The sequence below is a fragment of the Notamacropus eugenii genome, chromosome 1 (genome assembly GCF_028372415.1).
Source record: "Notamacropus eugenii isolate mMacEug1 chromosome 1, mMacEug1.pri_v2, whole genome shotgun sequence".
Taxonomy (NCBI): domain Eukaryota; kingdom Metazoa; phylum Chordata; class Mammalia; order Diprotodontia; family Macropodidae; genus Notamacropus; species Notamacropus eugenii.
The window spans coordinates 158,605,882-158,677,970 of NC_092872.1; the positions used below are offsets into that span (position 1 = coordinate 158,605,882).

Genomic DNA, 72,089 nt, shown 5'->3' on the forward strand with positions numbered 1-72,089 from the left:
GCAATGGGTTGGTGCTAGGGATGCAAAAACAAAGACAGGAAACAGTTTCTTCACTCAGGTAATACACTGTATAATATGGTCATTGGGACAGATAGGAGGCACAGTGAGTAGTCACACCTGGAGTCAGAAAGACACATCTTCCTGAATTTGAATCTGGTCTTAGACGCCTACTAGCTATATAACTCTAGGCAAGTCACTTAACCGTGTTTGCCTCCGTTTCCCCATCTGTAAAATGAACCAGAGAAGAAAATGGCAAACCATCTCCCATATCTTTGGCAAGAAAACACCCCCAAAATGGGGTCATGTAGAGTCAAACATGACTGAACAACAATAAGTTCATCAGAGAAATAATTATTTTCATAATTTCTTTTGGGGTTCCATGCAGTATACCTGCAAACCAGAGACGTACTGATGGACGTAGGTACTGAAAAAGTATATATCCTTTCAGGCATGGTCAATGTTTCAAATCAGTTTGATTGTGTTTATTTGTTACAGAGGAGGGCTTCTATTTGGTCAGGAAAGGCATGGAATGGGGTATAACTTAGAGGGTAGTGGTGGTTGTATGAAAAGAGAAAAAAGAAAGAAAATAACATTAATAAAAATTACTAAAATACACAAAAGAAAAAAAGAAACTCAGAAGGGGACACAAAAAAGCAAATTAAATTTAATGTATACTTTTAAAAAACTGTATTTAAAAAAGTTCACAGTTTCATACACTATCTTCTTTTTTGTTCCTTTTTGTATATTGAAACATTATTAAGGTCATAATGAAACTTTTAATTCAAATTCAAAACATTCAGAAATTTGCTGGTGATATCCATGTTGTAAAAGAACAAAATATCTACTTTGAGACGGAATCAAATTCTGATAAGCATTTCATTTAGAAATGTATCTATGAGGGGTTTCTTTCTGAGAATCCTGATAGTTAAATAGTATGTCTGGGTGCTCAACCTCATAGGTTTTTTGGGTTTTTTTATTTTAGAACATCCTAATCTTTACGGTAATCAGTAATAAGTCTTTGACAATTCCCCTAGATTGCTTGAAGCTGGAAGCTTAGATCGTTTTAGCTTAGCCCAACCACCTCATTTTACAGATGAAAAATCTGAAGAACATAGAGATTAAACCAGGGGTGGGGAACCTGTGGCCTCGAGGCCACATATGGTCCTCTAGGTCCTCAGGTGTGACCCTCTTACTGAATCCAAACCTAGAAGGCCACATGAGACCTCAAGGTCACATATTCTCCACCCCTTGATTAAGTGATTTGGCCAAGTTCATAGGAATAGTTAGTAGATAGATCGAAAACTAAAACTTCTCATTCATAATTCACTGCTCCTTCAACTAAATCCTAGCATCACAACAGCCCTGTGAAACAGGTGCAGCAAGTGTTTTGTGCCTGGCCTTCATCACCCATCTAGTCAGTACCAGAGGTAGTTTAAATCCCATCTCCTTGACCAGCACTCTAATGCTTCCACCAAGATGGCTCTGGATGAGAAATAAGGCTGCTGACCTACATAGTCCTCCCTCCCTCAAAACAAAAAAAAAAAAAACAAAGTCCAGTGCAAGTCCTGTCATGATGGCATGGTCTTCTTCAGCAACGAAGGGCAAACACAATCCTGTGAGTAGACACAGCTGGTCGAATGGGGACCCAGCTAGCTGGGTAACTCAGTTCCTCCTCTTCTGTCTGTCTCTCCCTCCCCTTCGTTTCCCTCTCCAAAATTTGGATGGCCAAAAGATGCCCAGTTGACTGGGTTTTATTCCCCTCTCCTCCCCACCTTTCTCCTCTCCTCCCTCTCCTCCCCTCCCTTCCCCTCCCCTCCTCACTTCTCCCCTCCTCTCCCAAAACCTTAAACCTACTGCACTCTGAAGCTGAGAAGCTAATGGACCCCTGCCTAAGGGATCTTCTGGACCCTCGTATCTTTAGAGTGATTATCAGTACTAACTGTTGCTGTTTCCCTTCCAGCCTGAAGTTTTTCTTTTTCTTAGCCTCATTAAAGGGGCCTTGCCCTGGCTACCTCTTAAACAGGCCTATTCAATGAGCGAGTATTGCCTCACCCTAAGTGAGTACTTGCAAAGGCCTTGGCCTAAAGAGGCCAAGGTCTCCCAGTGCATCCTGGGTCATCTCCAGTCATCCTGATGAATGTCTGGTCACTGGATTCAGATGGCTCTGGAGGAGAAGTGAGGCTGGTGACCTACACAGCTCTCCCTCACTCAAAACAAAGTCAAGTGCAAGTCATGTCATCATTTCTCTGATGGCATGGTCTTCTTTGGCAATGGAGAACTAACACAACTTTTCCCCACTTAAAAAGTAAACCCTAATGTTGTTGCCTCTCTTCATTCTCTCCTTTCATGATTTCTTCTAGAGCTAAATTGGGCATGGGATTATATTGAATTAGTACTGTTAGTAGGCATGTTGGTCCCACCAATAGAATGTAAGCTTTTGAAATGACCAAGGGTCAATATTACAGGAAAGACTCCTATATTCCTACCTGTAACCCTGATGCTTTTCCTAAACCCCAGACCAATGTTTCCAATGGTCTATTGGTATGCTCTGTCTTTATATACCATTGACAACTAAAATTCAGTATATCCAAAATTGAATTTATCAACCCCCCCCCCAAAAAAATTAGTGCTACACTTGGCTATGAAAGTTGTGTGCTTATTGGCTCAGAAATGATTATAAACTTGATATAAAAATAGTTTTACACATTGAAAGATAAGCATGTCTTATTCTGACCCATTTTTGTATGCCAGATACATATAGAAAATAAAATTAGCTCAATAAACTTACAAGTTTTTCTTCAGATCCTTTAAAAGATGACTTATGATAAGATTCAGTTCACTTTAACATTTATTACATGTCTACTATAGGAAAGGCACTATGTTATTTGCTGAGGATAAAAAGATAAAAACAAAACAGTCAATACCTACTCTGACCATTGCCTTATCATGGCTATACTCTTCCTTGGTTTTTTATGGTAATACTCTTTCTCTCCTGGTTCTCCTCCAAATTCTCTGAAAGCTCATTCTCAGACATCTTCGCTTGATTACAATTCATATTTTATCTCCAAACCCTGAGTGACCCTCGCATCTCTGTCCTGAGCCCTCTTCTTTCTTTCCCTCCACCCTATCTCTTCCTGACATCATCAGCTCTCATGAGTTCAATTATCATTTCTATACAGATGACACTGATATATGAATATCCAACCCCAATTTCTCTCTTTAGCTTTGGTTCTGCATTGACAATTATTGCTGACATCTTCAAATGAACATCTTATAAGCATCTCAAACTTAATTTGCCAAAAATAGAAATCATTATCTTTCCCCTAAAATCCACTTCTCTTCCTAACATCCATATTTCTGTGCCCAGTCATGAGGGTTTACAATTCCTCTTTCTCACTCCCTTCATATCTAATGAGTTGAGAAGTCTTGCCAAATCTACATCCTCCACTTAACTCTCAATTATTTTCTTCTGTCTAGTCATTTGGTACCCATCCTAATTTACTTCTCTATGATACTATGCAGATCATTCAGCTCCCCTGTGCCTGTTTGCTCATCTATAAAACAAAATTTGAATTTATGAGCTCTGAGGTCCCTTTCACCTCTTTATCTTTGGTTCCTATAATCCCCGTTCAAGCTCTCATCACCACACATCTGTACTATTACAGTGGGTTTCTTTGCCTCCAATCCCTCCTTCACACAACTATTAAATAGGCATTCCTAAAATTTAAGTCTGACCATGTGACTCCAGAAGTTTTTAGTGGTTCCTCATTATCTGAGGCATAAAAAACAAAGTTGCCTTTTTGACACTTAAACTTTTCACAATCTGGTCACAATCTATCTCTCTAGACTGATTTCCTTTACACATTCACATTCCAGACACATTAGCCTGCCTGTTACTCCTGATACTCAAGATTTCATCTCCTACCTCCATGCTTTTGCACAAGCTGTACCTATATCTACCTCCTTAACTCTGCCTTTTAGACTCCCTAGCTCCCTTGAATTCTCCTACTAAATAGCAAATGTTGTGCAAGACTGTTTCTGAACCTCTTTTCCCTCCCTAGTTATTAGTGCCCTTACCACACGTGAAATAAATTACATTTATTCTGCATGTATTTTGTATTGACTTATCTATACACATTACTTCCCTCCAATAGAATGTATGCTTTTGAAATGAAGAGACATTTTTTTAGTCTTTGTATTGCCACTTTGCCTCACACTTAGTAGGACTTTGATAAATTCTTGTTGAATGAATGTTGTCAAGGAACTTATGTGCTAATGTAGGTAAGGCTAAGGGAGTACAACATGTCACTCTTATTTTACCACCAAATAAATGCAAGATATTTTGAGGAAGAGGAAAACAATAAGCAACAGAATCATCAGAAAAGGCTGAGTTTCTGGGAGGTAGAGAAAAAGATTCCAGCCATAAGGAGCATCTTGTGCAGAAAGCATGGAAATAGGAGATAGAGTGTAGAACCCAGGAAACAGTTAAAAATGACTTTGGTTAGAACATAGATGTGTAATTTGTTTGACTAGATTTTATAGGACTTTCTAAGCTAGACTAAGGTGTTTGGATTTTATCATAGAGGCAATAGAGAGCCACTAAAGGATTTTGAGTGGGGAAGTTAATATGACCATACCTATGTTTTAAGGATATTAATTCTGTAGTTATGTGGAAGATTCATTGGAGAAGTTAAAGAGAAGACTCAAGGGGGCATAGCCAACATGGCAGATCAAAAGCAGGGACTTCCCTGAACTCTCCCCCAAAGCCCTCAAAATACCTGTAAAAAATTACTCTAAATAAATTCTAGAGCTAGAGAACCCACAAAATGACAGGGTGAAACAAATCCTGAGCCCAAGACAACCTGGAAAGTCAACAGGAAGAGTCTTTCCCACTGAGCAGGGAGCTGAGTGCAGTCCAGCATGGGCAGGAGCAGGCCTTAGGGGACTGAACCATTGGCAGCTGTAGCTTTCCTCCACACTTCTCAACCCACAAACACCAAAAAGATCAGTGGGGAAACACTGTGAGGCCTAGCTGAAAGGGGAGCACACAGTCTGACCAGGTCCAGATCCAGTCACAGGGCAGTGGAGGTGATGGGGGAAGTGCTGGTAGCAGCAGCAGCAGAAGCTGCTTACAGAGCTCTAGGCCCACAAACAATTGGAGATGGAGTAGCTGATACAAAATCTCTGAAGCTGGAACAGAAGACTCATCCCCACCCCCAGAGGAATCAGAATTCTACCTTGACAAAGACTTAGAAAGTCAAGTGTTTGGCTGGGAAGATGAGTAAACATTGTAAAAGAACTCAGACTATAGAATCTTATTTTGATGACAAGGAAGATCAGGCCATATAATGAAAGGAGGACAGTAGAGTCAAAGTTCCTACATCAAAATCCTTCAAGAGGAATATGAATTAGTTGCAAGTCATGGAGGAGCTCAAAAATGATTTTGAAAGTCAAGTAAGAGAAGTAGAGGAAAAACTGTCAAGAGAAAAGAGAGTGATGCAAGAAAATCATGAAAATGGAGTCAGTAGCTTGCTAAAGGAGAACCAAGAAAGTACTGAAGAAAATGACACCTTAAAAAATACACTAACCCAAATGGAAGAAAAAAATCCAAAAAAGCCAATGAGAAGAAGAATGCCTTAAAAGGCAGAATTGGTCAAATGGAAAAGGAGGTCCTAAAGCTCACTGAAGAAAATAATTCCTTCAAAATTAGAATGGAGCATATGGAAGCTAATGATTTTATGAGAATTCAAGAAATTATAAAACAGAACCAAAAGCATGAAAAAATAGAAGACTGTGAAATATCTCATTGGAAAAACCACTGATCTGGAAGAAAGATCCAGGAGAGATATAATTTGACAATTACTGAACTACTTGAAATAAAAAAATTAAAATAGATAAATAAAAAATGAAATAAATAAAAATTCTAAAAAGCCTACATATCATTTTTTCAAATGAAATGCCCTGATATTCTAAAACCAGAAGGTAAATTAGAAATGAAAGAATCCACCAATCACCTCTGGAAAGAGATCCTAAAAGGAAAACTCCTAAGAATATTGCAGCCAAATTCTAGAGTTCCCAGGTAAAGGATAAATACTGCAAGCAACCAAAAAGAAACAATCCAAGTACTGTGGAAATACAATCAGGATAACACAAGATCTATCAGCTTCTACCTTAAGAGATCAAAGGTCTTGGAAAATGATATTCCAGAGGTCAGGAGAGCTAGTATTAAAACCAAGAATCACCTACCCAGCAAAACTGAGTTTCATACTCTGGGGTGGGGGAGGGGAATGGACATTCAACGAAATAGAGTACTTTCAAGCATTATTGATAAAAAGACCAGAGATGAATAGAAAATTTGATTTTCAAATATAAGAATGAAGAGAAGCATGAAAAGGTAAACAGGAAAGAGAAATCATAAGAAACCTATTAAAGTTGAACTGTTTACATCCTACATGAAAAGATGATATTTGTAACTCATGTGACCTCATCAGACAGACAGACAGACAGATGATAGATAGATAGATAGATAGATAGATAGATAGATAGATAGATAGATAGATGGCACAGGCTATGAAAGGATGGTATCTAAAAAATAAAATTAAGGGGTAAGAGAGAAGGAGAAAGGCAGAGACAGAATAGGTAAATTATCTCACATGAAAGAAGCAAGAAAAAAGTTTCACAATGGAAAAGAAGAGAAGAGAGGTGAAAATGAATGAGTGAATCACATTCCCATCAGATTTAGTTTAAAGAGGGAATAACATACACACTCGATTGGGTATCTTACCCTACAGGAAAGTAAGGGGGAAGGGAATAAGAGGGGGAGTGATAGGAGGGGGCATATTGGGGAAGGAGATAGTCAGAAGCAAACACTTTAAAAAAGGGATAGGGTCAAAGGAGAAAACAGAATAATTAGGGGGCAGGATAGGACAGAGGGAAATATTAGTCTTTTCCAACATGACTATTATGGAGGTGTTTTGCATAATTACACATGTATAGCCTACATTGAATTGCTTGCCTTCTCAATGTGTGTGGTTAGGGAAGAAAGAAGGGAGAGAATTTGAAACTCAAAGTTTAAAAAACAATGTTAAAAAATTGTTTTTACATGCAACTGGGAAAAAATATACAGGTAATGGGGTATAGAAATCTATCTGGCCCTTCAAGAAAGTAAAGGGGAAGGGAATAAGAAGATTGGATGATAAAAGGGAGGGCAGACTGGGGGAAGAGGTAATCAGAATGCATGCCATCTTGAGGTGAGAGGGGGTGGAAAAATAGGGGAAAAATTTGAACTCAAAAGAAGTTGTGGTTTGGCAAGGTCTAAACTATGATAGAACAAGGGGCAAATAATTCAAGGGTAGAGTATTAGTTTAAATGGTTCATCAATGAATCAAGATTGTGAAGGAAGGAAAGTGAGACCAGGACTAGGAGGCCTGGGACAGATTAGGAAACAAGGAGGTATTCTCCCTTGGATAAGGATTTTTTTTTTCTTTTTTTTTTTTTTTATTTAGCTTTTAACATTCATTATCACAAAATTTTGGGTTACAAATTTTTCCCCTTTTCTCCCCTCCCCCCCAAACGCCAAGCATTCTAATTGCCCCTATGACCAATCTGCTCTCTCTTCTATCATCCCTCTCTGCCCTTGTCTCTGTCTTCTCTTTTGTCCTGTAGGGCCAGATAGCTTTCTATACCCCTTTGCCTGTATTTCTTATTTCCTAGTGGTAAGAACATTACAGTTGATCCTAACACTTTGAGTTCCAACTTCTTTAGCTCCCTCCCTCTCCACCCCTTCCCTTTGGAAGGCAAGCAATTCAATATAGGCCAAATCTGTGTAGTTTTGCAAATGACTTCCATAATAGTTGTGTTGTATAGGACTAACTATATTTCCCTCCATCCTATCCTGTCCCCCATTACTTCTATTCTCTTTTGATCCTATCCCTCCCCATGAGTGTTGACCTCAAATTGCACTCTCCTCCCCATGCCCTCCCTTCTATCATCCCCCCCCACTCTGCTTATCCCCTTATCCTCCACTTTCCTGTATTGTAAGATAGGTTTTCATACCAAAATGAGTAGGCATTTTATTCTTTCCTTTAGTGGAATGTGATGAGAGTAGACTTCATGTTTTTCTCTCACCTCCCCTCTTTATCCCTCCACTAATGAGTCTTTTGCTTGCCTCTTTTATGAGAGATAATTTGCCCCATTCAATTCTCCCTTTCTCCTCCCAATATCTTTCTCTCTCACTGCTTGATTTCATTTTTTTTTAAGATATGATCCCATCCTCTTCAATTCACTCTGTGCACTCTGTCTCTATGTGTGTGTGCGTGTGTGCATGTGTGTGTGTGTAATCCCACCCAGTACCCAGATACTGAAATGTTTCAAGAGTTACAAATATTGTCTTTCCATGTAGGAATGTAAACAGTTCAACTTTAGTAAGTCCCTTATGACTTCTCTTTGCTGTTCACCTTTTCATGGTTCTCTTCATTCTTGTGTTTGGAAGTCAAATTTTCTTTTCAGCTCTGGTCTTTTCATCAAGAATGCTTGAAAATCCTCTATTTCATTGAAAGACCAATTTTTCCCCTGAAGTATTATACTCAGTTTTGCTGGGTAGGTGATTCTTGGTTTTAGTCCTAGTTCCTTTGACTTCTGGAATATCCTATTCCATGCCCTTCGATCCCTTAATGTAGAAGCTGCTAGATCTTGTGTTATCCTGATTGTATTTCCACAATACTTGAATTGTTTCTTTCTAGCTGCTTGCAATATTTTCTCTTTCACCTGGGAGTTCTGGAATTTGGCCACAATGTTCCTAGGAGTTTCTCTTTTTGGATCTCTTTCAGGCGGTGTTCTGTGGATTCCTTGAATATTTATTTTGCCCTCTGGTTCTAGAATCTCAGGGCAGTTTTCCTTGATAATTTCATGAAAGATGATGTCTAGGCTCTTTTTCTGATCATGGCTTTCAGGTAGGCCCATAATTTTTAAATTGTCTCTCCTGGCTCTATTTTCCAGGTCAGTTGTTTTTCCAATGAGATATTTCACATTATCTTCCATTTTTTCATTCTTTTGGTTTTATTTTGTGATTTCTTGGTTTCTCATAAAGTCATTAGCCTCCATCTGTTCCATTCTAATTTTGAAAGAACTATTTTCTTCAGTGAGCTTTTGAATCTCCTTTTCCATTTGGCTAATTCTGCTTTTGAAAGCATTCTTCTCCTCATTGGCTTTTTGAACCTCTTTTGCCAATTGAGTTAGGCTAGTTTTCAAGGTGTTATTTTCTTCAACATTTTTTTGGGTCTCCTTTAGCAGGGAGCTGATTTGCTGTTCATGCTTTGACTTCATGTCTCTCATTTCTCTTCCCAGTTTTTCCTCCACCTCTCTAACTTGATTTTCAAAATTCTTTTTGAGCTCTTCCATGGCCTGTGCCCATTGAGTGGGCTGGGACACAGAAGCCTTGATTTCTGTGTCTTTGCCTGATGGTAAGCATTGTTCTTCCTCATCAGAAAGGAAGGGAGGAAATGCCTGTTCACCAAGAAAGTAACCTTCTATAGTCTTATTTCTTTTCCCTTTTCTGGGCATTTTCCCAGCCAGTGACTTGACCTCTGAATATTTTCCTCACACCCACCTCACCTCCTGATCCTCCCAGCCAGTGTTTGGGGTCTGAGATTCAAATGCTGCTTCCAGCCTCAGGGCTTTGGGCGGGGGCAGGGCTGCTATTCAGTGTGAGATTAAATTCAGATGCTCAGGTGAGGGCAGGGCTGCCTCTCAGGCTCAGTTCCCTCAGGGAGTTTATGCACAGACCTTCAACAATGGATCCAGGCTCCTGCCTGCTTGGAGAGCCCTGGTCTGCCGCTGCCCCTCAGCTTCTGTCTCCCAAGGGGGCCCGAGCCATGGGGGCACCCCACTCCCCCTTCGACCCGCCAAAGGGACTCTCTCACAGACCCCCGTCACCTGTAGGTGGAGGTACTTGTGCGGCCGCTGGAGATCCCGTCCCTGAAGCCCGCTCGGATCTGTTCCTCTCGGTGCCGCGGCCACGGCAGGGCTGTACTCAGCTCCCAGTCCCAGCGCCCAGTCCGCAGCACGAAGGACCTTTTACGAGAGGTTTGCAGGTCTCTCCGGAACAGAAATCTCCCTCGCTCCAATGTTCTGTGGCCTCTGGGTGCAGAATTCGCCGTGAGTTACTTCTTTGTAGTTGTTCTATGGGTTGTGGGTTCGGAGCTATGTGTATGTGCGTCTTTCTACTACGCCATCTTGGCTCCGCCCCTTGGATAAGGATTAAAGTGGGGACAAATAATGTGTTTAGGAGAACAAGGCAGAGAAAGAATTGGAAGTATAGTAAGTTATGATAAGAAATGAACGTCAGAGTTCAAGTGAAAGAAAGTAGCACTTTTATGTGAGATAGTAAGATGGAACCATTCCTCTGGGTGACTGAAGTACAGTGAAGCTATGTCATGGGAAGCTAATGAACTGAGATACTGGAGCAATATCTTATTAAGGATTAAGGAGATTACAGGGACATCAATATGTATATTAAGTTCTCAATTATGAGAGCAGATTTTAAATGGAGAGGATGCCTGGGAGACAGCCACTGATTCATGGCCTTAAGAAAAAATAAATATTTGTCATTTGGCAGAAAAAACAACAACAAAGTTTCTGGGGTAATGGGGCCCAAAAATTTCTGTAACTTATAGCAATTATGCTCTTTCAACAAGATGGGAATTGATGTAAACTCTAGATACTCAATAGGGAAATATCAATTGACTGAGGTTCTAACCCTCCAGAGAATAGCGATGATGGAAGGTGTAGTGGGAGCAATAGACTATCTCCCCTCCACCATGAATGGTAGGGCTTGCTTTCTTTAAAAGGTACTGAAACCATCCTGGAGACTGAATTGGCTAAGGAAACTAAAGGCTCTGAGTGTTGATGTTGTTTCCTGGTGGGATAATAATAACATATCTAACATTTATATGGTGGTTATTATGAGTCAGGCACTCTGCTGAGCATTTTAAACTTATTATCTCATTTGATCTTCACAACAGTCCTAGGAGCTGAATGGAAACTGAGGCAATCCAAGGTTAAGTAATTTGGCCAGAGTCACACAGATAGTAAGTGTCTGAGACCACATTGGAATTGAGATCTTCCTGACTACATGTGTTCTATCCGCTTCACCATCTAGCTGCCTCTAAAGATGGTGCAGTGGATAGAGCACCAGTGCAGGAGTCAGGAGGACCTGAGCTCAAATCTCACCTCAGACACTTAACACTCACTAGCTGTGTGACCTTGGGCAAGTCACTTAACCCCAATTGCCTCATCTTTGGTCATCTCTAGTCATCCTGATGAATATCTGGTCACTGGATTCAGATGGCTCTGGAGGAGAAGTGAGACTGGTGACCTGCACAGCCCTCCCTCACTCAAAACAAAGTCAAGTGCAAGTCATGTCATTATTTCTCTGATGGCATGGTGTTCTTTGGCAACGAAGGACAAACACACAATAGCTGCTTCTCAAATAGAAGGTACTCTACTCAAATCAGTAAAAACAGCCAGGAGGAACCCTAGTGAAATCACTGGTGTCTACTGAGTGGAACAGGATGAGCAATTCAGTGTCAGTGACCTTCATTCTATTGAATCAACTCATGGTGCCCTTCATGTCTATTCTTGTTGAATATCCTTAATCTATCACATCGAAGTAAATCTCTTTTTGTTAACAACCAAATGGCATATGACTTCTCATTTTTATTCCAACATTGAACCTAAACTACAATGACACTAGCCTCAGTCAGGCCTGTCCTTGAACCAAGGATAGCATCAGACTGCTAACAATAACAGGGGACATTTATATAAGCACTTTGCAAATATTATCTGATACTGATACTGATAGAGGTTAAGGGACTTGCCCAAGGACACATAGAAAATGTTTGGGATAGGAATAAAACTCAAGTCTACCTGACTTTGAGTCCAGGACTCCATCCAATTACATGATTCAAACTCAGGCAAGAGGTAGTTGAGATAGGAGTCACATTTCAGGTTTCTGGATTGGTAAATCCCTAGTTATTGAATTCCTAAAGGCCTGCGTGAACTAGTTCCCATGGTGATGGAGGAGAAAACACAGTTGGAAAAGTCTCTCCATGTAGAGAATGCACTTGGCTCTAGATCTGGCCTGGCCATTGTCCTAGATGAGGTCCTGGCAGTGAGAAACCTGGAATCTGGCTGCTTAACAATTATAGAAAGCTAAGGTAATATTGTTTCTCTTTGATAGTTTGGTAAATCAAAATAGCATTGGTAGTGACCCCACAGATAGGGGTAGATATCAAGACAAGGAGACTAGCAAATGCAATCTGTAGCTACAAGGAGGGCTGAAATATTGTTTTATGAAACAGTTGGGTAAATATTTTAAGTAAATCGTTTTGAGGTAAATACTTCCTCCATAAATGGCAGTAGGTTCTAAGGCAAAAACAAAAGCAAAAACAAAAAAAACTCTTAACACCTATCCCTGAGAAGAGTCGGGGCTGAAACTCCGTTTTTCTAGGTCCTGGGGTAAAGATAGGAGAAAAAACAAGATTCTGTGCCAGGGGCCTTGGTAGCCCTCTCTTGCAAGACACTTGAATAACAGAAGGCTGGGTTGTTGCAGCTGTAGTAACAGAGACTACAAGCATTCCATGTATGTCAGTAGTTTCTAGAATACTATATTCCCAGGAAAGGAGGGCTCTAAATCCTACCCTATATCTAAATCCTACCTCATATAAGTTGGGTATGGGGCCACATGTTCTCCATCTGGATGATGGTTTGTCTGCTCTCATTTCCACTCACAGTTCTCTTTTTTTTTTTTTTGCCAGGCAAGCAGTCCAGGCAATAACCCTGTTGTTCAGTGTTCAGAAAGGACAATGGTCACTTGTTATTCATGTGAGACCACTCAATCAAGCAAGCATTTACTCAATGCCTACTGTGAATCAGGCACCATGTTAGATGTTGGTGATTCAAAGGCAAAAACATTAGAGAATCACAGAATTTGAGAGTTGGAAGGGATCTCAACAGACAGCTAGTCCTACTTATGAACAAAAGGAATTCTCAATAAAACATACCCAAAGGGTGGTTATCCAGCTTCTGCCTAAATGAAATGAAACAACCATTGCTCCCAAAAAGCTTGCATCATATTAGGAGACACAATATATGCATATATAAATGTACATATAATACAACAATCTCTACACAGCTCAACAAACATTTATTAAGATCTACTTTTTGCCAAGAACTATGCTAAAAGTTTGGGATAAGCAAAATGTTCTCTATCATCAAAAAGTTTAGATTCTAATAAAGGAGACAATATGAACAAGTAAAAGTATATACATACCACGTGGATATATAGTAACTATAGAAGGACTTATTACACAATGTAGCACTAGGTCTGAGTCCTGAAAGAAAGCAGAGATTCAAAGAAACAAAATTGAGGCAAGAGAACTGACCAAGAATAGGGACAGTCAGTGCAAAGGTACAGGGCCAGGACTTGGGACATCACGTGTGAGGATGAGCAAGTAGGCCAGTATGACTATGCCATAACTTGTGTGAAAAGGAATAAAGCATAAGAAGAGATAATAAGAAATGCATAAGAAAGTTAATAAGGGGCTAGGCTGCAAAGAGTATTAAATGCCAAACAGAGTTTATGTCTGACCCCGAAGTTAATAGGAGGTCATTGGAATATTTTGCTCAAGGATATGAAATGTTCACACCTGCACTTTAGGAAAAATTTTGTCAACCGTGCAGAGTGGATGATAGTGCAGATAGTGGGGAAGAACTTGAGTCAAAGAGATCATTTAGGAGGCTGTTGAAGTAGTACAGGTCACATGTTATAAAGACCCCAAACAGGATGATTGCATGGTTAGAGAGAAAGGAATGCATTGTTGAGATGGCATGGTGATAAATAATTACAAGATTTGGCAATTGATTGTATACGTGAGATTAGTAAGAATACGGAGTCAAGGATGACTCCAGGGTAACAATCCTACATGGCAAATAGATGATTATTAATAAAAAAAAGTTTGGAAGAAGGACAGAAAAATGGGGAGAGGGATGATCATGACTTTTCTCTTAAGCATGTTAAGTTTGGGGTGCCTATAGACCAATCACTTCAAAATGTCCCATAGGCATCATGATATAAGATTGGAACTCAGGAGAAAGACTATGGCTTTAATGTACAAATCTGGAAATCATATAAATAGAGATGATAATTAAACCCACGAGAGTTGATGAAGTTGCCAAGTGAAAGAATCTAGAGAGTAAAAAGCAGAGGGGTATGACAATGAAGATCCAGGAAAGGAGATAAGGAATGCCAAGACAGTAAAGAGAATTAAGAAAGACCAGTGTCATAAAACACCAGAGAGGAGAGTATTTCCAGAAGAGGGTGGTCATCAAGGTCAAATACTGTAGAGAGGTTAAGGCTGAGGTTTGAGAAAAGGCCTAGAGATCTGGCAATTAAGAGATAATTGTCAACTTTGGAAAGAGTAGTTTCAGTTGAGAGATGAGGTCAGTTTTGGAATCCTCCATGTGGAAAGCAAGTAAGAATGAATTATAAATTAATGAGCACTGGTACCAGAACAAGAAAAAAATGGCATAAAAAAATAGAAAAAAAAGCAAATTACCCCTAATAATGAACATTGTTAGGATATGTTCTTTATACATTTGTGAAGTTCCTATTTAATATAACCTAAAGTAAAAAAAAAAAAAATTCTTCAAATTCCAGATTAAACAGTACATAGGCATTAGTTGAGCATTAAAAAAAAAAGTTGACTGATGGTCTCTACTATCATGAGACTCTCTAACCTTTCAATTTACTATAATGCAGGATTCCCAGTAGAATTTATTTTTATTTGTCCTGAGTAGAGCAAATAAGGTTGTGTGTATTTTAAAGCCCTAAACATAGGGACATATTTATATTTTATATATAATTCTTTTATTTATTTATTTCTTGTTAATTGCACAAAGCCTTGCAAATAGAAAGTGCTTACAAAATACTTGTTGAATGATTTGTTGATTATTTGGCTTTCACCCATGCATATTATAAACCATATAGATTATATGCAGTACTCTACTTGTAGAATGGCTCTCTTGCCAATCCACTAGTGTGCCTCTCCCAGGCTATGTATACATTGGGGGAGGGGAACATATAGAAAGTTATTTTTTGCTGCAGTCATGAAACTTTGAGATTACTTTATACATGCTACTGGCTCTATGGGCTTGCATGTGCTTTTCTGCATATTTATTGCCTTCAAAACACAATAAATTGCCTATGCAGTATGTCCTTTTAACAACAATAATGACAACATGTAGTACAATGCATTTCTGGGTATTTGGTAGCCAGATTCTCCCCATTACAAAGAAAGAGAGAAGAATAGCTTACTGTAAATAACCTTAATGCATTTTCATGAGTTTATAAACAGATGGGAGTTGAGAGAAATTGCACATGTAGAAATGGCTCGGTGTTTAGCCACTGAACCTGTGAATAACCACTTGCATACAAACCAGATTGGGCACACCCTTTCTCCCAGAAAGGGCAAGGGATGATATCCTAATGGAATATTCAATCGCTCACATATCTAGAACTTTTTAGTGATGCTTGCTTTTGCTATAGGATAGAATAAACCTTCTGCTGCTGGCTGGGTAAGTTTTTAACAGCTTGGAGAGAGGGGCACATTCTCCATTAATATAGGCACAAGTCAGACCAAAGCACAATGTGAACAGAGTGAATAGGATTTATCCTGGAAATTGCTTTGTGGTTACTTTGCTTACATTTGGAGTTTTTCTTATCTGCGTACATGTTATCACCCCACTCCACCCCTGTCCCGTACAATGTAAGCCCCTTGATGGCCAGATTCTTTCTTTTTGGTCTTCTCAATGACCTAGCACAATGCCTGGCATTAAGTAGTCACTTAAATATATGTTGAGTTGAGTGGAGGCATTACTTTCCTAGGTGCTAGGGTGGGTATGCCACAAACATCCTTCCAGACTCAAAGGACAGAATCTGGTCCATAAAAATTGTTGGAATATGATAAAAAAAAATGATTTGCAATCTTAGATAATGAAGCAAGTAAAACCAAAAATTTCTGTAACATTTAATTTTTATTATTTCCTATCTTAACTTCTTCAGCATGCTCAGTACTCACTTTAAAAAGATCACAGAGCTTATGAGAAGCATTCATATTAACATCTACAAAGGCTGCTACGGGACAGCATCCGTTAACAAGTGTTACCACCTTAACCACATATTAGTGTGCCCCAGTTGTGACTTAGGATGATTACATCAAGAGAAAAAAATAAATCCATTTTCACTCCCATTCAAAACTTTGGCCTCTAAACTGAGAATGTAAGCAAAGATACATACTATGTTAATTTCATAAGTGGTCTAATTTCAAGAAAATGTAAAACCTGACTCCTGAAAACCAGACTTAGATTCATATGTAGTTTGATCTGTTTGACAATCATTATATATCTATAGGCCTCAAAGTGAGGGAGAAGCTTAAGATATACATAACTTTAAAGATTTTCAATCTCAAAGAAATCTAAAGTGACAGAATATGTCACAATTTTATGCATACATTTACAACAATAACTGGCATTTATATACAGCTATGTCTGATTAGTGCAAATAATGAATCCCATGAAGTGGTCACATTATTCCAATTCATTCTACATATTTCCATTGGGCTAAAACCAATTACCATATTTTACACACTTCCAAATTCAAATAGTATGAGTTCAAATCCATGTGACTGTGTTACAATGATACATCATTCACACTAATCAGGACCTGGCCATAGTACTTTAAAAACCTACGTTACCTCATTTGAGCCTCACAGTAACAATATTTTTATCCCCATTTTGCAGATGAGTAATCTGAAAGTTCTAAAAATAAAATGATTCAAAAAATAGTCACACAATAAGTGTCAGATACAGGATTCAAACTCAGGTCCTAAATCAAGGTCTATGACTGTGTCTACCACACCAAACTGGCTCTCATATAAATAGGAATTTTGATTAAAGAAGCATTAGCTTCCACCTTAAACTAACTAGAGTCTCTATACAACTTCCCCAAGCATTCTCTCATCTAGAGTTTTCCTATAAGCCTCTTTCTTGGAATATTTGCCTAGAGCAAAAATAACAGGTTGTATGCATAGGCAGAGGTAGTTTTATTTTTAAGTCTAAAAAGATGAGACCTTGCAGACCTCAAAAGCCAATTCATTTGATTTCTAATGAACATAGTAGGAGTTTGGCAGCTAGGGGGCACAGTAGATATAGTGCCAGGCCTGGTGTCAGGAAGACTCCTCGTCCTGAGTTCAAATCTAGACTCGGATTAGTTGTGCTACCCTGAGCTAGTCATTTAACACTGTTTGCCTCAGTTTCCTTATCTATTAAATGAATCAGAGAAGGAAATGACAAACCACCCTAGTATCTTTGCCAAGAAAACCCCCAACAGGGCCACAAAGTGTTGAATAACACTAAACAACAACAATGAACATAATAGGCACTTAATGAATATTTATTGGATTAGATCAGATGAACTAGTAAGTTGAGTGAAGCCAATAAGCACAAAATTCTGCTTGCCAGCTAGAGACTAGAACTGTCATATTTTCACCCATGCCCAATAGAAAATACCTAACATCCAGGTATCTAACTTTCAAATTTTGAGAAACTTACAAGGCACTGATCATAACTATTAATTCTAAAAGGAGATGAACTTCTTCTAAAGTTCAATGGGATTCAATAGAAAATCTCTCAAATTTTACCCCAGAAAAATATTTTTCTTACCTTTTAGTAGCCTATCTATTGAAAAGGATTAGTGTTTTTAATATGTATTAAATCCCCAAGTAGATGATTTTTCTATTGTAGAGACATTAAATTCAGAGCAAACCTGTTTTACAAAAACAATTTTATTGATTTTTTTGCTACATTTTTCATCCACATAACTCCAATTTATTTGCTAGAAATTCTTCTAACTCTTGCTGAAATGTTCAGCGCTAAGACAATAGTCTGCATTAGTTATGTGACATGAAAAAAAATCTATATGAGTGAGAGCTACTCCTCCTTAATTGACTCTAGCCAGTTATAATAGTTTGGAATTAGCATTTGCTCTAAGAATGGAAAAGTAGAACTTTCAAAAGGACTCAGCACCCAGTTGCATTTTGACTTTTTCTTCCAACCCCTGTAATTATTTTCTTGGGCAAATTATGGGCATTAATAATTCCACCTACAGTTGGCTAATTACTGGAGTAATTGGTCACTTGTGTCTTCACAGTCAGAGGCAAGTAACTGACTGCACCTACAATTAGACAACTGCAGGTGTAATTATTTGCATATAGAATTTTGCACCTGAAGGTAGAAGCTGCCACAAGAAAAAAAAATTGCAGGTGCAACCAGAAGAGTTCTTGTTTAAATTTGTGGGTGGAAATCTATATATTTTTTTCCTTTGAAAGGCAGAGAAGCTCTGTGAGAGAAAAGACTTAATGAGAATTGTCTATCTGACCTTACGAAATCTCTGCAGGAAGTAATGAAAGGCGGTTGAGGTAGGAAAAAATGAAAACCAGACTGAAGAAAAATAATACCGCCTTATCAAAGTGTACATACTACCTTATCAAAGCCCACGTTCTATCATTTAAATCAGAACTGCACGAAGAAAGCTCAAGCGATCAATTTCTTTTCATAGATAAATATGGAGAGAGTTTAACACCCTGTTCATTTTTAGAACTTAAAAAAAATCATCTGTTTTCAGTTGTTGGAGGCTTATTTTTGTTTCTAAAGATGGCGTGGGGCCTGGGGAACCACTTAAAGTTTCTTGCCATGCTTGGCCAAGAAACACAAAGTGTTGGTGAAATATAAACAGAGAGCGCTTTTTTTCTTTGACCCACCCTGCAGTGTGATGGGATAGTGTTGTTAGTTTATGTGAGAGAAAATAGCATAGGCTTTCTGAAAAAAAGTGGAATTGGATTAAGGCCTTTGTGCAAGCCTCAATGCTGAGGGGAATTAGCAATAGTTGTAGGCACTTAAAGGGGCTCTCATGCCGAAGCTTATCCCAGATTTTGCACAATAAACATTTGAATATCAACAGTGTTTTGCAACTTGCAGCACTAATGTATAAACTTCTCCCCTTTGAAACTCCCAAATCCCTCCAAATGTTCACAACACCCTCTACATAAACATCTAGGGCCTAGAGTAGAAAACACCTAGTCAATGATGTAAGTCTGTTTTATTTCTTTCTTTCTTTCTCCTTTTCTATTTGCAGGATCTTAAAAAAAATTATGATGATTAGGTGGCTTAATTACTTCAGGAGGTCTCTTTATTTCTTTTTTGAAATAATTCAATTTACTTTGAGCCTTTGCATTCCAACGTAGGGGATAGCAGTGTGGAAAAAATATGTGTGGCTGTGCTTAACTTGTTTTTTATTTAAGTTTTATTTTGGTTTTTTTAAACAGATTCTCAAAGACTGATTTGTTTTCAAACAAATTCTTATAGAGAGATATCTCTTTTAAAAAATTCTAGCTTCTAAAGAAAAAGACTATTTTGTCTGATAAACTGCAGTGACTATCAGGAGCCTCCACTAGGAAGGGAATTCCCGCCCCTTAAACTAATCTGATGCTAGCCAGGATAACTCATCCTGATGGAAGATACTTGGCTCTTTTCCTACAAAATCAACCTAGTCTTGAACAGTTATTTGATGTTTCTGATAGGAAGCAAGTTTGGTTTGGTTCTTTAACAATTGAGAATTATCCGCATCAAAGCGCAAATTTGCTTGGACCAGGAGGAAAAAGTTCATTGCTATGTTCCAAAGTTAGTCAGGAACCAGATGCAAGTTGTTTTCAAATGTGACGTTACTTTTCAGATCTGTGCTGCCAGAGAATTATTCATTTCAATTCCTTATGCAATTCACACACTAGTATGGCCTCATAGAGACAAGTGGTTTCATGCTCTTAATTTCATAGCAAAGAAAATTCTTGGGATACAAGCATATTTTTCATCAAAATCTATATCTAAGGTTTGTGATGCCTTAATATATAAACTGATTTTCTCCTTTCTTTGCAATTTGCGTTAGCCAAGGTTTTATGTAACCAGATCAGAGTGGAGATAATGTATTCACCCAGTAAGAAGAGTTTTCAGAGGGGGGTGGGGAAAATGGCAGGGGGGGGAGGGTGGTGGACAGATAGATATGTATATATATACATATAACTATTTATCTACATGTGTACATAGGTATGTATCTGCAGTAACCCAGTATAGCAGTAAAACATTAATTCAAAATTATTTTTTGGTAGCTGTGCTCATTTCTTGTCTGAAAAGACTGTGATAAAAATCACATTGCATTGGGGGGTGGGGGGGAATGAAGACGTAACTGTCCAGTCCAGGTCTGAAGCATGTTGAAGCAGTTTGCCTATTGAATTTGATACAATGATGTGTAGATGAATAAAGTTATCTCCAGTACTGAATAGGATGGTGTCAGTGGGAGGGTAAGAAGGGAGGAACTGAGAATCTGAAAAGAATTCTTTTTTTTCTCTTTCTTTTTTTCCTTAAAAAAAAAGAACTTGAAGGTCAGGGTCCAGCTGCCGGGCAAGGCTGGAGGACAACAAAATGCTGGACAGGCCTAAATAAAGACAGCTATAGACACTCAGACACACATCTTGCAGAAGTTTCTTGCTTCAAGTAACTATTATATTGACATACATTTCTATAGGCAAAGAGCCATTTTTTTCCCTTTAGGCTGTCTTATACACTGATGAAAACATAGGAACATCAAGAGCATCTGTAAAAATTACAGCCTTAATGAAACAGATGAAACAGGCCATCAAAGGTAGGAGAAAAGAAGAAATTCTAATAATTATGGCTTAATTCTAATAGATTATAATTATTGTGATTGGTATGAACCAGTTTCTGACTGACATTCCATTTTTCCCCCATTTAAGCTTTCATTTAAAGAAGGGAAAAAAAACAGCCAGTAATTATTCTGCAGGATTTTCTGCTTAGCTCAATACCAGGCCTTTAATCAAATATAGCAAGGAGATGAAACCTTTAAATGTGCATCATCAGACAGATACACACTTCTCCTTATCCTGTTCTCTTTTTATTTGTTTGAAAAGTTAACATTTCGATTTTTTTCATAATTTCATTTGTGTGATTATCAAAAGACAAGTTGAAGAATTGTGGGTGGTCAAAAGGATTATAACTGATGGGGGGTGGAAAGTTCCAGAGAAATCAGATTGATCTAGTAAATTTTTGTCATCCATTCTCAGTATTATTTTCGTGTTTTATTTTTGTGACTATTATCAATTGTCCAATGTTTCCAATAAAGTAAAAAGATTGGTCCTTATTTTTTTGGCTTAAAACATTCACCAAGTATCCGTTAGATTTTTTAGTAAAGAAACAAAATAAGAGAAGAAGGGAACAGGAGAGAGTATATGAATACCTACTACAAGGAGTAGTGGAAGATAATGTTCTTTCATATCAGATTACTGTATTCTTTCTATGGATAAACATGACTATGTCTTAAAGTCGTATCAACAGTCCGAATTCTACTATTTTCATATGCACTGTATTTGGAGATATACTTTCAATAAACTATTTTTGCAAGCCATCTTTTCTAGGACATGCTTAGGAATTTTGATGCTAAGCTGATATACAGTTGTAAGCATGCTGGTATCATTTTATATTGAAACACTTTCAATGAGTACCCTGAATACAACTTATATTCTATAATGATGTCAAATAATTAAAAATTCATCACGAATGAAGTTACTGTTGATGTGCATTCACTAGCGTAACTTCATAAAACCAAACAGACGTTGAATCAACAATCTTCAGGTGTGCTCCTTAACCAATCGCTCATAAAAGATGCTTTTATAGACATCAGAGTTAGACCAGTATTTGGATTCTAAAGCATGAGTAGAGTTAAAGATGGGGAAAGGCTCTCCAATCCAATAAAACATCATTAAAACATTAATACTAATATGCATTACTTGTCTTTTCTAGCTGGCATATAAAACAGACTGAGTACTTTGGCATTTTTTTCTAAATTTCACTAACAGTAGGTAGTTCCTCTTCTACTAATAAGAATCACAAGAAAAAGTCAGGGAATAATCTCCAGATTTAAATGGTTTAAGCCACAGGTTGTTCCAATTTTCTTTTTATTTTAAATAGTGAGAGTTGATTCTTTGTTACACAGAAATTTTAGGTGACTTACTGTATTGGGCATATTGCAATTAGGCTGTTGACACCCTATTGTATAGTGAACAGAGGTAGAGTAACCCAGGAAATTATGCAGCATGTGAGACTGTAAATGTTACTTAAAGATACCTGCAGAAATCATAGCTTATTTACATATATTTATATAGGCTGCAGCACACAAACCTTGAGTTGAAGTTGTTAAAACCAGGACTGATGCCATGCTGGGTTTAATGCAACTCTTACCAACAACTTTCAGAGATTAGGAAGCTGCCAGAATGGTGTCAATGGAGGTTTAAGGACTCTGCTGTCTGAAGTTGTTCTGAGTTAATAATTAATGGATATCTTTCTTTGATGGCTCTTTTACATTTGGATGCAGCTGGCTGAAAATCAACCACAAAGGAGACTTGATTTTGTTTGTCATTAATTTTGACTTTGCTTAACAAATGTTTTTGTGTGCCTTTGCATCATAGCCTTCCTAATTTGGCCTTGGCTTAATGTGGAGATGAAATCCTTGATTAGCAAAACTGATGTTAATTTTTCAGGGGATTGTAGTGATGTTGGTTTAGTCTCTTTTTCTGAGAAGGGTAGGGGGAGAAGTATTTTCCAAGTTACTTCAAACCTTTCTTTCTGATGTGCTGAACCTAAATTGTAGTTCAATGATAATACAAATTTTGATGCCATGTGTTCTCATTCTTGAATAAGGATTGGTTTTGATAACGTTATCTTCAGCCTCTCTAACATATGACAAATTATTTCAAAGCTTTTATGTGTAATATCTGCATGTTAAACATATTACATTTATGTATATAAAATATGTTAAAAAGTGGAGTGAAACAATTGTCCAAAGTTCACAATATTCCATTGCTCAAAATCCTAAAAATGTTCGTTAAAATATATGCGACTGACCAAGCCAATACAGAAGGCGATCACCTAGAGAAAAATAGAAATGCGAAAAATGACGTTATAGCTCTAGTACAGGTAGCCAAAGAGCTTGTTGCTCTATCTTAAATACTGAGGACATATGGAGAAATGTGACGTTTTAATGTAATTAGTGAATGAATGTGTCTGTGACATGTTTTAATATAATTAGTGAATCAATGTATCATATGTGGAATTCTTAAAGATGTAATTGTGCAAATAAAACAGTGATCCCATGTGGAACATCTTGGTGAGAATGTATTTCATAGACCCAAATAAGATATGCTTTCATGTGTCATAGAAAGACCTCAGATCCTCCCATTTACTCTAGTTTCTAAAGATGTGAATAATTGTTCTTGAATTTCACAGATTTTTTTCACAAATTTCATAAATAGTCATTATTTTAATAAACTACAAATGGTATTAATATCAGTTCATGCCTTGTGTGGTTTCAGCAAATAGTATACGTTCCAATAAATGTATTTACTGACTGTCACTACCCAAATGATCCTATTTAAATGAAAGGGAATGAACTTTTTTATTATAAGGTTTCCTTTTCCCCTAAGAACTGGGTTTTCACCATAAACAAAATGCCATTTACACAACTCTTCTTCTGTAACAAGGTTATATGATGAAATTAGTTTCTTACAACATGATATGAAAATAAATTTTATTTGGTTCAGAAAATTAGAAGTGCCATTTTCAATTGTTGGTACTTAATTAGACCCTCTAGATATATGAGCTACATAACATTTTTGGTGGTCTGTTCTGTTATGCACAATGGTAATTGTATTCCTAGAACTTGATGAATACTTCTTGCTTCTACTTACCTCTATGCAGGTGCCTTCTAGGGGATTTTAGGGGATAGTATTTTTCTGCAATCACTTACTTAGTCTTCTTTGATAATGATAAATGGTATTCCTTTCTAAAAGTATGGAGACCTTGCCCATCACAATAACAAATCAGTACTATTGCTGATCTCCTATAATTGATAACAACATCTCTTGCCTTTTTTCAACTGACAGGTGTCAGACACAGAGGCCATAGAAATACCAGGGTCTTAATGTATTTCTTCATGTCCTTACCTGTTTATACAGAGTAGGTCAGGAAAAAAGAGAGACAGACAGAGACTGCTTCTGTCTTCCTGGATGTATGAGTTCTTTTTGAGCTGACTTGACAATATGTCATAGTGATGTGGTGCCAAAAAGATATGGAGGCTACTTTGCAGGGCAGAGTGCCCTCTGTGAAATTTTGGTTTGGAAGCATTGTGGCAAAAGACAGTCATCCTACCAGCACATAGCGGGCAGAAACAATCCTTGTAGATTATTTTAAATACATAGTTTTCTAGGCAATGCCTCCAAGAGAAAGCTATCTCATCAAAACTTTCTCCCCCCAAAAATTGTCTTGCTTTTAAGTAGCTCAAAAATTAATTGCATATTATATATTAGGAAAAGTCAGGTACATTTTAAAGAATAAAAGTACTTTTTGCAAAAGTTTCAAAATCATATTATATATTGGTCCAGCTACAGCAGACTTTGGTCTCCTAGTTGTCCCATTAATTGATCTATTATGCACAAATTCTTGTGTAACATATAATACATTTTACTAATGGTTAAGCGTTTTCAAATATTAAAGTATTTTAAAGAGAAAGGAAAATAGGTATGAAAATATGACTAGGAAATTTCTTACTATATATATTTTTATACCAAATCTTATCTTTTGATTCCTAAAAGTATTTTTCTTTGTCAGTAGACCTATATCAATGGACAAAATTCTCCTCATTGTCAATTACCAAATTACAACACATTTTGATATTTAGAAAAAAAATTCCTTTAAAGGAAATAGTTGGGATTCAGGGCCACTCAACCAAAAAAAAAAAAAAAACCAGGAGGGAGAATGCAGACAAAATTGACATTATTATTTATCTTCAAAAGGAGGTTATATAATTGTTTTAGAAACAAAAACAAAACCCCCTCTCAAATCTTTACATAAAATTGTGAAAGAAATATGTTTAAAATTCAGCTTACTTTCTTTTTAAATGTACTTCTGGCTGCCGATTATGATAACTTTACCTAGAATATATAAACATCTTTGAAATGGATAACCCCTGAATTGGCCAGTTCGTGGTGAAGATATGAAACCCCATTTCCTTTCATCATATATACATTTTCTATTGCAATAGTACCTAGGCTAAGAATATATCTCAGGAGAAATGAAAGGGTATAGAACACTCACTCCATTAGTTCAAAACTCTAAAAAGATTAAATGTTGTTTTCCTCAAATTGATTTTATATGTTCCTGCTGTTCTTGCTTAGTCCCTCACTTTGTACTTAGATTTATATTACCCTTTGCTCAAAAGCAGTCCAATGCTGAATATTAGAAAATGGGGGTGGGGGGGTGACTACACCATTGTTCCAATGTAATAGATATTGTTTTAGAGGTTTGTCCTTGGATTTAAAATAAAAGATATGTTAATAAGTGCCCTATTGAAGACTTTACTCCCCTGCACTAAGAAGCTTGTTTTCACTTGATGAAAACTATTAATGCTAAAACAAAAATTGTTTTGAATTCATTTATAAGGGATATGCACCTACTTCTTTAGTTAAAATCAGTGATCCATTAAGGCTTTCTAGCTTTTTTCCAAGCTGTGAGCATACTGAGTATTTAAGTATGAATAAGAGTGAAGGTGGGGGGTAGGTTTAGCTAAATAAAAGATTGCTTGATATCTTGGGGTTCTTTGAAGAGTTTTATAGGCTTATAGAGCCCAGTGTGAATGAAGGACATTTTTTTTACTCTTATATATGGAAGTTTGTTAACCTGAGTTTGAATTACTGAATAATTAATTAATTATACTAATTACCATCATCAAAAAAAAGGTATACTTTGTGAGCAAGTTAAGCTTAAGTCAAAAATTGTAGCTTAAGGCTTAATATTGAAATAATTAAGATTAACTTAACATTTCAATAATTTCTCGTTTAGGAAAAAAACATTTGTTTCATATGAGACTTTCTGAAGTAGTATTTACTAGTTTTCAATTTATCACCATGTTGAAATTAGTATAGAGCTGTCAGAATGCTTTATTATTTTTAAATCTGATATGTGTTAAAGCTAGAATATTTCCAGTTTGGAGAATGCTTTCTTTTTAAATTTTGTCATTAAAAATTATATTTTCTTTAGTCAGAACTATTTATTTTCAACATGAAATTATTTGTAGCATAACAATTTGGACAAGAGAAAATATTTGTTTATAAATCATAAGGATAATGAATTTAGACACAGATACAGTTTTTGGATTTTCTTGGGGAAAAAAATCCTCCTTCCTTCCCATCCCCCAAGGAATTTTGCTTTAGAAAGGAAGTATTTGAAAAGGGGAAAGTCTTGTAATTGGAAGAAAATATCCTTTTACTTTATTGACTACTTATGACAAAAATGTAAAGCTTTTATTAATTCTGTACTTGAAACTATTCCCCCTCAAAAAAAAAAGTATAGCATAGAACAAATAAAGTGAATTGAATCTTGCAGACTCCTAGGAAATAATTTATCAAGGAAAATAAATAAAAGAGAAAAGGAGTACATGCATGTCTCAATATTGACACAAAACAATTGAAAAATTCAAATTTGGTCTGTTAAGGATTCTTCCCCTTTCCTAACCAAAAACAGAAAACAAAACTACGACCACAATATTTTTTAGGGAAAGCCAGCATTTTATTTCTAAGATTTTCACTAGTTCCTGTGTCAACAGTTACATTATTCTGGAGTTCTAATTTAATTACACTTTTCAGTGAATGAAATTCCTTGTTCATGGGTTCTTTGTGATCTTAATTAACTATACTCAGTATCCGTTTTTGTATCTTATTAGTAGGGTAGGAATAATTCCAATGCTATGAGGCAAGAAGCAAGTGAAAATTGTCACCCAAAATGTTGTTTTATTTTTTATGAAGACAGATAAGAATCAGTTGTGTTTAGAGTTACAATATATATAGTTTATATATACATAGTTATAAATATACATAGTTTTATATATACAGCGATAGCTTCGTCGTTATATTTACAACTGAGGTACAGACATATTAACATTGGCTTTTCATTATATTTAAACATGGTAAACAAATCTGTAAATACCTAAAATTTGGGGAATGCTTTTATACCTCAGTGTTATGCACTACTTTTCTAAAGTAGCTTGCCTCTAATATTGCCTTTAGTTTTAATTAGTTGTCACCATTTAAAAGATATTGAAGAAAAAGTTAAACTTTCTAAAATATTACACAGTGAAATAAGCTACAACATTTGAATGTGTTAAAATGTAGAAATTATCTATGAATATATATTACAAATGAACTTACTGCATGACATTATAAATGGATTTTTCCTGTTTTCATAGAACAAGTTAAGTAGGATGTTAAATTATTATTAAAATAACTTTATAAATGATAGCTTGAAAATAATGGTGAAAGCTGGATGATGATAATCTTATTTTTCATTACTTTTTGGCAGTATTTTTGTTTTTTCTCCAATCAAAGAAAAGTATTCTATCAAAATTGCACAAAATTATATTAGCTACAATAGACGAAATTCGTTTACATATTTCTGTCATGATGTCCCCCAAATAGCACCAAATTAAAAGAATTTAACAAGAATAGTTGTTATCTTGACCTTAATATTCAGAATACCAAAAGATATTTTTAAATGCTTAATCACTATTCATACAGTAAATGCCAGTAAACTGATTAAGGTAAAGTTCACAAAAAGCTAAATTTATAATATGAATAGTCACAAAAGAATCAGAATTGTATTCATTTGCTACACTAATAAGTAAAAATGCATTGCATTTCTTTTTCAAAATACATATATCTTAACAGATAACCAATAGGAAAACTGAAAAAAAAATTTGCATTTGTAATAAAAATTCCAAACAAAAAAATAAAAGATGCAGTTTAACTTTAAACTTAAACTAAGATTTTTTTTCAAAAACTAATTTGAGGGTGTTTTTGTCTTTATTTATACAACCAAATTAAATGAACTCAGTTATGAATAGTCTATGTTTACAAAATCATATTACCCAATTTTAAAAGTAAATAATTTTCTTAATTCTGTTTATTATTTGGAATTACTATATACAATTTAAATTATCTTTCTCTGAAGATTTCAACTGTTTTAAGAAAACTACAGCAATCTTTAAGTGAAAGTCTAGGGGGGAAAAAGTTGGGAAGATGTTTCTTGGTCTATTTTTAATTGTCAAAATTTCATTGTTTTTTTTTAAAAGCTTTTGAAATCATTGCAACCTGCAACTAGCACCTGCCATAGATGAAAGATTTCTAGAATTAACCATTTCGCTGCCTGAATTTTGGTAATAAGTATTCCAATAATTCATATATTAAATACTTAGTGGAATTTCTTATTGATCACCATGAGTATAGAATCTACAAAAACATGATATTAAACAAAAGAATTTGACATTTTCTTTTTAGTGTATATGGGAATCATTTTAATGATTTAATCATTTATTATGTGAAACATCTTGCAGATTGGAACAATAAGCATTTGAGATGATTTTTAAAGCATTCAAACTTCTTCAAAAGAGAACAGGACTAATTTCTTCATTAAAATGCTACAATGAATTGTTTAGTTGCCAGATTTCAGAAATCACACTTTTCACCTTAATCTTTTCTCCTCTGGAAAATTGTCTTTTATAAAGTGTATTAAATTTCTATGATAAATTCTGAACGCATCACAATGAATAAAACAGTTCTAGAATGAAACATAGAATATAACTGTCCAAAAGTCAAAAGATAATCATATCCAGTGATATCTTTCTAAAAGATCAAATTCAGGTCATTAACAATATTTGCTCTTACTTTTAGGGAAAGTCTTCCATGGCATTTTTAGATCTGTAAGTGAGACGGTTAAAATCTAGGGCTTCTAGAGAGCAAAAACATTTTTGAAACAACACAAATAAGATGGAAAGAAATAAATATTTTCAGACATATTTGTGAGCAAGCATTAAATGAGTTTGTTGTCTTGTGCCTTTGAAGTAATAGCAATCAATCCTAATGAAAAGGTTTACAGAGCAAAATTCAAACTGAAATACAACATAACAAACTGAAGCTTTTTCTATTTTCTGATTATTTTAGTTTACTGTTTTGAAGTCTACTAGACAAGGGAGAAAGTTGGCTATTTTCAAATTACTGAGAGGAAGATGATCATTATTTTGACAAGGCCACCCCCACTATGGTAGGGTATTGTAATCAGAATCTTGAATTAAGTCGAGTTTCTGTCTAAAAAGAATAAACTATTCATCAGTAAATGTTCTTAATGGAAACCTTGAAAATATTTCATTATTCCTAATTTAATTAAAAAGCTTTGCAACAGTTAACTGTGGCCCAAGTACATTGAAGGGAGGGTATTTGTAGGGCATCCATAAGCAATACTGCACACAATCCTGATTTGAACTTTAACATTGTGCATCAGAAAAATTGACCTGTTAACTTTGCAAATACTCATTTATATACTAGTGGTGAAACATCTCAATAACATTGACCACATGTTACTGAGGAAGACTTGCTTAAATACTAACATGCAAATTAAATATAATTCATAAATATTTATTTTGAGTTTATGATAATATTAAATATGATTACTTTGTTATTATACATAAATTATACATATGTGCCTAGTATTCATACATAAGTGTGTTATGGAGTGTATGTATGTATGTATGCATGTGTGTGTATATATATGTATATATACAATTTAAATATTCCTTTAGCCATTACTTTCACTGAGATACGAGATCACTCCTAGAAATCCTCCCTTTTGCCAGAGAGCACTTTGACTTACTAACCCTAAACATTGTAATACATGTATTGTGAGGAGCATGAAAGCAACTCTAAGGCATCAATGTTTTAAGTAAAAGGAGGGGGAGGGTTGTGTCTGCCCAGAAGCTGTGGCAATGATATCTCTTTATTCTTAAGGAAAAAGCTGGTATAGGACACAGAGACTCCAAGAAAAACGTACACACATGCGGCTCACAAGAGTTGTAGATTTAGAGATGGAAGAAACCTGACATGTTATCAAGTCCGACCTTCTCATTTTATTGATGAGGAAACTGAGACCTCAAGAGATTAAGTGACTTGCCCAGGGGCACATAGCTATTAAGTGTCTGAGTCAGGGTTAGAACTTAGGTCTCAATGATTCCAAAAGCCTAGTGTTCGATCCACTACTTTGCACTGTCTCTAAAGAAAGAGGAGAGGAAAAAATCATTTTAAACAGTTCAGCAGCTATACAGAAATATCAAAGATTATCATTACAAAATGCCACAACTCTATCTGTAAATAGTGACTGCAGTGACAGAACTAGCCTCATGCACACATTGGCCTTCTCCAAAAATTAGACTTTGTATTTGGTTTGTGTCTTCATTGTTTGCTTTCTTTAATTTTTGTTAAGGTGCTTGCTTTCTATCTTTCTCTCTCTAAAATGGAGTGAAGACAATAGCTCTTAGGTGGATTTATGGACAGATTATAATGTCCTGGATCCTGATGCTTTCCCCATATGCAATACTTCTGAGTGGCTGTGGATGGTAAAAGGAGGAATCAGTAAGATGTGCATGATATTATGAGCTTGGCTAAACTGGGGGCGGCTCCTCTACTCAGCTAAATTAAAAACCTCCCTGCAATTTCAATCTTAATCACCCCCCTCTGGTGTTGTAATTGATGATGGTCAGTTAACTCTTTCACTCCTTCTGTATTCAAATATTTTGGTGTCCATTAGTATTCATGCTTTCTGTTTATTAGACCACTTAAGGAAGAATCAGATAGCAAGTAACCTTTAACTGCCTTGAGACCAAAAATGGTTCAAACTAAATTGGAATTCATAGGTTTGATTTACTGATATTTTTTCATCTTATTTAGAATGGAAAAGAAGAAAAGTCGCTTATGATAAAACTATGAGATCTGAACATTTCAATTTTACAGTTCAATTTTATATATCAGTCATTTCAAAAATTATGTTACTTAAGTATGCAACTTGAGAGCCAATTGATAAAGCATCTGATTTAATTGGTTGAGTCCCATTAAAATAATTTAAAAGAGGATAGCCAATGATAAAAAATCTCTATGTTTAATAAATAATGTCATAATGAAAACTAACTAAAAGAATAAATATGATAAAAGATTAAGTGATAACTAACCTTTTTGTCCACTATGAGTAAATAAATTACTAGAGCTGAAGTTTATTTAAATGGGACCATTGAAAAGACCTGAATTCCAGAGGAAATGATAATCAGGTTGGACTGTTAATAAGGATAGCTATGACAAAATCAAATTAGACAACTATCTAAAATGTGCATGTGCCAGAGCAAAAAGCTTAGAATTAAAACATAGATCTTTTTTTTGTTTATGTAGCTATAATATCACTGATACATTAGGACAAGGTGAGGGGCATGCCAGATTGAAGTGTTGAACTCTATCAAAATGGAGTAGTAGCTTCATCTTGGCTTCAGTTCCTTAATTTGGAGAATGAAAAAGTTGAAAGGTCTCTAAGATCCTTGGCTGTTTTAAATCACATGATCAAAGTGAACTCTAAAAATTATCAAATGGTGACAGCTTCTTAGTAGATACTTAAGTGGTTTCTAATTTCCTGGACCTGCCAACATAAGAACAAAGTCTCCAAATAAATTTGAAAGGAAGAAGCAGAAAGAGTGATGGAAGAGGTAGAATAGTAATTTCCCTAACTTAGATGTAAGTTCCTCCTCTGAACATTTAAGGCTATATATTATTCTATTATCCAGTAAGAATCAAATGAGCACCACACATACAAATTAATCTTTCCCAATTCTAGTACACAGGAAGCAGGAAAGAATCTTCCAGTTTAATTGGAAGTCAGCACATCCAAGGGATAAACTAGCCCAGTGAAAGGGGATATGAGAGCTACAAATTCTCCTATAGCACTGTGGTTAGAAGAATTTACTCTTTTTTCTCTAAAAACTAACTCATTACAGTCTGGAGGAGTAGACCTTTTACTTCTCTTTGATGATTCTAACAATGAAAGTCCTAATCGTGTCCTTTACTTTATCCCAAGGTTTTAGCTACCTAAAACTATGTCAGAGTTTAAAATGTTTATTTGCTATGAAAGAATAACCAAATTCTACTCAGGATATCTATATTCACTGCCCCTTGTCCCGATAGATCACTGCTATCATTGTAAAATAGTATCATGCACTCGGGTGTGCGTTGCATTGTGTTGTGAGTGAAATGTGCAGAAATAAGAGCTATCAATCTCCATTTCTCTTGCCTTGTCAGTATCGTCTCTAGTACTGATCTAATACCACACTCAAGACCAGGACTGGGGTAATTAGAACTCTTATTACAATTTTAGTTTCCCGAATTATGAGCCAGACAACAGATGAACAAACCTTTACCTCATTCATTAAAAAAGAAAAAAAAAGACAAATGTTTGCAATATGTAAAGAGGTTCAAGGCTGCAACCCAATTCTATATTGCTGATTCAGCAGAACATGTAGCCCCTCACGAAACTGGCACCCCACGTATTGCTAAAGTATGGAACCGTAATGAAACAAGCTGTTGAGACATCTGAGAACAGAGTACTCTTGTCATTAGAGAGGCTCGCTAGAGTACTTTCTTATCTCCCTCCTCATCACCTTGGATCTGTTCCACATAAGGACAGAAAAGGTGAGAATGCAATCCCTCTGTCCCGCATTGTATGGCTTAACTTTACAGTCACACAAAACAAAACCAGTTAGGAAAACAACCCTGTGTTTTTGCCCCACAGCGTGGCACATATTTTAAATTAGTGATGCCAAGTACTTTTCTTTAGTAGTTTTTAAATGTCCCCCTGCTGAGCAGTAAATCTTATAATATTTTAGAGTCCTGATGTGAGCAGCATGGATTTCCTGTGGCTTTGCAGGAGACATATGGAATCAGTGTTATATCCTTCACAAGTTGCCAGCCGAAATTTGTGGAACATCTCCTCCAAAGAACATTGGTATGTCTTTCCTGACTGCACAGGATAGTGTTTGTTTTTGAAGATTCATTATATCACATGAGAGTATGTTGGTTTGAACATATTCAGCTTGGCTTATGACTCCCCTTAGGAGGAAGTGTACTGTGGTGCATTATTGGTCTAGATAGTGGTTTATTATTGTCTAGGGGACAGAGAGACAAGGAAAGGTTCATCCTACGTGACTAAATTTCAGTCAAAACTAGGGTAGTAAGACTCAGTCTGTGCCTTGGTAACAGAAAACAAGAAGCTGCTAGCTGGAGATAAAAATCAAAGAGTATAATTTTCACATTGATTTTTTTTGCAGGGGGAAGATCAGGATCTTGGGGAACTGACCCTAAGGAAGTATTTTAGTCAAAACCAAGGAAGAGGAAGGGTCGCTTCTGTCCCAGCTCTCAAAGGTCACAAGTGAGAAGAAGCAATTAGCGAGAGAAGCCCAATAGCTAAGGTAGAATACCAGAGCCCTTAGAGGCAAATTGATGTTTATAGGTGTTATATTCCTAGAAGACACTCATTTTTTGTTCTAGAGAGTCCCGGGAATAGGAACATTCACAAACTGAATCATCAGATTTTTGAATGTTAGAGTTGAAAGGAAGGTTAGGGATAATTCAGTCCAACATTCTCATTTTACAGAACTGAAGGCTAGAGAAATGAAATAATTCACTGAAGGACACAGCACCATTCAGTGGTTGGCAACACAGATACTAAAAACTAGATCATCTAACTTCCAGTCCAACAGTCTTTACAGTATAATACACTAGAATAATGCGTTAGAGGGCAAAATTACAGTCCAAATGATAGACTATTATGTCATTTGTGAGTTTTGATTATATCAGTGATATAACGGTAAGCTCCAGATACATGTGATTTCAAGTATAGACAGAAATGTTGTTTATCCATTAATAAATAGAATCTACTGTGATACTTTTGTTTGCTTGATATATTCCCGAACTTTGTAAATAGCATTCTATTATGCACCAGGGATCCATCCTGGTTATCTTTAAGGGTCCCTGACATGTCTATACATATATGTGTGTGTGAGTGTGTATATATGTATATATGTATACATATACAGATATCTATATACATATAGGTGTATGTATATATATATGTATGTTATTAAGTCCATCTATATTGTTGCCCAAATATGGTTAACATACAAGGTTAAATATAAGTATAAAATCCACTTACTTCCTCAATGAAATGGGATGCCCTAAAGCCCTGCACATTGGTGTTGAGCAAGGGATAAAAATAACATGTCAGAAGCAGTAGTCCCTGAGCTAGAAAAACTCAGAAACCAAGTCAGTCTTAGTTTGACTACTCTGGACCCAAAAATGTGTCTCCTCAAGAAATGAATTAGCATATAGCAGATGCCAAAGGTATCCACATTTCACTCTTTCTAGGAATGGTCAGTTATGAAGTGAAAGTGAAACAAAGGCAAATAAGATATGCATTGTTCTTTCCAGATTGAGGGAAGCACAATGGTTTGCTATGACTTAGACTTCAATGTGTAAGGAGGAATTGCCAGGATGCTACACAGCTTGCCAAATTGGACATAAAGCATGCTTTTTGCCCAGGTGTGGCAAACTAGATTTTTGTCACTCCCAAAAAAATCTCTTAACCAAATATAAAAGACCTATTCAACAAGGTTATTCATTACTATACAAAAACCTTAAAAACACCAAGCTGCTCTTTTTTAAATGCTCTTTCTATGTGAATTTCTCTCTTTTTTTAATATCTCATACCTTCAGATTGCACCACGCTATATGTGGAATCACTTTCCGAACAGTCTATAGACTGTGATTACCCTGGCAAGGATAGTCAGAACAACTTATAATGATAAATTGTAATACTTTTTAGCATTAGTATCATCATCTGAAATGCATGATAATTTGTGTATATTCATTTTTGTGCATGCATTCATGCATACATTTGTGCATGCATGTATGTGTGCATATATGAGTGCATGTGTGTGTTTGAGAAGTATACATTTTAGCTTTTTGCATAGTAATAAATAATCTTGTTAAATAGGTCTTTTACATTTGGTTAAGTAGTTTGTTTGCCATTTTCTTCTCCAGCCCATTTTACAGATTACAAGACAAGGTTAAGTGACTTGCCCAGGGTCATAGAGCTAGTAAGTATCTGAAGCCAAATTTGAACTCAGGAAGATGTCTTCCTGACTCCATGCCTGGCATGCTATCCAATGGGTCACCTACTATTATTGTTGCCAATAAGAATAAAGTGTATTTACTTTCCCTTCTTAATCAACAAATATTTATAAAGCACCTACTATATTCCAAGAAGTGTGCTAAGCACTGGGGATACAAATAAAGGTCAAAAATAGTCCCTGCTCTCAAAAAACTCCCAGTCTAATTTCTAATTACATTATACCTTGTCTTTTTTTAGTGTTGTTTTTTAGTTTTAGTGCTTTAGTGTTACCTAAAGATTAGGTAGCAAGGCATATCATCACTTGGGCTCAAGAGATTCAACTACCCATTGACCATGGTAGACGTTGAGTTACATCATTGCCTGGTACCTGAGGAAAGTAGAAAAACTTCTACAAGAATTCCAACATGCTGGGCAACATGTAAATGATATTCTCTAAGAAAGGTATGGCTTTTTATTTCAAAAAGAAAGCAATGAAAGTTGAGGGGGGAAGGAAAGAGAATGGATTGAGTACAACTCTATCCTCTCAGTTAAAGTAGAGAAAAAGGTCCAGGAGGGAATATTGACACACGTCCAAACAGATCAGTTTGTCTCTGAATCTCAGTTTCTTTAACTGAGGGGTTAACATGAGGGGTTAACAAAATGATACTCTAAGTCCCTTTCAGACCCATGACTCTAGAACTTTGTGCTAATGTTTTAAAGCTTAAGATATTGTTAATTTTAAGATTCTTGAGAGCATTTATTGGATCAGCCCTAAATAGAGCTAAACTAGAAAACTGAGACACAAAGAATAACATGCTTCCATCAACATTACCCAGTTCTCAAATGAAAGCAGATAATCACACTAAAGTATCTATTTTTAAAATGTACATTGCTAGAAGCTTTGGCAGGAGAACTTGGAATAAAATTAAAATGATGTCTACGAGAAGAAAGCTGTTAAGTGGGCATTGATAAGTATATTTAAAATGAAATAATGGAATCTCAGAGATTAAGGAAAATGCCCCACTTCCTACAAAATATCACCAAGAATTATCACATATGTACAAAATACTGAATATCATGAATTTACAAAATCAAAAAAATACAATCAATCGATAAGAATTAAGTACCTACTACAGTGCCATGCACTATACTGTACATTAGGGTTACAAAGGCAAAAATTAGGCAATCCTTCACTTTGCAGTGCTTACATTCTAGCCGGAGGAGATAACATGTAAATCTGTAAGCATGTACACAAAGCAGATTCAAGATAATTTGGACAAAAGACACAAGAACTTGGGTGAATTAGGAAAGACTACATATAGAATGTATCACTTAAGGTGAGCCTCCAAATAAAACAGTGAATTTTAAAAGTTAAAGATGAAAAAGGATAGCATTACAGGAAATTTAGCTGAACTATATAGTACGCATAAAGAAGTAATGTGTAATAGATCTACAAAGATAGGATGCAGCTAAATTGTGAAGTGCTTCAAATGCCAAAGGAGATTAAAAAATAAATCAGAGAACCTTTCTGTCCTTTTTGTGCTTTGAAAGGGATTGTACATGAAAACAAGAATACAGGATCTCTGCTTATAAGACATGACAGAAAGCTGGAAAGGTAGGCTGGAAGCAGATTGTGGATGGCTCTAAATGACAGGATAAGGAGTTTGTATTTGATCCTAGAATCCACGGGGAGACATTTAATTGTTTTGAGGAAGGGAGTGACGTGGTCCGACCTGTGCTTGAGGAAGATTATTTTGGCAGTTATATGAAGGATGGATGGTCAAAGGGAGAGTTTGGAGGTAGGGAGATCAATTTGAGGGCTAGAACAATAGTCCAGGAGAGATTTTAAAACCTATATTAGAGTAATAGCCCAAGTAGTAGAAAAAAATGCGGAGAGAGGGGACATAAGATATGAGTGAGCACAAAATTGACAAACTTGGTAACTTAGTGGATATGGGGAATTGAAAAGAGGAAAACTTCTAGGAAGACTTCTAAAATTATGAACCTGGGTGTTTGGAAAAATAGAAGCAAAATTTAACAGAGAAAATTAGGAGTTCAGCTTCACAATAAATGTATTGGGTTTTCTAAGTCAGTGGAATATACAGGCAGAGATATCTAACAGGAAGACAGAGATGTGAGAGTGTAATTTAAACAAGAAATTAGAGCTATGCAAGAGTAAGTGTATACATACAAATATATGTGTATACATATAAAAAAATATATACATGCCTATGTTCAAGGTCATCTGCCTAGAGATGATTATTAAACCTATAAAAGTAGATAAAATCATCAAAGAAAAAGACAAAAGAGAAAAGATCTGGGATGGTAGGGTATATGTTTCCTCAGAAAAGTGGAGACAGATGATGATTCATCAGAGGACACTGGGCAGAATTGGTTAAACAAATAGAAGGACATCCAAGAAAGAAAAGCATGATAAATCTAATGGAAAAAAGAATATCTGAAAATTGAAAAGAAGAGTGGTGAAGACATCTGTGGAAATGAGGATAGAGATGGTTGGTTAATCTCTGGAGGCTATGCCAATTCAGAGGTATCTAGGAATCTAAGTCCACTCATATCTCTCGTCTCTGATCTGTGCTCACAAAAGAGTCAGTTGAATTTGCCATGAAAGCTTCCATTTTCAGATTTAGCAAAGAGAGTGCTCTGATCCAACTGAGTTTGGGTCAACCAATTCATCCCAAAGCAATTCCCAAAGGACTAAGCCAGTAATTCCATTCCCAATCACTGATCATGATTCATTATCAATGAAGTCTGAATAGTCATTCAAGTGTCAATCTATAAGGAGATTTAGTCAAAGTCTCAAATGAAAGCTCATCTTCTTGCAACCTCATGTCAGTTAAGCTACTGTAATAAATACCCTATATATTTCTTTGTCTTATGTATTAGCTATCTATGTATGTGTATAGAGATGTTGATGTGTGTAGAGGAGGGGAGATGAAGGAGGTCATGATGGATGGTCTGAAACTCAATAAAGTAGCAGGCAAAATCATTTGCTATGAAATGTACCTCAGTGAAAGAGGAAAGTTTAGAATACCTGCTGCAGGTAGCATGATCGTCAATCAAAGAAGAATAATATTATTCCCATACAGTTCATATTAGACAACATGAGTTTCTAGGAGACCCAATTAGTTTGGCTGTAAAAGGAGTATAAAGTAGATGCTGGTGTAGGTGATACAAGACTGAGTCAGTAAAACTCAATATATATATATATGAAGTCATATCCCCTGCCTCATCTGCCTAGGCTTCAGATCACTTCTTTACAAAAATGATCCATTATATTACTATTCCAAAGATTGTAAATATTTTGCCATTTTCCCTAAATATAAGAATAAGGTGGAGTAAAATCTCAGGAATTTTTGCTAAACATATGGAAAAGTTTTCTTAACAATAGGGTTATTAAAAACGGAGCAAGTTAGAAGTGGTGGCTGTAGAATTTTCTTCTCCAAAAGCCTTTAAACACAGATTTCCCTTAGTCTAGGGTGCTCTCTATGTAGCTTTGCGCATACTGGGGATACCTTCCTGTCCTGTAACTCCCATTTCAGCATGTGTTTAAATTAATAGCATTGACATCCTAGTCACCATTTATTAAAATTCCAAACTGAATTTCCCTTTCCAGTCTTCCACATCAATAAGCTGCTTATCACCCCCACACATTTGAAACTTAGTGATCTGTACATTTTCAGTTACATAGGTTTTTTTAAAATTTATTTGCCAGTAGTCTTAAGATATCACTAAGAATACAAGACTTTTGTAGACTAAAGTTTAGTACATGTGTACAGTGTTCTAAATTGGTGAGAATACTGAATGGAGAATTATAATGGAAATATTAACAATAGTGGCAGTAACAGACTGCAACAATGCATTGGAATCTTGGTGAAGTAACTGCTATTGTAGATAAGGGGATGTTTTTCTTAATAATGGATTTTTCATGCATTACTTCTATGCTTTTAACATTTTTCACCATGAATAGTGACCTTAAGTATTGCTAAGAACCATATTTTGCATTTAGCTTAAATACCAAATTTAAAGACTTAACTAGATAACAGTAAAGGATTGATTCATGAGGGGGGAAAAGAAATTCTCTATGCATGCTGCTGAAGATTATGCAGGGATAGAGGACCCCTCAACAAATTCACATAGAATTGAAGTAAATCTTTTCTATTGAACATATACAATATAAAATGAGTGGTCTCATTTAAGGTTAGGAAAATTCGCAGATGGAGCAATATAAATGCATTGTTATCATTTAAGGCAAAAAGAAACCAAAATAGATTATGTGACATGGCAAAATTTGTAACAGAGAGAGAAACATCAACTGGTCCTAGTTAAAGCTTTGAAGAAGTCAAAGTTTATCATCTCCCCTCCTCTTCCAACAGAATTTCTGTTATTCCAGCCATCCCATCCCCCTCTGTCAGATGCTTTTAGCTATATGTTGCCCTACATATCCTCCAGAAAATAGCTATGAGGCAAAATACTATATCAGCCAAATACTAGCTTGGTGACTTTAGCAGGTCATTTCCTTTTTCTGAGCCTCAGTTTCCTCATGCTTAAAGCGAATACAATATGGCCCAAAGTCTTAGTGAAGTTTTAAGTTATTAAAGGGTCAAACTGCACTAAGACTTTAGGTACACCCTATATAATACTTGCACTACTTGCCTCGTAGGACGGTGGTGAGTACTACACTGTATAGTGTATATAAATTACTGTATAAGCCTGAATTGTTATTATCCATTTACACCGGTTTCACTTCTTATGCCCTCAAAGGTACCAATGAAATGACCTGATAAATTACTCTTTGAGGGGAAAAAAAGGCAGAAGTTCATATCTGTATTTTAACCATAATCCTTTAAAAGACACATTGAGTATCTAACCCATTAGTAATAAAAGCTATAATAATAACAGTGTTTTGAAGTACACAGCTCTCCCTGATCTGAATCTAAAACTTTATGCACTATGCCATGCTGTTGAAATAAGGACGAGCAACACAGTCAGCTGAATAGAGAGCCAGCCTCAGAGTCAAAATGGCCAGCCCTACCTCTGACATATATTGCTAGGGAAGCTGAGGCAAGTCACTTGTCTACCATCTATATTGGTAGAGGGAGTTCCCTCCCTAGGCACACACCTGTCCACTGATGAACAATAGATCTGAGAGATGCAGAGACAAGGAGAGAGAGAAAGAGAAAGACAGAGAAAGACAGAGAGAGAGAGAGAGAGAGAGAGAGAGAGAATACTACAACTTTTGATTCCCTTAGTATTTTATAACAGTCAAATGACTTCTGTTAAGTTATTAGAACAAGTTAATTCAGACTTAGGATGGGTGAAACAATACCACATTTATCTTAATTTTTAAGAGTTCGCTAAGGGAACAGTTGCATTGGAAGAGTTATTTTAAAGAAACTAATGCTTTTATCTACCATTTTCTCATCAAAATGTCCCTCTACCTTTTGTGGACATTTGAGCTAATGCTTTTAGATGAAAAGCAAATAGTACAGTGGAAAGAACAGTAGACTTGGAATCTGGAAACTTGGGTTAAAGCCTGGCTGGCCTAGAGAGTTGTGGTTTCCCAAAAAATATGATATTAGAGTAGCTCTCCTGCAACTGATGGAGAAAATTGCTATAAAAATCTTGACAAATATTTTCCATTTTAGTATTTGTTTATTGTCCTCCTTCCTTAAATATTCTTGATTTATTACTGACTAAACTAAGTCTTGCCAAGCTGTCTGTAAATCTGGCTTTTAACATGCTTTTAACAATAATATTCAATCCTTCCCCATGAAATTCCCCCCTAAAAAAAAAATTGGATACTCTTGTATATGATAGTTTTGCTCTTGACTGCAATTTGTCTATCCTTAGGATAGAAACCAAGTATTTAGTGACTCAACTAACTTCTAGATGTTCTTGGTCTCCTTTGGTGATTGACTTACATGAGTGAAACTTCCTTCGGAAATGATGGCAATCTACATTAATATTGTACTTTTGTTCAGTGGCTATTTTTTCAGCTTCAACTCCATATTATTATTCTTTCTTTTAATTATTCTTTTTTAATCTTTCTGATCACCAAAAAAGCAGAAGGAAGTCAAACAGGTGTAAGGGCAATTTAGTATCTTAGTTTTATGAAATATCATGGACAAAGAGTTCATTACCAGTGGACAAGTAGTTAGTGTCTGAGGTGGAATTAGAACCCAAATCCCTCTGGTAACAGTTAGTATCCTTCCAGCTGTAGCATGTGAGACTGGTCCTCAGAAAACAAACACAGTCTGCTTCTGAGACTATACTCAGTTTTTTTTCTTTTTAGTATAATAGAAAAAAGTTGTTCTCAGTGGCAAAATCTTCAAGGACCCAGTCACCTGCACCTCAAAATGAGTCATCAGAATAAGACTTGTGAGAAAATGCTTCTGAGTAATGTTTTCGAAACAAATTGTGCATGTTTTTTTCTCTTTCTTTATAAATCTCTATTATAAGGACAGCTCATTGGGTAGTGAAAGAAGGATGGATATATTAAGAAATATGTTTGATATAAGAAAAAAGCCAACAATTATAATAGGGTTATTATTTTTAAAAATTAAATTGTACATGTAAAAGCTGTTCTAATACATATATTGCTGTTAACCAAAGTTGCTTTCTCTTTGGGGCATCATTACAATTTATGATTCAGAAAACTTTGACTAGAACGTAGAGGTCAAGTTCCTATTAAATATCTGGTATTCAAAGAAGTATCATATAATTATTATACATTATAAAATGTACCGTATTTATATGGTGCTTTAAGTTTTACAGAAAGTTTTTCTCATAGCAACCTTCTGAAGTAGATAATGTAGATATTACTATCCCCATTTACACATGGAGAAACTGAGACTCTTGCCTGCTAGGATTTAGTGTATCTCCAGAATCCAAGTGCAGTATTCTTTCCACTCCACAATCTACATTTCATTTAAATATATTAGCTCAAACATGCAAAAGGGGGAGAGGGAGGGAAAGAAGAGATATTTTGATGAGAAAGTAACAGTTAGAAATATCAGTTTCATTAAAACATCTCTTCAAATGATGTTTCATTAACAGACCCTTAAAAATCAAGGTAAATGGGGCAGTTTCAGCTATCATGAACTTGAAAAGTTATACTAATTCTAATATCTATTAATAGAAACCATTCAAGGACTATAAAGTACCATGGGGGAAAAAATGTTCATCACCACTTCTGCAAAAATGCCTTATCTGTGACTCATAAAGAGAAAAATCTATATACGGTGATATATGCTTATTCTCTACTGAATAAGGAAGGGTCCAGGCATTAAGAAATCTATAATGTACTATGCAGTTTTGAGTGCCATTGTTATTTCTGGAGTCTTTTCTTCACATTACCTCCTTTATGTAACAGATTCATTGCAAATGTACATTATTCATCAACAAATTGTGAACTGTATCAGCTTGTTCTAGGACTAGAGGAAGACATGTTACTTACCACAAAGAAGATTCTTTTCATTCTAAGACATTGACTTAACTATTTCAACATGTCTGAGAACTTATTAATTCAGAAGGTCATCTTACTGAGTCGTGGGGGAAAGGTGGCATTTAAAAAAGGGTATCTTAATATTTCTGAGAAACCATGGATCCCTTTGGCAAGTTGATGAAGCCTGTGGAACTTTTCTAAATTTTTTTTAATTCCTCATTGAAGGGAATGCTAAAATTCAGTTAAGAGATTAGGAAAATAAGGATGTAATTTTTTTTTCCCATTGAAGTACACAAACTCTTTGGAATCTATCCAAAGACCACCACAGGGAACCCCGAGTTAAGATCCTGATCTAGAGTGTTAATCAGAGAATACTTTAAAATGTTGAATTCCCACTAATTTGACCAAAGTACTTGACTGGCCATACCTGACATAAGCAATGCTTTAATATGTAATATTTGGGTATTATTATCATTAATTTTGTCAAGAAATCACTACAAATGATGCTAAGTTTTAGTATTATTGGTTTAAAAAAAACCTTTCAATCCTTTAAATATAGAATTTTCAAGGCTAAAGACCAGTAAAATATTTAATAATCCTGTGGTATCTGTTTTAGCCAACTCCCATAATAAACAAACCCATTCCAAAGCCCTTCCCTTGTCCTCTCTCCATACAGCCTTTTAACAGAGCTCAGATTCTAACTAGGATCCCTTGTAGTATCCATCAGCAGCTGTTGTAAAATGTAAACTAAAAGAGAGCCTCCCTTTAGCCAAACCAGTAGGGGCTATGCTAAGCTAGTTTGATCTATAAGTCTTTCACAAAGACTTGAAAGGGATTATGCTGAGGGGAAAAACTCAGTAGAAGTTCATCTCTGGAGCCAACTTCTGCCCTCAAACACAGAGGCTCAATCTGTTAAGATAAAGTCAATTGAGGTGGCATGCACATGTCTGCAGGTAGAATTTGGCCTTATGATTTGGTTTCTGGTCAGTGTCTATCTGCCAGCTCAGGACCAGTAATGGAGCCACATTCACTTTTCAATAATTAAGGCCTAATTGTTGCCAAGAGTTTGACAAAGCTCCTTTGGTGAGTTCCTTTTTACAGATAAATAAACTGAGGATAGTAATGCAAAATTTGCTAAAATTCAAAAACTGATTGTGACAGACAAGAAATTATAAATTGGCAAGTAGCATTCTCTAACTTTTTTGCCTGATCTGTTGATGTACATCAGCCTATTCTAATCCTCATCAAATCCACACTACAGTTGTGTAACCAGAATCGATCTAAGGGAAGAGGAAGTTTAAACATACTAGCAAATAGCTAGGAAAGGCAGGAAGTTACAGACGCTAGAAAAGATGTCCTTTCACTTATCTTTTTGTGATTCTCCTGGGACAGAGAGACTTCAAATCAGCTAAAAATTGTTAGTGATTGGAACCATCAAGTTCTGTGTTATCAAGATTTAACTTAGCGGTAATTCTAGGCATCTTGCTGAGAGAGCCCCTAGGTTTTTGGCGTTGTAACTGACGAATATTTCCTAAGTTCATTGTTGAATTGCAGGGTTTGATGTTAAATTTCAAGTGAATGGTAAAATCCACTCTAGTGAATCTCAGAGAATCCAGAGAATTGAAGTGTACCCACCACACGAATGACAAGTTAAAATATTCCTGTAACACTGAGAATTCATATGTTCACCTTTATTGAAAGTCTAAATGTTGTGAATTGGTCTAGTAGGAATGGGCTCTTTTCATTTTCACTGTCCTCTTGGAACTGAATAGTCTCTCTTTTGAGTGGCAGTTTGTCTATTTTCCAACCTGCATTTAAAAATATGTATTAGCTAGCAGTGTAAACTAATTGGAAAATTCACATTATGCCGCTTTTCAAAGTTAAATTACATAAAAATCAAAGTCACATTGGTGTATATAGAAGCAAAATGGGTCTTCAGATTGATATAAAGTGTATTTCATATCGATTGCTCAGTCATTTCCAGAATTGTTAAGAATTAGAATGATGTAATTAGGTTTTATTTGAATTTTTCATTTAGATTGAAAAGTAAAGAGAAAAAAATCAATATATTACCCTGACTATGAAGTCAAAGTTGGTGAATCACCCTTCTATCTTCATTTACTCTAGACCAGAGAGAATATAGTCATCTCCTCTGGCTGACATTTTAAATCAAACAGAAAGACTACTAATTTCAAAGACTATATTCAATATTTCCACAATAAAAAAAAGACTGTGCTTCTGACATAATTCAATATACAAATGCTACACCAAGTACATAGATGACCATTTACCAACCTGCAAATGTGACACTTTCTTCATTTTGTGCTAATATTTAGTTCTTTTAAGACTGTATGCTGTAAGAAACTAAAAAAGATCAAGAAAATACCTTGCTATATGAGCAAGATACTTCAAAACTACCGGTGAGTTTCTCACTGGAAAAACCTGACAGGTCCACATTTTAATCACTTGACATAAGGTGCAAAAGAATGTCATTCCCTGCCTCCAGAGGCCTTTGATTAGCTTGAGGGAAAAGTGCCAGTATACTGGGCTGAGCACAGGACATATCAGCACAGCTGGTTATACAAGATATCTGGCTCTACTCTCTTACTCTTGGCTGCACAGTTAAAGAAATAGACACAACGGCCTCATTTTGGGTGTACTGATGAAATGTTCTACTTCATGCAGCTAAATAACTAGGTGAAGTTTCCCTAGATGTAGAACATATTTTTTTTTTTATTATGGGTTTCCTTTATGCTAAAAAAAAAAATCCTATACTGTTTTCTGAATGGGCTGTGGGTGGTATATTTTATGGAAGTACAGAAAGGACATACTATTGAGTGTTGTGTAGTAGAAAAGGAGACTCCTGGATTGTCAGGGTATCCAAGTGTTTTCTAGTCTCAACTCTGTTAATTAGCTATGTGACTTAAACTAAGTTACTTAATTTCCCTAATCCTCGGTATCCTGCACTATGAAAAGAGGGAGGTGGAATAAGTTATGTCCTAGCTGATCTTCCAGTTCCATGATTCTACAAGTCTATGACTTTATCCAGTTCATGTCCAAGTTAAGGGCAGGGAGGAAAGGGGAGGTGTCAGACAAAAGAAAAATGATATTTTACCTTCATGCTAAGACCAAGAGAAAGAGAAAATACCCACCCTTTCCCCTTATCTGAAGTACCTTTTCCTGACAGACTTTTCACAAAGATTTGAGAGTATACTTAAAATGAATGAAATCCAGCTCCCCTCCCCAGTGTCCATGTGTTGTGCTACAATATTCCATGAATCATACCTAGAGCCGGACCCCATGTAGTGCTTGCTATCTGTACAGTCCTTGGACTTGGGTCCCTTCTGGAGACATATTTGGACTCATTTTTCCAATGGGCTCCTTAATAAAAGATTTGTTAATTAGTGGCTTCTGATTGGATTCATGTACCATTTATATGTACACATACAGATACATATACACCTACATATATGTATACATGCTCTTCATTTCTAATCTGGGAAACATAAGGAGACTCTAGCTTATAAAAAAATAAAAAATAAAGTCCTCAGAGCCTACTGAGACGTGAAGTAATAGATTAATTCAAAATGTACCATTTTTAACCTCTTTTTAAAAGTTTCTTTCCTCTTCCTCATTGTCCAGGTATTAACTATCCCTACTCATAGCCAAAGGCAGCTAGATGGCACAGTGGATTAAGTGCAGGGTCTGGAATCAGGAAGACCTGACTTCAAATCCACCTTCAGACACTTACTAGCTATGTGACCCTGGACAAGTCACTTACCCCTTTTTGCCTCAATTTTCTGATCTAGTGTTTTTGTCAAGAAAAACCCAAATGGAGTAATGAAGTGTAAGTCATGACTAAAATAGCTGAACAAAAACAACACTCACAGCTGTCAGTGTGTTTAACTCTAGCAGTACTGCCCATAACTTCCATGTATTGGCCCTGTTTCTTCCCTCTATGACCAAGCAATAAAGCTATTCTCTCTTTTATGTAATGACCCTATAAGTATTTGAAGGCAGGTACCACATCCTCCATCTTCTCTTCTCCACACTATCCCCTTTCTTCCTACCCAGTCTCTTCATACCATACTTTCTTCTCCAGATCATGCTCGTCTCTAAAACTTCAGAGGACTATTCTAATGCATGGCTATCACATAAATCGAGCAAAGACTAGCCCATCTTCTCACAACCACTAACATTGTGATGACCATTCGTGTTATTCTGACCTGCAGACTGGATTGTTATCACATACTTTTTACAGTGATCAACCCCTGACAATTTATGCTCAAAAATGAGGGCAAAAAAATCTTTTAACAAGGTAAAATCTTATCTTTTTCCACATAGAGTTTATGTTTGCACATAGTTCTAGAATAGGATCACAGAATTATAAAGGACTTCAATGGTCATCTTCTTTGTCCCTTGCCCCCTAAATGTATCAGCAATAAACAGCACACTTGAGGGTAGATTCACTCTTGATCTGGTCAGACAGGCAGAAACCTTAGTGTTCCAGTGTTCTCACAAGGGTTGCTGACAATGGGACCACTAACTCCTACAGCACTCCCTAATCACCCTTCTAACATGGGTTGGTGAGAAGGCGAGGGCAATTGCCCCTACATCTCGAAGGGGTTAATTGAGACAATCACAACTTGTTCACTCCGCTAAATTCCCTCAAGCTTTGATGAGAGCTGATCAAGGTACACAGGGCATTCAACCCTAAAAGTTTCCCCTTCACCCTCTCTATCAGAGGTCTCCTCTCTCAGAGGTTTCCTCTCTTTATCAAAGGTGTCCTCTCTCCCCAGCCTTGTTGGGGCCAGTCAAGGCACACACAGCATTCCTGCTTGTGCATTCAACCCTAAGGGTTCCTCCCCCTTTACTAACATCATCCACTTATTCAGGGGAAAGGTTGTCACCCTGAAAGTGGAGAAAATACATCTTCAAACCGAGACAGCACCAAAATCTGGGTTCACATTAACAACTGGGGGACATCTTAATAACGGCTACCCACAGTCCCATCCAAGGAAATCAAAAAAAGTCTCAAAGTGTCCTTCCCATGAGTGAGTCCCAAGGCAAAATACCAATTTCCCAAAACACATACAGTTTCGACTGCTTGGCTCAGTGCCAGAAGGTACAAAAACCCATGTGACTCAGTACCTGACTGGTTCTATGTGACTCAGCACAGGACGGGTTATGCTGTGAGCTAGAGAGTTCAAAGGGGTAAGACCTCAGTGATTGATAAGACAAAATACCTGTGTTCTAAAGGACATGGGATTGATTCCCTACATTCCTAGAAAGGTGGCCAACCCTTCAAGAGGAATCAGCCATATATACTCTTACCTTTAGACCTGGGAATGCAACCCTTGCTCCAAGGAAAAATGGGAACATATGTGGTCACATAGGCCTATAAATATACAGGGAAGATCTTTATGCTTTATTAATCCTTCAGATGTTTACAATTTAGCATGAGCCTAGGAAACTGGAATTTCTGGGAAATTGAACTATAAGCCTCTTTACACTCCAGCAAATAATCTCTTTTACGTTACCTGACAAATAGTAGGAGCGTACTGTGGGCATCTTAGAGAGGTGTTGGTTTTGGAGTCAAAAGGCCTGACTTCAAATCCTGACTATGCCTTTAATTATTTATGAACCTGAACAAATCACATAACATCTCTGGGTTATACTTTCCTCACCTTTAAAATTAGGCAGTTAAATTAGGTGACTTCTAATATTCCATCCAACTTATTTCCAAAGAAGACCAATAAATTTTTCCTTATATCACATCCATTCTTCCTCTTTGCAATGTTCATCCATCTTTCCTTTATCATCAAGGCCACACAAATTCTGATTCCCCCCGCCCCATCTATAAAATGGCCTTTCAGATACCTAAAGAAAGCTATCATAACTCTCCTCCCCCTTCATTGAGAACACTGAGAAGCAATCTATTCCATCTATTCAATGTCTTAAGGGACTTATCACCATACTGAGATTGCCAAGATATAATGTTATATATTTTAATTGTATTTCCAACTGAAGGCAGAGAAGATCTGTCCTCTTTCACTTCTATTTGACTCTACTATCTGTCCTGAATGTAGACTGCCATCAATTTTACTTTTCTTAAACAACTAAGGCTTTTACATTCAAATATATAACTTTCACTCGACTCTATAGACTGTTTTCTTTCATCTCCTCATGTTAACAGTTATGTTTGTCAAAAAAAATTAACAACAACATAGTAAACACAAAATGTTCATTTCCCTTTTTCCTTCTAATCTTCTGGCCATTATTTTTAACCTATCTTAATGACCAGTTTTATGTTCTTCTTTCAGATTCTTAATCATTCTATAGATCCTACTAAACTAAACTAAACTTCCTGGACCTTACTCTCACCTTGTAAATAATGGTTTTCTTCCTACTCCATTACATCCTAGCCACATGTCAACAGAGAATCCTGCACTTGAGTTCATTTCCCAGGCTTCTCAGCTGGAAGGCAGCTGGTGGAACAGGGAATAGGGTGCTGGGCATGCAGTCAGGAAGATCTAAGTTCAAATATAGCTTGAGACGTTTACTAGCTGTGTGACCCTGGGCAAGTCACAACTTCTTTTTGCCTCAGTTTCCTCACTGTAAAATGAGGATAATTATAGTACTCATATCACAGTGTTGTTGTGATGTTGTGATGTTGTGATGATCAACTGAGGTAATATGTGTTATATATATATTATATATATATACATATATGTGTGTGTACACATATAATAAATTACATTATATGTGTACACATATAATAAATTATATTGTATATATTATATATACATATGCATATAAATCTATATCTACATACATACACATATATATGTATACACACACACATATATATACATATAATGTATATGTTAGCACAGTGCTTGGCACTTAGTAGGCCCTAGATAAGTCTTCTCCTCTTTCCCTTTTCCTTCCTCTCTTCTTCAGGTCTTCAGCTGCATTTGGACTTGGTCCAGTCTGCTTATCCAGTCTTTTTCTCTGATTTAGAGACTGTCCACTTCTCTAATTTGTGTCCTTCCAAAGTTTCCAAATCAGACCTTTTAAAATAATAATTAAAGATTTACTCTTAGCCTCTTGCATCCTAACTAGTTGAAGACATATCTAAAATATCATGTAGTACACACTAAGATGGTCTCTTTTCCCATAATAAAGCACACCCTGGATATCTCTAAATAGCAGGGTTATCCCTTGACTAAAGTACATGAAAACTGACAAACAAAATGACCCATTGGACTACTAAGTAACTTGGCCTTGTCACCTTATATTGATGGACACACAGTATTGGCTCCACTGCCAGATATTATCTCATTTCTAAATATAATACATTTCTACTATGTGGAAACCTTGGAAAACCATTACAGAAGGTTCCTCTTAGAAATTGTTCATGTCCTTATTATCTTCAATTCATATATCCATTGCATAGCCCCGATTCTTGCCTATGAAAACTGGGCTATTACATTTGAATGATGGTAATTAGTTTGGTTAAATCCAAAGCCAAAAATTTCAACAAAAAGATATCAATCAATTGATCATCTTCACCATGTAGCCAGCCAAATACTAATCATTCTTCTATTTTGACAAGGTACCCTGGTATGGCCTTCCTCTGAGGTCTGCTGTTTTCTCATATCCCTGATGTCTTGAACTTGCTGTGTTTTATCTACTGCTGGATCTGTTCTGACTGGCAAGGAACCAAACATTTCAGTGAAGCAGGCCTTCTCCTTTTCTTGTAGATGAAAATCATCCATAGATAGCAGACTCGCTCCCAATTTTTACAGTCTCAGGCAAAAAATAAAGGCCATCCACGTACTAGGAAGAGGGGTAGAACAGATACTAGGCATCAAAGCACAAAAATACTCTTATAAAGCACTAAAACAACATATGCCATAATCCACTGAGTTTTCAGAGTCCAGTGTATTTTCTAGTCCAGGCATTTCTGGTCTACACACAAACCCAGAGTCATTTCTTAGAAGCCTTACCAACATCACCAAAACTCCTAACCTGATCTACTTCTGGCCTGGAGACTACTTGGAAGACAAAGAAAAGCTCCTGGGTTCTTTATCTTACCCAAGTTCATCAAAATTACCAGAAATAAGCCAACTTCCTCTTCATTCTCCAGGTCAGGATAAGCCCATAATCAATTAAAAGTTCTAAAAATGGATTTTTTTTTTTGTGGAAGATATCTCCACAATGTCTTCAAAGTGATCACCAATAACTTACCTAGAACCAATATTATTAGGCCACTTTAAGCTAACATAATCTTTCTAAGATTCCCCCTGACAAGAGCGCTGGAGTTTTCTGAGTCATTCAGTACCAGGTACCTTTACTCCCCACTTTTGAATTCTCTTTCTTGAGGGCATACTTAGCTCATTTAAGCTACATAACGCTATTTCCTATGTATAAACAGTGAACATTACTTCTGTGTTGCAAAATGCTTTCATGTTTTGATTAGAACTTTGTGCTCCTCAATAAAACCATGGAAAAATCTGACTTCCAATCAAATACAATCACTCCTTCCTAGTCCTCTGTCAACACATTGAATGAATTCTCCACATAGTCTGTTCTCCACTTTCTTTAATTTTTTTTACACCTACAACTTACTTATCCCTCCATCTTCTTTTTTTAGATTTAATTATTGTTTTCTGTTTCTATATTATAGACTTTTATCCTTAATCACCACTCCTCAATCCTCTCTTATAACCAAGAAAAACATGAAAGCAAATGAAAAGAAATCATGATTATGTCTGATAGGATATGTCACAGTCTATATCCACACTCCCTTGTTTCTCTACTAAGAGGAGAGAAATGTGTTTTATCATCAACTTTCCAGAAATGAGAATGATCATTACAATTAATGCAAGTTCAGTTATCTCTTGCTTTCACTTATTGTATTGTTGGTGGTATAGAGTATACTGTTATTCTGGTTCGGCTAATTTTGTCCTGTGTCATTTCATACAGGTATGACACTGGTGGGTGTCACTATGAAGTGTACAGTTGTTCAAGCAGAACTCAATTCTTTCTGGTCCCTCCTCAGTTCTGAACAGAGGCAAAGCTGAATCTTTCCCAGGCCTTCGCTATCTCTTCCTTGGGGAGATCAGGGTGTGATCTCTTCTCTGGTCTCTGCCCTCTGCTCTCTACCTTCTTTCTCTCTGGAGAATTAATTAGTCACACCCTGTTACAAAATCAGCTCCCTTTTTAGCTTAGGGGGCAATATAATGGCTCTCAGTTTCAGGTGATTCCTTTTTCTATTTTATGGAGTATATATCAGGATAAAATTATTACAATCAAAACAGCTCACAGCCTCCAGTTATGAAAGTTACTAACATTCAGAAAGAGACTTGCCTCTCTGCCCTAATTTAAATTTCTATTTATTTCTAGATAATCTCTGGCCTTTTTATATTTGGGCAAAAACCAGAAAACAGGAAATGTTTATGTAAAAAGATGTGAATAGAGTGCTTCATAGAGGAGGTTGGAAAAAGAGTGGAAATGGATTTGGAGCTTCCCTCAGTCCTTGAAGAAATGAGAACAAGTGATAACTTCATCCTGAGTCTTCTCAGTGCCCAGAAGACTCTCCTCAACCTCTCCATTGAGAGCCACAGCTCAAAGGTCCTTTAAAGCCTCTTCTCTCTTTGCTTTTTGTCTTTTTGCTTGGAATTCATTCCAGGTCATTCTGTTCAGTCTTAGGTGGGATGGAGGAAATCATCTCAATTCTGGGCTGCTTCACTCTTTGAGTCACCACTCTTTCCCTCAATTAGCATTAGGGAGTTCACTTGTTCACAACAATATTCCATTAAACTCATATGACGCTTGTTTAGTCATCCTCCATTAACAGGCACTCATCTACTTTTAGGTTTGGGTTGTTTGTTTGCTAACTCGTTTTTCGTCACTAAAGTAGCAAATGAGTTGCATAACGATGCAGCTAGGTGGCACATTGGACTTGGACTGAGGGAGACCTGAATTCAAATCTTGTCTCACAGACAGTAATTTTATAACCACAGGCAAATCAAATTCCTTATCTATAAAATCAGAATAATAAAGGCACCTAACTTTAGGGTTGTTGTGAGGCTTCAATGGACATCTAAGGGCAGCTAGGTAGCACAGTGGCTAGATTACCACCCCTGGAGTCAGGTGTTCCAATCCAGACTTGAACACTTCCTAGCTATGTGACCCTGGGCAAGTCATTTAACCCCATTACCTTCCCCCAAAATGAATATGTGTGTGTGTGTGTGTGTGTGTAGACATATAAAGTGCTTTGCAAACCTTAAAGCACTATATAAAAGCTAATTGTTTTTACTACTACAAAGTGCTGGTAGAACTATTTTGCTATACGTAGGCCCTTTATTTCTGCCATTGACCTCCTTGGGTTAGTCTTACAATGAGAGGGAATGTGCTCATTAATGGAATTCTAGGCCAAAGAATTCCAGCAGTTTAGCAATTTGTCTCTTAATTCCAAACTGTTTTCCAGAAGAGTTAGAAAAATTCACAGCTCTACAAACAATGTATCAATGTGCCTTTCTTGTCATAGCCTCTCCAAAATTATTTTCTTTTCACTCCTCCCTTTTCTTTTAAAAACCTCTGAAATTAATAGACCTTGGTGTCTACTTTAAAGTGGTCCAAGGTACAAAGTAGACATCACTCCATTTCTCCCCAATAGGCACTGTGTTCACAAACCTATAAACCACTAAGTGATCTGATAATAGCTTAGAGAGCACCTTCCTTCCACTGTACCCTAAATGCTTTTTCAGCTTCCTGAAGTAGTGTTGCACATACTGTTGACAGACTAGAAACTTAAAGCATCATGTTTTCTGTAGAAGTTGCTATTTTGCTGCATCACATGCCAATCTTACAAAGTCCCATGGTATTGAATACTGTGTCAATATGGTACAAATACCAACTCTTTTAGACTTTCCTTTTCAAAACTCACATGTTAAAGGAAACTTTTTAAAAATTATAAATGCCTCTAAAACTATCGCTTTAATCATTATAACACTATAATTATAATTACAATCATTATTATATATAATATATGTATGATATTACATATAATAATTATGACACTAATAATGGAATAGTAAGTATAATAGTCTTACTAGTTATATGATGAATATGTTAAGAGGTAAAGGGGAAGAAGGTTGGATAGGTAGAACTGGATAATTAATTGACCTTGAAAAAGAGTCAAGAAAGTCTCCATTAGAAATAGGAAACAATGAATGTTTTTGAAAAGGGAAGAGCTGTGATGTGACTGATGTCTAAAGAAACCTGATAATATGAAATGGATTTGAAGAAGGGAACCGTTGACAGAGACTTGAAAGTCAAGGAGAGACAGTATTGTCAAGAATAACAAGCTCAATTTTAGAGTCTCTCCTGGGTCTTTTTCAATTTTAAAACTGAACATTTGAATTTAAGGTGATAGACACTTACCTAAGTATGCATGGCCATTTATTAATTAGAAATGAGATAAAATCACAGGTTGAAAGCTGGAGGGGTTCTTAAAAGTCATGTACTCTAACCTTATTTTACAGATGAGAAAACTGAGGCACAGGGAGGTTAATTCATTTGCCTACTGTCCCACAGAGTTGAACGGAGTCCTCTGACTCCGACTCATAATTTACTGCCTACCTTATAGTATTGTTATGAGGAAAATACTGTGTAAACCATAAATGGCTATATGTAAGTGTAAATTGTTATACTAAGTGTGAAAACTGTATTGAAAATATAAATGTAGATTGAAGTCGTCAGTATGGAAATCAAAGTTGAATCTATAATAATGGATGAGCTCTCTATGACTGCATAAAGAAAACAGAAGGCCAAGGACTCTGATTTGGGGATTATTTGGGGTTCTCAGAAAGAAGAAGAGTTATCAGAAGAGATGAAAGGAATGGCTGGAGAGATGGAACTAGGATAGTATGTCGCTGGCATTAAAGAGTAGTCAAATTTGCCACATGCAGCAGTGGGTCAAGAGGAATGAAGATTGAAAAAGGATATTCTGTTTGTCCAAGGGAATTCATCACTGACCTTTGTAAAGGGAGAAATTTCCGTGGAATGATATAGAAGTTAGACTTCAGAAGTTTAAAGGGAGAGCAGGTTAAAAAGAGGGGGGAAGGGGATCTTACAGCTAAGAAATTTGTCAAAAATTTAAAAAAAACGTCTCCAGCTTGAAAATTCTTTGCTGCTTTAGCTATGTGTTTCTTTAGTTGTGTGATTGTGACTTGAAATTAGCAAATCACTTTGCCATTGAGATGATTTTTTAAAAATCAGTCATGTTCTCATGATTGACATGTAAGCCTAAGTACCAAATTAGAAAGCTTATGGAGGTGCTTTTCTTTTTCCAAAATGAAAGGAAATGATCAATTTTTAATGTTTAAAAACCTATAATTTTCTCATCACTGATTTGTGAGGCAAGTAAGTGGCGTCTACTTTAAAGTGGTCCAAGGTGCAAAGTAGACATCACTCCAATTCTCCCCAGTAGGCATTGTGTTCACAAATCTATAAACCACTAAGTGATCTGGGTACTCCGTAAGGTGACTAGCTTAGTTTCTATGTACTCTGTGAGACAGTACCCTGAAAACTATAAGGTATGAACCCCAGCTTGTCCATTTAATTTTTATTAATTAGAGGACACAATTAGCCCAAGACAAAAGTATTTACAGAAATGAAATAGAAAGAACCGTAGCAATGAAGCTTCTGTACCATTAAAATGGGATGCAGGCTCCCAGAGCAACAAAGTGGACACACATATAGAGTATAAATAGTAAATAGATACAAAAGAAACATATGTAGCCAAGACAACTCAAACCTCTGACGCTTCAGGATCCAAATGCCTTGCCTCTTCTCAGGGTGTCCTCACTCTGTTCTGCCTTGGTTCATTGTCTCTGTTGGACAATTCACTCCACTAGGCTCCCTGGATGTATTTTCTCTGGTTCCCTGCTTTGAGTCTGCTCTCTGCTGAGTGTAGTATCTCCTACTGCAAGAAACAGTTGTCAAATGGTGGCACAGAGAGAAATGATCTCTCCTGTACCCCCACCCATGAGTCTCTAAGAAGCACAAGGGAAAGAGTGAAGAACAGTTACATTTTAAAAGAGCTGGCTTCTTCTTCCATGTTGGTTTTCTTTTTAACTGTTGGAAATCAGATTCCTCAGAGCTTACTCTTACTCTTAAAGGCCACAAGGGGCATGGCTGATCTTCAGCTAGCCAACGGCTAACCACTTTAAAATTCCACCAAGTTGATTGAGAAACTTCTCCATGACTCCTAAAAGAAGAATAAATATTTCTTTATTGAAATTTATTTATTACTTACCTATTTATTTCATTAGCCATTTATGCTGTCCAATCAAATTCTAAAATGCATGCCTTTTTATAAGGTATAAATGAAAATCAAAATATCTGAAAGAGATAAACTCTTATATCTCTGTTTCTGTTATCTTATCCTTACATTCTAAACTCCAAAAATTCAAAATGTTTTGGAAATAAAAGCTGTGGGGGTATCTAGTTGGCACAGTGGATAGAGCATTGATCCTGGAGTTAGGAGGACTTGAGTTCAAATCTAGCCTCAGACACTAGCTAGCTGTGTGACCCTGGGCAATTACTTAATCCCAGTTGCAGGCAAGAAGGAAATAAGGAAGAAAAGAAAAAGAGGGGGACAGAAATAAAAGCTATGCCCTCGCTTCATTTGCCATATGATAATTTACCTGGGATTAAGACATCAAAAAGGAAAAAATAGATGCTTCCATACTGAACCATATAATTAAACCTCCAAAGGGTCATATTTTACCTGGTTCTCAGATGACCTGTCTACAGGTCTTTAGATCATTTATCCTGGTTTTACAATAAAAAAACAGGAGCATCCTTTGGTATAATTAGCACACATCTCCCTTGTGATGCCATCAATCCTCTTTGAGAATGAAGGATGAAAAATAACAAGTTTATATGAAAACTCAAAGTCTCAGTAAGTATTTAAATATTGGCATAGAGTCTAAGAGATAGATTATTGTAGTGGAAACAGTGGTGGACTTAGAATCAAAGCACTTGAGTTCAACTCCTGTCTTTGTCATCTATTTGCTATGTGACTGTCATTCAATTTCTCTGCTTTTCATCTATAAAATAAGAACCTTAGTTGAACCATAGGATTAAATCTAGAAGGGACTTTGCTTGGCATTTAATCCAACCTCGTTATTTTACAGATGAGAAAACAAAATCATAGAGGCCAAGTGACTTGCTCAAGATTATACAAGTAGTAAGTGGCAGAGTCAGAATTAGAACCCAGATCCTCTGAATCCAAATCAAATGGTACATGAGATTACTATTAGATTCCAGTGAAGTATTGTATGTGAAAATATTCTATAATAGTAAAGCACCATACACATGTGAGTTATAATCAGATGTGTGCTGAAGTAGACTTAAACGGATTCCTGAAAACCTGTTGTTAAATTTTCAGTGTCATCATTTTTAATACCTTGGAAATAAGCAACACTTATTGTTTTGTTGCTTTCTAGACTTAATAAAAGAAGGCAGCTAGGTGGCTTAGTGGACAAAGTGTCAGGCCTGGAGTCAGGAAGACCTGAGTTCCAATCAAGCCTCACTTACTAGCTATAAGACCCTGGGCAAGTCGCTTAACCTCTGTTTGCCTTAAGCCAGTGGAGAAGGAAATAGCAAACCACTCCAGTGTCTTTGCCAAGAAAACTCCATGGACAGTATGGTCCACAGAGTTAGACATGACTGAATGATAACAACGGACTAAAGAAATGGCTGGAGAAATGTTAATAATGAAAAGCATCATGTATACTTCTTTTTTGGAGAGCTGATTCCTAAGGATATATCAGCACACAATTAATATTACAATGCACAGGGAGGTTATTTAATCCTGTTATATTGGGGTCATTTCTTTCCTCAGGTATCTTTTTCAAATAAATGATGAATAATCTCAAAGTATGTTGATTAATTGGAATTCAGACTTTTGAAGCATGAACTGCTGAGGAAATACCTAAGATTAGAGACTTTAATATTTTTTTTAAATACCGAGCCATGCCCTTGATTAGCTTCATGTTAATAAGTGGACATTCCACTTACACTATATTTCAATGGGCATTTGACCTGAAATATAGGTTGCATCATGCAATAGCTGAACTTAAACTTTAACACTGAAGTCATCATACAAAATTTTGACAAGACTGAACTCCTTACCAAAATGGTACTGAAGAATGATGCATGGATAGAGCATTGGATTTGTAGTCCAAGGGCCTAGGTTTACATCCTTGCTCTACCCTTCATCTGTGTGACCTTGGCCACATCATTTAACTTCTCAAGACTTGAGCTTCTTCTCTGTAAAAGGAAGGAGTCTTGTCACTATAGGTAGCCTCCACAGTCCCATCCAATTCTGAATCTATAATTGTGTAATTCTAATACATTACTGACCCTGTGGTTTCATTCTTGTACATATTCCTTCCAGCAGCACAGACTGCAACCCAACCATGTCTTCATTCTTGGTGCAGTTCTTGTCTGTGTCCTCCCATGAAACCAACATGCAGGATCTGTCCTGCATACTAGAAGTCTTTGTCTAGGTCTTTTCAAATGCCTTTGGTGCGTTATGTGAACATTTGCTATCTTTTGAGCTTGCTAAGAAAAGATTCATCTAATTAAAATCAGATATTTGTTGGATAATATTTTTTAACCTTTTTCTTGTACAACAGTCATGACTGCCAATATGATGCAGCCTACTTATAAACACCATGCCTCTCTCTCTTACCTTTTGGTCATCTATAATTTCAATTCTTCATAGCTTGTTGTATTCCATAACATGCAGCTTTGCAGCATTACCGGAAAGCTACTTCAAAGTTTCAATAGACCTATGATCTCACTAATATGGACATTCCTTCCATTACTATAAATTACAATTTAAACATACTTCTTTGTCCTGTTATTCCTGTCCATGTTCTTCCATAGATTCCCTCCTCGAGGATCCAGCAAGATGCTAGAGGCTTTCATACATTTCCTCAAAGCAATGTTGCTTTTTTTGATGTACGGGCATGATAAAATCCAGCCTGTCAACTGCTTTCTTTATCTATCCTTCCAGTTAGCCACAGCTTCCTTCTTTCTTTTTGTTTCACTTATAGCAAGAATGTCCAGATTGATATAATTTAGTACTTCCAGCAACATGTCCACTTCTTGGTCATTGGACAATGTTCTTATAATTAGAGCAAGAACAATCAGTTTGCTGATAGTCAAAAACTGTGATTCTTAGCACCCTCTATCAGACCTTTCTTCCCATTTTGCTATCATCACTGTAGCAGTGAAAGGGTTACTTACCAAAACAATGCATTACTGTGGGGTGAAACTTCTGCTGACATGCCTCTACAGATAGTTAGGCGTATCTTTGAAAAACACTCTCAATTTGTTACTTGGGCCACTGTCAAACACATTATATGTTTAAATGCCCTTGTTTCTCATTTGTACCTCCTCTCTAACATGGGAAAGACACAGCTTGGGAAGTAAGTAAAATCCTCACTCTTCCATTCCAGTCCTCTTCTGCAATTTTATTTATATGATGTTTCACATGGCCCATGGATCTCATGCATCTATGCAGAGCAGACTTGTAAAAGCTGATTGAAAGAACTCTGAGAAGACCACTTTCAAGACAGCTCACCTTCCAGTCTGAAATTTCAACAGACCTCAACTCAACTCTATTTCGCCATTAGTCGTTGGATATTTGTTGTGTTGGGTCAGTAGTGTTAGTCATGTACAGTCTTTGTGACTCCATTTGAGGTTTTCGTGGCAAAGATATTAAAGTGGCCTGCCATTTCCTTCTCTAGATCATTTTACAGTTGAGGAAACTGAGGCAAACAGGGTTCAGTGATTTGCTCAGAGCCACTTAGCTAATAAATGTTTGAGGCTAGATTTGAACTCAGGTCCTCCTGGCTCCAGGGCTGGTGCTCTATTCACTGCACCACCTAGCTGCCCCTCAATAAATATTACCATCTCCTATCTTAAGGGAGTTTCAGTCTTCAAGACTTTCCTACGAAAATGTTGATACCACTGGGCATGGTAGTACTGACCTATAATACCAGCTACTGCAAGGCTGAGGCTGGTACACTTCTTGAACTCAGGAATTCTAAACTGGACTTACATATCAAGTGTCTGCTCTGAGTTCACTTCAATAATTTGAGCCCTTACGAGCAGGGACCACCACCTTGTCTGATAAGGGGCAAACAGGCCCAGGTTGGAAACAGCACAGGTCAAAGTTCCTAAACTAGTCAGCAGTGGGACTGGGCCCTGAAAGATCTTTGTACTTCCAGCCTGGTTCCAATGGGGAGACCCAGTCTTTAAAAAAAAAATAATGTTGATACCATAAGCCTAAGTAGCTGTAAAGAGTTACTACTGTAGATTTGAGGGAATGAAAAATAGGAAAGAGGGAGGAAGTCGAAAATCTTTGTATATTTCAGAGTTTTGACTAGGCTCCAACCTACAGACTTATACATAAATTGATATGCAGCATAGAGGAAAGATTTTTGTTTTCTTTTCATTTGTTTTATTTCATATGGGAGGGGCAGAGCTACCAAGATATCATTTGTACTAGAAACAGCTGAACATATGCAGAAATTCCTTGAGATAATATTCTAAACCTTGTTCTTTTATGTATCTCCAATACCTAATACCATGCCTTAATAAATTGGAAGAGATACAACAGTAGAGATTTTCCTCCACAGTTTAGGGCCTATTTCTTGAACCTCTTGCATTTCTCCACCCCAATTCCCAAGAACAAAGAGAAGAATCAGACTTATTGTAGTAATTTGATCCCTTTAGAAAAAGAAACTATGCTTGAGTTCAAAGAATAACACTATTGAGTAATGATTGATTAACTCTTAGTTTCATTCCTACGTAATATTAATAAGAGTTTAAAGCATTTTAATTAGGAAAACAAAATATTGAAATCATACCACTTCAACAATCATCCATAGTATCTTATTGCTCTAGATAATGCAGGCATTGGCAAATTCCCCATTTCAGTATTTAGAATCTATTATAAGCCTCTCTTTAGCCTGAAGATTACATCCCCCTAGATTTCATAGTTCAAAAGTTCAACCTATACATTTCTATTTTTAGGCAGCCTGATATCTCTTTTCTTTAACAATGATTTTCTGGTGGGAGGAGAGAGAAAAGGAAAGCGAATGATGATAATAGTTAGAAATGTGAAATGCAAATATTCATTTTATGTGGAAAATATATTTAACACACAAAAATATCACTGGTCACAACCATTATCTTTAATGGCTACTTAGGAAAAATTGTTTAAATACTACACTATTCTTAATGTTTTCATCAGTTGTGATTTCCTTTAGAAAAATTCGTTAAGTGGCCCTCTTTGTCAATTGTCATCTTAGGAACTAGTAGATAACTTTACTTGATTACTGATTAGAAGGGATTACACAGAATAAAATGAGGGAAGAAATCTCTTAGCATTTTTTACCTGTAGAGAAATAGCAAGCCTTTGGCAAAATCTATATTGGACAAAGTGAATAAATTAAGCCAGTAAATTGCTGCACACACAATCTCTCTATTTCAGGATAATCCATTTGGCAAGCTCTTTAATAGGCATTTGAATTCACAAGATCATTATCAGTACTTCATTCTACATACTCCAATGGATCTTTGGTCTAAATGAGTCAACTTCCTATACCGGTTTCCCCCTAATCAATTCCATATGTTTTCTCATAATATGTGAATAAAGTTGCTAAACCATTTATAAGAAAACATAACATGATAGTCCTTAACGTTCTCAAATAACTTGATACCACTATTTAAATCATATATTTACCTATGTGCATTCTTACATAGACCTTGAAGTGATGGATCTCACTCACTCACTCACTATGCATGATTTCTATTCTGAGGGACCTACCCAAAGTAGCAATTACATATTTTAATGTTAACCTTACATAATTATGGATATTTGGTTTTTAAAGAAAATCAATGAACAAAAAATTTTCCACCTAAATAGAAATTCCATTGTAGGGAGAATGGAGGCATTACTCAACCTAGGGAAAAGGTTTTGAGTGAAAACATTGATCATCTAATTGCCTAATGTATGAGAATGACTCCCCTGAGCTCTATTTTCATGTCTCATCTGGGGTACCTTAGGCAGCAGCAAATTCTCCATCCTTAGAGGTCTTAAAGCAAAGACTAGATGAGAGGCATTTTGATAAGAGTAGAAAAAGTGCTGGAATTCAGGTCTAAGAACATGGGTTCAAATTTTATTTCCTCTACTTACTACCTAAGTAAACAAGTCACTTAGATACTCTGGGTCTCAATTTCCTCATGTTTAAAATAAAGGGGCTGGTCCCTTCTTGCTCTAAATCTGTGGTCCCATTATATTGTAAAGGAGATTTTTGTTACGATATGGGTTAGACTAGAATGTCTCTGAGATCCCTTCCAGCTGTGAGATTCTGTGATTCTTACCTCTCTAGAGGGATGAGGAAGGACAAGAATAGGTACCAGGAATTATTCAATTAACAGGTAAAGAGAGTATCTAATCATTAGGATGTAAGTGAAATAGTAAACCTGGAAAATAGAAAGATACTACTCAAATTCAAAATGAGCATAAAAGAATATTAAAAATTGGACAATAATAGCAAAATCTCAAGCTAACAATGAAAAGATCATAAAGATATCAAACCTGGGGCAAAATAGGAAAATGCAATGGGTCAGAAACAGAAGGTAGGGAACAGAAAGTAGGACCAATTAATCAATCAATCAACAAGCATTCAAGAAGTTGTTGATAGATAGTAGCCACTGCAGAAGATACCTTGGGTGGGGGGGGGGGGAGGAAGAGATGTGAGGGAGAGAACAAAACATTACCTCAAGGAACTTCCATTCTAATGACAATAACATGTACCATGTACATGTATAAGTATATAAAGAAGACATACAAAACAGATACAAGATCATTATCAGTAGCTTATTCTTACGAGTAAGGATGACCAAAAAATGGCCCCATGTAGAAAGTGACGATTGAGGAGAGCCTTGGAGGAGACCAGAAGTTCCAAGAGAAAGAGGACTTGTAGAGTCTGAATGACCAGGCTAGTAGAGACTTCAAGTCAGGTACCTCAGGTTTGGAATAGTAAGAAAATAAAGCACGTGTAGACCATCTAACAATTGTAAAATGAAGGTTCGCTTGAGACATGAAAAACAGAGAAAGGACAGTGAGGACAAAGATGATCTAGTTCCACAAAACCTCCCTAAGCTGCTCTTGGTGGAGCTTCTTCTCTTCAATCTAAGCCTGAAGAAAGAGCTCTGTCACTTCATTTCTTAGCTGTTTTTGCACTGATGACATCAGAAAACTGCATCGACAACCTTTGCCTATTTCCCAGGGCTCATTAAACTCAAAAATAGGTTCAATACCTTTTAAGGAAAAACTAACCTAACATGTCTAGGGGAAGGCTTTGGGGTCCTATTCCCATGACAAGTGAGCACAGAGTTCATTCCAATCATGGAGACAATCTGTGTAAGTCAAGGAGTTGGGAGATGGAGTGTTGTGTGTAAGGAAAGAGTAGGAAGTCCAGTTGAGCTGGACTGTGAGGTAAAGGAGTACCATCGTGATTCAATAATGACAATTTGCTGCACATGAAATATCAGACCAAGACACTATAATGTTATGTCAGGTGGTGTGCTAGTCATATCTCCTCTACATTATCCTCACTACAGATTCCACTCTCTGTCTCCTTCTCCTCCTTGAACTACTTCCCAGATCTCAATATCTGAGACTGGTAAGATAGGACAGAGTGAAGGCCGTTCAGGTAGTACTAGAGGTCCAGTATTGTTTCATTGGGCCCATAGGTCTCCAAAGTTATTAGGCCATGTCACTTCAGTGGTCCTTGTCTCTCCAGAAGCATATGTTCTTCCTACATTATTAGTTAAGGTTGGCAAGGATTCAAGGAATGAAGATTTGGTTTGAAATGAGACCCTCTTACCAAAGGCCAATGTCAAAATAGGTTATATACACAGTAAAAGGGACAAACCTAATCAATACATCACAGGCTAGTATAATAAACTAAGTATAATGGATGCTAGCATAATTGACTGACTTATGAGGCTCACTATTTGCATGCTTTATAAGGGCCTTATTCATTACTCTGTCAACCAGCTTCCTGGAATGCCTGTCTGTGTACATTATTCTTTCTCAAAGTATGGTCCAGGGAACCATGGGAATCCCAAAAACCCTTTTGGGGCTCCATGAAGTTAAAACAACTGTAGTAATAATACTATTCTAATGTAGTAAATATTAATAGATATAGTTCACATAAGCAAAGTTCTTTGAGGAGTCCTCAATATTATTTTCAGAATATAAAGGGGTCCTAAATTCAAAAAAGTTTGAGATTTTCTGGTGTACATGTTTAAGACAGCCAAGCAGTCTTATTTCTCGATCTGTAAGAACTCTCTAAAAGTTAAAGGTCAGTTGATTTCCTCTTTGTACTTGGCTATGCCTAAGGATTATGTTGCAATTCCCCTAACTAATCATCAGCCATCAAAATCAATTCAACAAATTTTTATCAAATACCTATTATGAACAAAATATTGGGTCAGGCACTGAGACTATGAACATAATAACCAAAAAGTCCTTGCCCTTAAGACACTTATATTCTCTTATCCATGTGGCATAAGCTGTGAATGTGGGCAAGAATTAAGAGTTAAAAATCATAATTTGCATTAACAGATACGCTAGATTAGAGAAGTGTACTGAGATATTGTAAAAAAATAATAATAATAATGTAGCAGAGTAGGAGACCATTAGAGTGAGTGAATCATTTTGGTGATATGACATAGGACACTTTCAAGGATCTGGTGCATATAATCTGTCCATCAAATTGAGGGCAATATGCAGAAGCAAGATGCATTTTCATCTGTTGGGAAGTAAATGATAAAAGTAGTCCAAAAGTACAAACTGGGGGCCCTAATCAGGAAAAGATGAAGATAGAAAACTAGAGAATTTGTAATTACTTCAAGTAACGAGCAAGAGGTTTCAGCATTAGTAGGAGAGTCTATGCAGGGCAGGAAATGAGGCATTTGATGAGTATCCATAATCATAAAAATGACATTATCCTGCTGGGTCAGGGACAAGACCATAACAAAGACCACCATTACTGCTGCACAGAAAAGAAAGGAAGTTAACAGAGTTTACAAGTTTACCAACTTCCTCACTGGGTCCTCAGTTGATCATAGAGTTCATAGAACTCGAAGTTACATTGAATATATATGGCCAACAAAACAACTGGGCAAAGCCACACAGAGTTTTAAACAAAGTCATGTGTCTTATATTCAGGCTGTTATGCCACAGGTAGAACACCATCTATTGGGTAACTATCAGCTGGTAAGCAACAGAGAGCCACTGACGTTAAGAATAGGTCACAGAAAACTGTCAAAGACAAATCTTCCTTTAAATATAGGCCTCATGCCAGTCTGGAGGGCAGATGGCATTCTGTGCTTGCTTCTGGTAAATGAGATCCAGAAGATATAGCCAATGCTGAGTAACTGAGAGAGTTCTACCTTGCACTGGGTTGCCTGCCAAAGTAGCTGCTCTGCAGCATACCCAAAATCAGGCTCCACAGCAACACTTTTGCCTCTGGTTATGGAGCAATGCCAAGGAATGTTCAAATTATCAAACAATTGTTCTCGTTTCACACACCAGTAAGGTTATGCTTAAGATTCTGCAATATGTGAACTGAGAATTACCAGATGTGCAGTCTGATTTTCAAAGAGATAGAGGAACTAGAGACCAAATTGTTGACATTTGCTGGATTATGGAGAAAGCAAAGGAGTTCCAGAAAAATATCTACTTCTGCTTTACTGACTACACTAAAGCTTTGGACCATGTGGATCACAACAAAATGTGGCAAGTCCTCAAAGAGGTCATCTTGTCTCCTGAGAAACCTGTATGCAGGCCAAGACACAACAGTTAGATCTGACCATAGAACAACTGATTGGTTTAAGATTGGAAAAAGTATACAACAAGGCTGTATGTTGTCACCTTATTTATTTAACTTATATGAAGAGTACATCATTTGAAATACCAGGCTGGAAAAATCAAAAGCTGGAATTAAGGTTTCTGGGAGAAATATCAACAATCTCAGATGTGCAGTTAATACCACTCCAATGGCAGAAAGTGAATTAAGGAATTAAACCTCCTGATGAAGGTGAAGAAGAGAGTGTAAAAGCTGGCTTGAAACTTAACATAAAAAAATGAAAATCTTGGCAACTTATTCCATCACTTCCTCACAAAGAGAAAAAGAAGAAATGGAAGCAGTCTCAGATGTTATATTCTTGGGTTCAAAGAGCACTGCAGATGGTGAATGCAGGCATGAAATTAAAAGGTGCTTGCTCCGTGGAAGGGAAGCTATAATAAATCTTAACAGCATATTAAAAAGCAGAGAGATCACCTTGCTGACAAAGTCTGTATAGTCAAAGCTAGGGTTTTTTCAGTACCAATATATGGCTGTATGGCTGTATGGCTGAACTGTAAGGAAAGCTGAGCACCACAGAATCAATGCTTTCAAATTGTAGCACTGGAAAAGACTTTTGAGAGGCCCTTGGACAGCAAGGACATCAAATCAGTCAGCACTTGAAGAAATTAATTCAGGCTATTAACTGGAAGGTCAAATACTGAAGCTGAAACTTAAATACTTTGGCTACATGATGAGATGATGGGACTCATTGGAAAAGACCCTGATGTTGGAAAAGATTGAAGACAAAAGGAAAAGGGGATGACGGAGGATGAGATAGATAGATAGTGTCATGGAAGCAATAAACATGAACTTGGACAGATTTCAAGAGACAGTGAATACTAGAAGGGTAGAATACTAGTGCCAGGTCCACAGGGTCACGAAGAGCCTAACACAACTGAATGACTCAACAACAACAACATGGGGCCAAAGGATGTAGAAAGTTTTAAAAAAAAATCCTAGAAGATGTGACTTTTGGTTGAGTTAGTGAGCAATTTGGATGTGTTTTAAATTCTTCTGCTTATAATGGATGGCAATGGAATATTGTGTTCTTTCCAGATGATTCATTTTGCATCTTGAACTCAGCCTTCTCAGTAAGTAGCTCTTTAATACAATGTATAGACTCAGCATCTTGGCCAGTATCAACTATTTCCAGTCAACTCTCCTGTAACATCATGATCCATGGTTCACAGCTTGAAAACACAGTCAAACCACTGAATTTGCAAAACTGAAGTCACTGCCTTCTCAGCACTCACAGCTAAAGAACATATGGAAAAGAAAATACTCACCACCAAAATCTTTCATACTATCAAATGGTTAAACAACAGAGATATGACTTTATCAATTAAATGATAGTAAAGATGCATGTGTATAAAAACTTCATTTCCTCTCTACACTGCAATCAAACCAATTACTTTCCATGTGAACTATTGAGCCTTTCCAGCTTATTTACATAGGATCATAGATTTAGATCTGAAGGAGACCTAAAAGGAAATTGAGTCCAACCTCCATTTTACAGATGAGCAAACTGAGAATCATAGAAGAATAATGACTTTACCCCAATAAATATGTGAGGCAGTATTTGAACCAAGGTCTTCTGGGTTGCAATGCCAATACTTTAAACACTGTGCTATTCTAACTCTTAACTCTTTTATAGCTATTAGAATCTCATCTCCCTGAGAGCAGGGTGTCTTACTTTTCTATTCATACTCATACTGCTTTGCACAAAATAAGCACTTAAATGCTTTTTCATTCATTCATTTATTTAAGATGCAGGCTAAAATATCCTCTGCTTCCAATAGGTAATAGAAGAACTTTTGATGTTTGAATAGGACACAGAGGGGCACTGTCATAGCAAAAAAAAAAAAAACAGAAAAAAAAATCTATGCATACAGCAAGAGTAGTTCCACACAAAATCTAGGATTCAGTGTATGTCTTTCACCAGTGTAGGAATCTCCCAATGTAGTGTGCCTTCTCCTTTCTGTGGATTCATTTGCACAACTCATCAGCCTATTTGGTAGAATTTGGCATGAAATAAAACTAAGCCATATCATCCCAAGAGCATTTATAGGGAAAATTGAAAGAATCCCTATTACATGTGAAAATGGCAGATTAGCCAGTGTTTCTATGGTAATCTGTCCTCATTATTGATGACAATGGAACCAGCACATGTGGACACTAACACCTTAGTGCTCAACGTGCTTTATGAGAAAGTTAAAATAATATTCCAAAAATGAAATTCAGAAGCAGCTGGACATGACCAAATATATGCCAGATGCAATATAATTTAAAATGATCTTAGGGATCAATTCTCAAGAAAATTTACGATTGCAGAAGAATGGAAAATATTTTTACCAAAAAAATACTAAATAAGATATTGGAAACTACCAAATCCAGAAGTCTAAGCTTATCTTCTCATTTCTATAAAATCTCTATAGACATCGTGACAATGGTTTTGATAAAAAAAAAAATATAGGAGGGAAACAGATGGATTTTTATTTATGATTCTCTAGAGCAGAAGTGTCAAACATGTGGCCCAGAGGCCACATGTAGCCCATAGCACTCCCACATGTGGCCCATACCAGATTAGAATATAATTGGAAAATATTTAACAAATAAATAAAAATACAATAAAACATATATAATATCAATATGTGGTTTTCTAAGTCAATATGACAACCCAGTAAACCATATATATGGTTTAATGGCCCCCATTTCTATTTGTTTGACATTAGTACTTTAGCATCAAACCAGCAAGATCCTTCTATATTTCTTCTTGCATTATTACACAAAGTTTTTTTTTAACTTGATTGAACAAAATTCAGCCTTAAATGGACGCCTCAATAAAATATTTCTCATGCATAAGATCATACAAGATTTATTGAAAATTACAAATAACATCATTTAGAATTATAAGGGACCCTCTATTGAAGTCCCTTTATTTGTAGATGAGAAAAATTGAGGTGACGACTTATCCAATGTCACATAAGTAGGTAATATGTAGAAATGGGATTCAAACACAAGTTCTCTGCCCCAAATCCAGTGCTTTATCCCCTATACCATGGTACCTTTCAAAGTGTCTCTCTTCTGATTGCCAATATCAAAAAAAAAAAAAAAAGAAATTGGGAATCACATGCTTGCTAAACGCATTCGCCCTCATCATAGAGGATATCCTATATAAAGTCAAACTGGAGGAATTTCCTATAAATGTACAAGTGCAGTTGTCAGGAATACACAGACTTCTAAAAGAATAGAGAAACTTAGGAGGTCTCTGAGGGGGCTAGGAGAAACCTGAAATAGGATTTTCTAATTCAAGGAGTTTAACTACTCTTTGCCCTAATGACTGCTCTTTGGAGAGGCAACTTGCCACTCATCTTCAATACAAGTGTCATTCTCCTGTTATCCTTCCAATCTATGTATCATTGCTTGTCTGAGGCTAGTTCCCTCTGAGCTTTGAATGTCAAAGGTTATACTATTAAGTAATAGTCATGAAGAAGGCTGGAAATACTGCAATAGCTCAGTAAAGGAGAAACATATTAGACCAACATCTTATAACAAATGTCACAAAAAAATTTTAAAATGAATGTAGAACCTGAATATTAAAGTGCATATCATAAAGAAGTAGGTAATAAGATCAAGCATCTTTGATAGCTATACTTTAGAGAGAGAATTCATAACCAAACATGGAGTAGAGGTGATCACAAAAAATGAAACAGATCATCTCAGTTATGTCAAAGTGATAAGCTTTTGCACAAACAAAATTAATGTAAAAAAAAAAGACTAGATAGTGCTGTTTCACAAAAGAAATGCAAATCAACACAATTCTGCTTCACCAAATACCCAGAAAATTTTAAAAGTACCACATATTGAAAATAATCAATGATGGAGGGGCTATGGAAAAACAGACACCATAACATACTTTTAACAAGCTGTAAAATTGTCTAACCATTCTGGGAAAAAAATTGTAATGAATGCCCATATCCAACTTGTTGGTTCATCAGATAGAATACTGGGTCTAGAGTCATAAAGACCTAAGTTCAAATCTGTCTTCAATTACTTGTTAGCTGTGTGACCCTGGGCAAATCACTTGACCCTTGTTTGCCTCAGTTTTCTCAGTTGTAAAATGGGCTTAATAATTTACCTTCCAGAATAAAGTTGAAATGGGTACAAGAAATGGGTATAAAGGCTGATACTGTAAACAAATTAGGGGAGCAAGGGATAGTATATTTGTCATATTTATGGAGAATGAAGAAATTTATGACCAAACAAGAAGTAGAAAACATTATGAAGTGCAAAATGAATGATTTTGATTACATTAAATTGAACAGTCTTTGCACAAACTAAACGTAACCAAGATTAGGAGGGAAGCAGAAAATTAGGAAAGAATTTTTACAAGTAGTGTCTGTGATAAAGACCTCATTTCTAAAATATATAGAGAACTGAGTCAGTCAAATTTACAAGAATACAAGTCATTCCCCAATTGATTAATGGTCAAAGGATATGAAGAGGGAGTTTTCAGAGGAAGAAATTAAAGCTATCTATAGTCATATGAAAAAAATGCTCTAAATCACTACAACTCTGAGATACCACATCACACCTATCAGACTGGCTAACATGACAAAACAGGAAAATGATAAATGTTGGAGAAGATGTGGGAAAGTTGGAACACTAATTCATTGTTGGTGGAGCTGTGAGCTGATCCAACCATTCTGGAGAGCAATTTGGAACTATGCCCAAAGGGCTACAAAAATGGGAAAAGGTCCCATATGTACAAAAATATTTATAACAACTCTTTTGTGGTGGCCAAGAATTGGAAATTGAGGAAATGCCTATCAATTGAGGAATGGTTGAACAAGTTGTGGTATATGAATGTAATAGAATATTATTGTGCCATAAGAAATACCAAACAGTGGGACTTTAGAAAAACCTGGAAAGACCTATATGAACTGATGCCCAGTGAAACGACAGAACCTGAAGAACATTGTACACAGTAACAGCCACAGTGTGCAAGGACTATTCCTCATCGACTAAGCTCTTCACAGCAATGCAAGGACCTAAAACATCCCCAAAGGACTCGAGGCAAAATGCCATCCACATCCAGAGAAAGAACTATGGAATTGGAATGCAGGATGAAGTAGATTCTTTTCTCTTCTGCTATGTTTTTTCTTATGGTTTCTCCCATTCTTTTTCATTCTTCTATGCAACACGACTAATGTGAAAATGTATTTAATAAGAATGTATGTGTGAAACCCATATAAGACTGCGTACTGTCTAGGGGAGGGAGGGGAGAAGTAAGAAAGGAAGGAGGAGGAGAAAATATAAGACTTATGGAAGTGATTGTTGAAAAGTGAAAACAAATAAATTAATGATATTTTTAAAATGAAAATATTGGGGTTATGATCAAATGAAATAATATTTTAAAGCACTTAGCACAATGCTGGCATATAGTAGAACTATTTAAGTAATTATTCTCTTTCCTTTCCCCTCCCCTTCCCTTTGGCTTAGAAAGAGTACTGCTAAGTACATACCCTAAGTAGGTCAAAATTTGAAAATAAATATTTATATCAGCTCTTTTGATGGGAGCAAGGAATCTAAAATAGATGCCTGTCCACTGAAGAAATGACTAATTTGACTGTGGTCATTACAGTGTGAATAGTGCCTTATTACCACGTGATAAGAAATGCTGAATGTCAAGAATTCAAAGAAGCATGTGAAGGCTTTCATGACCTGGTTCAATGGGAAATAAGCTGAACAAGAAAACAATAGACACAGAAATAACGTAAATATAAAGAGCAAAAAAAGTGAAACTGATTGCTGTGTAATTATAATGGCCAAGTCTGGCCCCATGAGAATAAGCATCTCCCTCTGTTCTTTGTAGAACCTCTACAGTATGCAGGATGTAGTATGTTGCATGCATCATCAAATGTGGCCAATGTATTGGTTGGTTTTGTTGACCTGATTTTTTTTCTCTTTCTTTATTTTTCCATCCCAAAGTAGAGCCTAACTTTGACTCCTAAAAGAGCTGACTTGTTGCTCCATCACCATCTTCACCCTTTCTTGGGCTAGTGAATCTGACAGGTCACTATGTTGGACAGCAAAGACCAATCCCAAGTCACAGTGCTCTCAAAGAAATGTGTGCATATCAGTCAGTCATTCAACTAATATTTATTAAAGGCCTACTATGAGCCAGACACTGGCCAGAAAATAACAAACCTGGGTCTCAGGAAGAGTTTCATCTGTGGGGTATAAATGATACCATGATGCCACAAATAGAGAAAGTGTGGTGCAAAAACATCCAAGAAGGTGTGGCCCAAAATCAGTGCTTCTAGTCAGGGAATCAACAAATT

The 72,089-nt window shown here is 36.3% G+C and overlaps 1 long non-coding RNA gene across 1 annotated transcript; it reads right to left on the reverse strand.

The window, feature by feature from the left end:
• Positions 1-53,857: 53,857 nt before the first annotated feature.
• On the reverse strand, positions 53,858-58,087 carry LOC140524238 (uncharacterized). Its single transcript, XR_011973626.1, has 3 exons — positions 57,938-58,087; positions 55,828-56,006; positions 53,858-55,721 (listed from the first exon to the last, which is right to left on the reverse strand). It is a non-coding gene; the product is annotated as an uncharacterized lncRNA (long non-coding RNA).
• Between the last annotated feature and the right edge of the window lie 14,002 nt (positions 58,088-72,089).